Source organism: Protobothrops mucrosquamatus, unplaced genomic scaffold (genome assembly GCF_001527695.2).
Source record: "Protobothrops mucrosquamatus isolate PMUCROS unplaced genomic scaffold, P.Mucros_1.0 scaffold26, whole genome shotgun sequence".
Classification (NCBI taxonomy): domain Eukaryota; kingdom Metazoa; phylum Chordata; class Lepidosauria; order Squamata; family Viperidae; genus Protobothrops; species Protobothrops mucrosquamatus.
In genome coordinates this window covers 770,037-834,555 of record NW_015386411.1, presented here as the reverse complement: position 1 = coordinate 834,555, position 64,519 = coordinate 770,037, and the positions used below count along the sequence as shown (strand labels likewise).

General features: G+C 35.9%; 2 protein-coding genes across 4 annotated transcripts in view; both read left to right on the top strand.

The window, feature by feature from the left end:
* Positions 1 to 3,917: 3,917 nt before the first annotated feature.
* Positions 3,918 to 51,178, top strand: ATP2B1 (ATPase plasma membrane Ca2+ transporting 1). 2 transcript variants are annotated; one of them, XM_029283145.1, is made up of 21 exons: positions 3,918 to 4,453; positions 10,524 to 10,721; positions 17,364 to 17,618; positions 17,700 to 17,825; positions 24,747 to 24,890; positions 26,172 to 26,210; positions 27,319 to 27,474; positions 29,307 to 29,521; positions 31,266 to 31,508; positions 33,098 to 33,339; positions 35,685 to 35,922; positions 36,835 to 37,014; positions 37,088 to 37,175; positions 37,404 to 37,510; positions 41,469 to 41,660; positions 42,042 to 42,255; positions 42,479 to 42,690; positions 44,472 to 44,579; positions 44,977 to 45,159; positions 45,462 to 45,575; positions 48,210 to 51,178. In XM_029283145.1, exons 1-21 carry the CDS (start codon positions 4,249 to 4,251, stop codon positions 48,522 to 48,524), a joined length of 3,774 nt encoding a protein of 1,257 aa, XP_029138978.1. In that variant the 5' UTR covers positions 3,918 to 4,248; the 3' UTR covers positions 48,525 to 51,178. The 2 variants fall into 2 exon arrangements, with proteins under 2 accessions (XP_029138978.1, XP_029138977.1); XM_029283144.1 differs by lacking the exon at positions 45,462 to 45,575.
* A 9,746-nt stretch (positions 51,179 to 60,924) lies between these two features.
* POC1B (POC1 centriolar protein B) overlaps positions 60,925 to 64,519 on the top strand; it is a 52,232-nt gene continuing 48,637 nt past the window's right edge. For both annotated transcript variants that reach the window (XM_015810974.1, XM_015810973.1), the window contains exons 1-2: positions 60,925 to 61,202; positions 64,336 to 64,420. In XM_015810974.1, coding sequence (XP_015666460.1) covers positions 61,188 to 61,202; positions 64,336 to 64,420 — 100 coding nt within the window. In that variant the 5' untranslated portion in view covers positions 60,925 to 61,187. The remainder of the gene's footprint in view (positions 61,203 to 64,335; positions 64,421 to 64,519) is intronic.

Sequence of the window (64,519 nt, the reverse complement as noted above, 5' to 3'; positions counted from 1 at the left end):
GTGCCCCCACCCTCTGGAACGAACTACCCCCCGAGATCCGGATGATTCCGGATCTCCTTACTTTCCGCCGCGCCCTCAAGACATGGCTTTTCCAGCAAGCGGGCCTGACCTAGGGAGGATTTTAGGTAGGGATGATTTTAAGAAAATTTTAATTGACACACAGCTTCCAATATTTGGCTTTTAATTTGGTTTTATGGGTGTTTTTTGTTTTTTGATGTATTTTGTTTGTATCTGTTTTAATATGCTGTGCACCGCCCTGAGTCCTACGGGAGAAGGGCGGTATATAAATTAAATTATTATTATTATTATTATTATTAGGTAGACCCTATGTCTTTCCTTCCTTTTCTTGGGAATGGCTTCACACAGCCGTTTATATGTCCTTTTTTCATTGGGAAAAATATTTCTTTACCCGGCAGCTGGGCAATTTAGAATATTTTAAATGACCTCTCTCCTCCATGATTTTTGATGGTGTCATATTAAAATCGATGTCATGGACTACATCTCTTCTTGCTACATGTTCCCAAGCTAATTCTGTGATTAGCAAAGCACATAGTGCAGCTTCCTTGGACTTTATAACTAATTTGCTGATGGGATTATGGTGACAATTAATCTATTACAGTTTATTTCATGCCTTGTTGGGGTCTTTCCTCTGGTCCTAGGAAATCTCATATATTCTGTCAAATGCTTTCTGGAATTATACTTAGCGTAATCACTTGATTTTTGACAGACACGCAATTCATGACATACTCCTGGAAAGCTTTTCAACTATTGGGTGTAAAACTTCACCTGTTTTCTGTCCATCAAGGAAACAGAGTGCAAGACTGAAAGTCATAATAGAAAAAATAAAGCTGACGTCTTTAGCAAAAGCTAATGTGTTTGTTGAGATTCTCAGAGGAACTATCTAAAGAAGATCTGAGGACTATGAACTTATTGCTGATGAAACACCAGTGTATGCACTTACATTGAAGCTGGAGGCATTTATTGTATGAATTCATAAGCTGTTATTTACAGAGACCAGTGATTAGATTCATATAACATGTTAAGCTAAAATCAAGCAATCACCTGAAGGCTTAACCTTATATTTAAAACTAGCAATAACAAACAAGCAGAGGAATACACTTAAGTTTAAGTGAAAACATTGTAAAAATAGAAGAATTAGTTAAGAATAGAATTAAAGGTAAGTCAGGAGGCAACTGGACTTTCTTGTTTTTCTTTGAAAATGTTTCACTTCTCATCCAAGAAGCTTCTTCAGCTCTGATTGGATGGTGGGAATGGCTGAAGAGCTGAATGGTCAGAACTGAAAAAGTTTCTTGGATGAGAAGCAAAACGTCTTCAAAGAAGAAGAAAATCCAGTTGCCTCATGAAAAAGCATCTTTGGGACAAGCACGACATGGATGACTGAGAATCTCCACAGACAATTAAAGGTAAGAAAAAAAGAAATTGGCAAAGAAGGGAATATGTCATACAGCTTTAATTTTATGAAATGCAGTAGAAAGATCAGTATTATCACTCCAATTATTATGCAGCTGATCATACTTTATACTTTTATTCCACTTTCTGGGTAATTATTGTGATTCATGTGAATTTGAGGGAGATGGATCAGTCTATCAGCCACTTAAAGTAAAAGGACAAGATATATTAGGAACATAAGTGGAAGAAAAAAGAGATTAGTTCTTTAAGGTTCAAATAAAAGAGTAAGCCAAAAACTAAACTAGAATTATACCTATTTGAGTGTTTCTAAGAATGATGTTACATAAATAAGCTCTGTTGCTGTAAATTAACATGAGTTAATTATTAGATAAGGAAGCATGCTTGGGCAGTAAGTATCAGTGGGAAACTTAATTTATGCAGCTATCTTATGGCTTATTTAAATACCTGATGTAAGTTACCTTGATCTAAATTGCCATTTGGAGTTTGCAGTTCTTGTTGAATTTCCCTCCCTCTGCCACAAAAAATGTTTTCTTTTCTGGCATAATCATTAACTAGGAAATGGGTTTGTAAGCTGGTAATTTTCACAGGTGCAGATATGCTTGAACATTTGGAAAATTTCACAAGCATGAGCAGCTCTTCTCCACTTTATTTTGTTGCACATTTGTATAATTGAAGCAATTTATAATAAATGTTACCTCTGTGTGTGTGAGTGTGTCATGTATACATTTTCTAATAGCAACTATAATGAAGGTTAATATTAGAAACTTATTTGATAAGAATATTTAAATAATTATGTTTGTTTCTGAACTGCTTATCATAAAATTACACATCTCCATTTAATTTAAAACTTTATTGGATCATCTTAAATTATCTTTTATAAATATTAGTTATGTTCACTAAAAGCTGTAACGAGTCAATCAAAAACATACTTAGAAAGGTAGCTTGGAATAAATCATAATCAATTGATAAAATTTCCATCTGTCAATTGCAAAAGGCCACGTTACTTGGATCTCTACATCTACACATTATGACATTTTAGGTTCTTGGGAAAAATGTGATCCATATGAAGGCCAACACCAGCTAAATAACTGGCTGCTGTGATTTCACATTGTTGTGGACAGAGAATAACAATGTGCTCTCTCTAATCTCTTTCTAGCTTAGACTTTATAAAGTTCTATCCCACTTAAGGTGTTCCTAGGTTTTTGTATTTCTCAAACCAAGCAATTGATCAACTACTGTAAAGTTGTTACCATGGAGATTTACTCCAGAACAGCCTCGTTTTTTACCTCTTGTGTATAAAATTGATTTTCTTGTTTTCTTTTTATATAAAATTTCTAAGCTATTTGTAAGATCAGGTGGTTCTTGGCCAGATTGTAGCTCACAACGTACAATACCGTTGGGATCTTAATCTTGGTCATTGAGTGAAGCTGTAGGCAAGCAAGATGTCATAGCTTTACCCAACGACTGCAATCCTAGCCCACCCAGTTGAGGTTATTAAATAATCTTGTGGGTTGTTAAGCAGACAGAGGCACCAAAATCCTAGCAGAATTTTCAGCCTCAGAGTGGAGAGACTTGTTTGCAGCACTCCTACCTCATATGAGGCCTGTGCTGTCCTGCTTGAATTTCAGCAGGGGGAATTTTCATCCCCTGCTCTGCTGTGGTACTGAAAATCCTGCTTGGATTCTGCTATGCACCTTTTTTAACCAGTTCCTGGAGACTAGACAGAATTTTCTTTGTAGGCTACAATGCTTGCGACCTTCCCTGTCGGCTTCCCCATTGAGAGAATTGGCAGGTAAAATTGCAAATGGTGCTCACATGATCATGGGGAAGATTGCAAATCATAATTACATGATCACAGAGCATTTGGCAACCAGGGGCAAGTGTGAATAGATTGCCAAGTGCCCGGATCACAATCCCATGACTGTGGAGTGGCTGCAAAGGGAACAGTTGTAAGTTGCTTTAGCATCTGTCATGACTTTGAATGATCACTGAACAAATGGTTGTAACTTGAGGACTACCTGTAGTCTGATTTTAGTTCTGATGTTGAATTGGTAATGTCAGTCATTTTTTTAAGGAAATCTTTTCATGGAATGCAAAAATTAGGCTGAAAAGGGAATTAAGTTCATTTATGGAAGCTCACTAAAGTCACTTTAAACCGAAAGATGAACAAAAGGGCAATTAGTAATGAATTAATGGAAGCATTAAAATACAGTATGGGGATACTGTAATATGGGTTCAATGCTGTAGAGAAGGTACTAGAAGCAAATTGATGGAAGAAAGGAGAAATCAAGGAAGATATAAGGACAGATTAAGGAAAGAGTACAGTGTAGTTGGTTCATCAAGTGAGAAAGGACAGAGAAGAGAGCTGATATAAAGGGGAAAGGAAAAAATGAGACTACTGTGATATTAATATTGAAAAATATAAAGACTTAGGCACAGAGGGATGTGGGAAAGATAAGCACAAACATATTTGCATATCACTTACAATAACAATATACTTGAGATTATGAATCTCAAGTATAACAATACAGTGTTAGTGAATGAACTGCTTGTGAAAATATTGCATCTTATTGCTGTCAACTCTCTTTTCTTTGCAGATAGTATTTATCTTTCGCTAGAAGTGGAATGAAGGAACAGACAATGGGAATACACTCAAGATAACACTCCTGGACAAGGTGTCTTATGGCTATTTTGAGTTGATTTATATCTGTATCTTTTATGATTTTTACATACAAAGGATTTATTTTTCTTTTGGATATACTCAAAATACAAAATTGTTTCTTGTTGGAAACTTTTTACTTTTGAAAACTATACACCATGGGAGACATGGCCAACAACTCAGTGGCATATGGTGGTGTAAAATATGCTATAAAAGATTCTAATCATGGAGATTTTGGTATTACACTTGAAGAGCTTCGTACACTTATGGAACTGCGAGCTGCTGATGCTTTGCATAAAATACAAGAATGCTATGGAGATGTATATGGAATCTGTACAAGATTGAAAACTTCTCCTAATGAAGGTAAGGGTGATTGTACATGGATTTTAAGTAAGAGAATTCTGGCTTGTATAGATACTGTAGGCCTTGTTTTAATGTTAATTGACAATGTTTTTATTTGTCACTTGAAGAGCCATTTGGCTTTTGTTGTATCTTAAATGGATTTATTTGGTTCTAAATTAAGATAATTAAAAGTAGAATTTAACAAAATAAATTTGGAATTGAAGCTGCAAATATTTCTGTTACGTATAAGTCCAGAAAATATAAGTCAAAAATACCACAGTTTATTAAGATGCATGCTGATACCTGCCAGAACATATTTAGCATAACAGTGGGAAAGGGAAACCACCAGTGATACAAGACCAAGAGACCAAAATTGGAGAATATGCAGCAGTGGCAAAATTGACAATACATATCCATAATAGACATAATGCTAAATTTAAGCAGGAATGGCTCCCTTATACATAGCAAGAGAAATTAAGACATTTGGAATATAGTTTCTAAATAAGTTTTTGAGACCAATGAAAAACAACAGATAAAACAAGGAGACATAGCAATAAACTCAATGTTCAGTGCAAAGTACAAATATTTAGGTTAGCAATTTTGAAATAAAGGGAAAAGAAGGGGGGAAAGCATTACTTTTTTGTCTTTGATTTCCTGTAATATTTCATTTGATGTTGGAAATTCTGATGATTTTTCCCCTATGGTTTTTATTGAACTATGAGGGCAATTCAGAAATAAACCTCCGTTTGGTTATCAATGACAGACACTCGCAGATACAGAACTTTTATTATATACATTAGAAAACTACATTACATTACTTTTTGACATAATTGCCATTCAAATTGAGGCACTTGTCATAACATCTTACAAGGTTTGAAATTCCTTAGTAGTAGTCACTCGGCACCAATTCTGGTTCTATGGGGTGTGATCAAAAACATCCCAATGGAACTGCTTCAAAAGTTCTTGGGTGCGTCTAGCTGTGTGTGGGCAAGCATTATCGTGAACCAACACCACACCGGAAGTGGTGCCATAGAAAATCCCGCCAAATGTGAAGATGCTAAAGGAGTACTGCTAGTGAAGTTCATGGAGCATGGTTCAACCATCAATTCAGAAGTCTACTGTGAAACGTTACGAAAACTCAGCCAAGCCATCCATAACAAGCGTGGGGCATGCCGACTTCCGGTGTGGTGTTGGTTCACGATAATGCTTGCCTGCACATCGCTAGATGCACCGAAGAACTTTTGAAGCAGTTGGGATGTTTTTGATCACACACCCCCCATAGCCCAGATTTGACGCCAAGCGACTATTACTAAGGAATTTCAAACCTTGCAAGACGTTATGACAAGTGCCTCAATTTGAATGGCGATGTCAAAAAGTAATGTAATTTTGTAGTTTTCTAAAGTGTATAATAAAAGTTCTGTATCTGCGAGTGTCTATCATTGATAACCAAACAGAGGTTTATTTCCGAATTCCCCTCATATAATTAACAATATTAGGTAACAAACAATATTAACATAAATCCAAGATGTACATGTAAGGGAAAAAAGGATGTAGAAAATAGAAAAATGTACTATATTGAATATAACGTACAAGTTTACTATGTATGTAAAATAGACCATATTACAGTTCATTGCTTTTGAGATAAATCATAAATCATCCAAATGTGATTAAATTAAGGATCTTCCTTTATTTTAACTTTATCTGTGATATTTTTTAAATGTGGCAATTGAAGAGATTTTGTTAATCCACATCTCTAACATTATGTTATCTAATGTTTTTCAGTGTTGTGTAATTATTTTGGCTACTAAAATTAAATGGATAATAAGTTCTTTATTTTTAAGCTTGATATTTGGTCCTGTAAACAAATGTTGTAAGCCCACCTCTGGGAAGCATTTAATTCTTTATTGATGTTACTTATCTCCCCAAATATTTTATGACAAAAAGATATAGCTTTATCACATGAAAAATAATTACACACACACACACACACACACATATAGCAGCAAGTATTATGGACCCAATTTGCAAAAGAAAGCTCAGGACCGTATTGGTTGGAAACATTCTTTGACCAAGTGACAAAATTAGTGGATCAGAGGAATGCTGTGGATATAATTTACTTGGACTTCAGTAAGGCATTTGATAAAGTAGATCACAACCTACTACTCGATAAGATAGAAAAATGTGGGTTAGACAGCATCACCACCAGGACTGTGGCAGCCCCTGAGATATTGGAACACTGCTATCATGTCCCCCCTTGTCCTTCTCTTCGTTAAACTAGACATACCCAATTCCAGCAACCTTTCCTTATATGTTTTAGCCTCCAGTCCCCTAATCATCTTTGTTGCTCTTCTCTGTACTCTTTCTAGAGTCTCAACATCTATTTTACATCTATATTCTCATATGTCTAGTTTAACGAAGAGAAGGACGAGGGGGGACATGATAGCAGTGTTCCAATATCTCAGGGGCTGCCACAAAGAAGAGGGAGTCAAGCTATTCTCCAAAGCGCCTAAGGCAGGACAAGAAGCAACGGATGGAAACTAATCAAGGAGAGAAGCAACCTAGAACTAAGGAGAAACTTCCTGACAGAACAATTAACCAATGGAACAACCTGCCTCCAGAAGTGGTGAATGCTTCAATGGAAGTTTTTAAGAAAAGATTGGACAGCCATTTGTCTGAAATGGTATAGGGTTTCCTGCCTGAGCAGGGGGTTGGACTCGATGAACTCCAAGGTCCCTTCCAACTTTATTATTATTATTATTATTATTATTATTATTATTATTATTATTATTATTATTATTATTATTATTATTATTATTATTATTATTATTATTATTATTATTATTATTAATGTGAAAGAGGCCTTCATCCTACAGTGGATAGACAATGGCTAAAATGATGATGATTTTATATATGTAACTGTAAAAAGTAATTTTTAAAAAACATATTCCTCTACTAGGATTAAAACAGTTCTGATTTAAGATTTTTTCCCCAGTGTATTTGTAAGCTTCCCAAAAAATAATTTAGGAAGCAACATACTGAACACACATTTATCAGGCCAATAAATATATGGTATTTTTTCCTAAAAATATAACTCTTATTTTTTTAACAGTTTCTTGAGATTTTCAAGTAAGGGTAGATAAATTCATTATTTTCTGTATAATTTTTTTTTCAGAGACTTAATTTTTGAAAAAAATTAACATGCTATGCATATTATTCATGCTTTTTTTCAGAAACATTTTCTCCTGAAACTAAGCATTTTTATATGTAGGGCCCATATGTGTCTTTCTGATTTGGTTACTTCCTAGTAAACGTCACAGGCTGCAAAACTCGAACAACTTTGCTTCAACTTGTTACTTGAATTATGACCAGAATTGGAGTGGGAACTTCCCTCACCAAGTGATCAGTTGTTAAGTGAGTCATCACGTGACTACACCCATGCCTAATTTTATAACCTTTTTTGCCACAGTCAGTCAATGAATCATCACAGTCATTAAGTGAATCACCACACTCACTAAATGAATCCAGCTTCCTCCATTAACTTTGCTTGTTGGAAGCTGTCAGGAAGGTTGCAAATGGTGATCACAGGAACCTGCAACTGTTGCAAATACATGCCAGTTGCTAAGATCCTAAATTGTGATCATATGATTGTGGGATACTATGACAGTCTAGGTATGAGAACTGGTCAAAACTCATTGTTTTCAGCACCATCATAACTTTGAACAATTGCTATACAAATGGTTGAGGCATACCTGTATTGCAATGTGTTTAAGTATCTGATTTTTAGGGGGGAGAGGCAGGGGAAATACTTATATTTAAAATAAAGACTTATATTAAAACATACAGTCTTCCATCTAAAGTAGGTGTGTCCAACATACAGCCCATAGACCCCCTGTGGTCCTGATCAGCTAGTAATGTGGTCCCACAAACTCATAAATTTTTAACATTATTATGTGATTTATATACATATACTTATGTATATACGTATACGTATTATATATTTTATTTGTAGCCCAAGACATTCCTCTACATTCAGTGTGGCTCAAGCAAGCCAAAAGGTTGGACTCCCATCATCTAAAACATTTATTAAGGGCTGTTTATGTATATGAAGTTTCCAGCAACCATTGGTGAACATTATTCAGACCACAACTCATAGCTCTTATTCACATTTATCTGATGCCTAATTAGAAAGGAACTCACTTGGTCCCTACATATCTGAGCCATTCATAATTTATGAGATTTGTAATGACTGTACAAAGTCGTTTCAACACATGTCTAAAAGAGAAAAAATTTCATTTTTAATAACCATTGGCCAATTTGTTCATTAGGCTTCCCTTACACATACTATTGAGCTGAGTGCAGGTGTTTACATGTTGACTTCCAAGTGAAGCAGTCATTAAATGTGTTCTTGTGGTGTTACTAATATGTAAATTGGGTTTTAATTCTGTCTAGTCAAGGTTTGAGTTACTTAAATGTGTTTGGACTACATTGCTCAGAATTCCCAGCCAATATTGGGCATGCAACTGGAAATTGTAATTTGACAGTAGCTATAGGAATCACTTCTACTGTCATTGTTTCTTTTGTGCTTAGCGTCATTAAGCAAAATTGTGAGATTTTTTTCCGATATTAATACAGATAAAATTGAATGATTCCTTAATACTGGCAGGGAAAATAAAACAGCAATACAATTCTGGGATGTGGGTTTTTTAAATATCTTTTCTTATCAGGTATTATATCCAAGTGGCTTTGTAACATACAGTTATATAAACAAGTACAATTAGTTCTTAAAATGGTGGACAAACCACTTCTATCTGCTCAGGTTTTGTAGCACAGCTTTTGTTCTCAAAGTGTTGAAAACATCCATATATTCTGTGCTATAATTATTTTGGGGCAAAGGGAAGAAAGTGCAATGTTAGAGGAGCCTAAAGTTTCCCTTTTGAATTTTTTTTTCAGAAATAGTCAAAATCTGCCTTAAGCACTCATAATAGAGATTTTTACTTGTTTTAAAAACAAACAATAGTTATAGTTTCAGTTAGAACTGAAAAACTGTTACATGAAATTTCCAGAAATCATTGGCAATTTTCCAAGGTAAAATCTTCCCAGCATGTGGGAATTTCCTTTTCTTGAAACATGGGAAATAAGGAAATCTAATTTGCTAATGTTATTGATTTATGTTTCTGGAAGGCCACACATCAGATGTGTTAATCACTGATTTAAAGTGATTAACACTTTAATTTAAAGTGATATGTGTAAAAGGAAAAAGATATGCTTGTTATATGTGACACTGGCATGGTAGCAATGAATTAGCAGAAACTCAAAACTTTTATATTCAATGCGTTCCTCTATGGCAGTGATGGCGAACCTTTTAGAGACCGAGTGCCCAAACTGCAACCCAAAACCCACTTATGCATCGTCGGGTGCCGGGTGGGTGTGGCCCATTGGGTGGGCGTGGCTGCGGTTGTAACAGCAGACTGGGTGGGACTAAAAAGTTCAATCAATTCCAACTTTGCAAGATCTTTTTTTCCCCCGCGAGACGTTGAAATTGACTGATTGATTGAACCTTTTTTTTTTGCACACGGCAGCGGAGGCCTAAAGCGAAAAGGTTTTATAAAACCCAGCTGAAGGCCTAGGACTGGGGCGACGGTGCGCGTGCCCACAGAGAGAGTTCTGAGTGCCGCCTCTGGCACCCGTGCCATAGGTTCGCCACCACTGCTCTATGGGTTCAGAAAAATCTTAAAATACAAACAACAGTTTGTAATCCTAATGTCAGCTATTGATATAATTAATTTCTTTGAAAATCAGGGTTATACTGAATAAATATATTTTTAAAAGTATACTTGGTTTTTATCTAGACTTAAAAATATATAAATCAAATTAAAATAAATAAAACAATACATTTCTTCAGTGATTTGTAGCCAGTTGCTGCTACTATTTTAGAAAACATGGGCATAAATAGCATGATAATAAATAAGCACAAAATAACAAGTTTGCAGTATATTTAACATTTTAATAAACCCAATATGAAAAATGTTCCATTTTTGTTAGGAGGTGACAATAAACTACTCTAAAATCATTTTCCCTTTTTACTGTTTAGGCTTAAGTGGAAATCCAGCAGATATAGAGAGGAGAGCAGCTGTATTTGGGAAGAATTTTATACCTCCTAAAAAGTCAAAAACATTTCTTCAGTTAGTATGGGAAGCACTACAGGATGTTACGTTAATAATTTTAGAAATTGCAGCCATAATATCATTGGGCCTTTCTTTTTACCAACCTCCAGGAGGAAACGATGCATGTAAGTAATCATATAGTTTTTCTTTCATTCTTGTTTATCTTGAAATACACCAGAATGAATGTGTTAGAATTCTGTTATAAATCCAAAAAGCGTTTTGTGTTCTTAGAACTGTGAGAACTTGACAGGTTAAAGTCTATTCACATTGAATTCTAGTCAGTTCTTCATTTGAGCAAGATACAGATTTTAATATCATATTTGCACATATCTTGAATGTTTGATAGAATGACAGTAGGTTTATATGATCTTTTGTATCACACTTCCTTTTTCTTCTGTTTTTAAATCTAGAAAACAAGAATAATTAGAGCAACTTCACTCTGTTCTCAACTTAATTTCCCCAGGGTTACATAGTGTAGAAATCAAAAGAGCTTAGTTAATCTATATTTGGACGGGCATTTTGAGCTTTACTATAATCTAATTTCCTCAAGTATAGGATCTCTTCAGATGCTGTATTTTTCACTGGAGAGAGTTCAGGAGCAGGCCTGGATTCATATACTCCATTCCTTACTGCTCCCAAGGACAGGTAAATATGAGTGTCTAAATAGAGGTACTAATGAAAGAAGTAGGAAACCTGATGGAGGCAGAACAAGGTTCACTTCTTGTTAAGTCCCATTCCTGCAAAAAGTAGATACACTCAACACATACCCCATGTTTACACTTATATCCAGATCAACATGCAGTTACTTAGCAAATACCAGTGCAGATTAATATTCCTGGGCTATCTTTTTATTAGATGAATTTCTTTTTAAAAATGCCATTCATCAATATTGAAATCTGTTAAATGGAGTGATCAAGATGTCTAAAGCATGTTCTGATTTCAGAACAGGTATTTTTCTAAATGCATATAGTATAAATGTTTATTTGGTATTATTAATTGTAACAACTAAATATGGTGCTACAAAATATCTGAATTATCAGATAAAATCATGATCTTAAAATTAATACACTATGTCTGAAATGGTCTCAATCAAAAATTGCTTATTGTTTCAACGTCTGTCAGAGACTTTAGGTAGTAAAGTGAGAGTGTGTTTTTCTGCAGAATATTTCTCTGACATGTTCACTGAGATGACTTCTGAAATACTGTCCCAAAGGTGCTTTTTCAAGAGGCAACTGAATTTTCTATGTCTCTTTTAAAAAGCATCTTTGGGTCAACCATGATCTGGATAACTAAGAATCTCCATAGACATTCTGAAATATGCTTGGAAACCTATTCCTTAATTGTTGGCTTACTTTTAAAGTAGCCTGGAAACAAAGCCTTCTTTAAATATTTCAGTTTTGGGGATATAGAGATCTTTTATTCAGAATAGGATCAGGAAGATTTCAGGCTAGTGGAACATGGTTCAGTTTCTGTGATAACTCTGAAATTTATTAAGTAAAGCTTGCTACAAAAACAATTTTAAAATCAAAGAATCAAATTTTATATTTTAATTTGGTGTAAGTTTTAAAATTAGACAATTTCATCTTTCCCTGTAACAATCTCTGCTTGATTATTCCAACCTTTCTTTATCCAGCAGTATAATTAGTAGTTGGTAAGTCTTGTTTCTGTACTTTGGATAAATCTAGATCTATGTTCTGTCTGTTTATTCCATAGGTGAATGGAGCAAGGCTATTAAAAGTTTAGAAGTTAACTATAACTCTGAATTGTGTTGAGAAATAAATTTGAAACCAGTGCAATGCTGACTAAAACACAGGTATTGCATTTAGAATAGATAGAATATCTGGATATTCTTTAGAGTCAACCCTAATGGTTCACACATTTCATAAAATGTAATTTACTTAGCTTCAAAGTAATGTAGTATATTGATAGAGTTATGGCTTATTTATTAAAATAGCCATTGTACCTTACTCAACAAAACACATTTAAAGCAAAGTATTTATAAATTTTGCTATAGAATACGGGTTAGTTGCCCAGTATGTCCAGTGATATAATGCATTCTTGGTTATGGCTGTTTTCTATTTTCTGCTGTTTCCAGAGTGCTGTCTTCCACATCTTTTAATCTTGCCATCATGTGATAGCTATAGCCATCCATTTAAATGTTTCATTACAAATTCTATAGAAAAGAGAAAGTAGTGTGCACTTGATCTCCAATTTATGGACTACTAACATGATATTTTATAATTTCACTACTTTAAGAATTACATAAGTTATCAGCAGGAAGACTATAACACTGTCTTCCAGAGTAGTAATACCAGTAGTTTCAACATAAGTCAACAAAACTATATGACTATATCAACCCGTTTTGATTGAGTTATATAACTTTATATATTCTTTCTTTAAATCCGAATCTCCTACTATGCTTCTACATATAGTTCTTTTCAAAATTATTTTTCCCTGTGTGCAGTTGCATGTATTATATTAATTCTGATGTTTGAATGTTCATATAACCACCAGAGACTGGGCTCAATTCAGCGGCACTTAAATTTTTATCATGAATTATAAAATGAACATATGCTTCTTCTAGTACAGTGATGGCGAACCTTTTAGAGATTGAGTGCCCAAAACTGCCCCTGCCTCCCCACCCACCTCGCTCTGCGCCCCGCCCCCTGCTCTGCCACCACTCCCGCTCCCCTGCAAGGCCACCCACCTCCTCCAAGGCCCACCTCAGTAGATCGCCCATGTGGCCCAGCAGCACCATGGCCATGTCCTGCGCCCTGTCCTGCGCCCGTGCCCCACAGCATCATCTGCGCATGACGGGGCGCGAGGGCAGAGTCTTGTCCCCGCTACCCAGCTGCCATGTCCTTGGCTGCGCTGCTCCACGCAGACCGCGCTCGGGCGACTCTCCAGGGGGGCTGCTGGTGAGAAGGGGGCCACAGGAGGAGGCGGGGCTGGGCGACAGTGCGTGTGCCCACAGAGAGGGCTCTGAGTGCCATAGGTTTGCCACCACTGTTCTAATAGCTCTTATGATAGTCCATGAAGCAAATTCAGTTTCCTCTTAATTCAAAATTTGGCAAACTATATTGATATTATTTGTATGACTACCAGATATAACAGTTTTCTAAGACCAGAATTATTTTATTAGGAGCAAAAGTCTCTGTTCAAAAGGATCATGATTGGGAGAAAACTAGTGTATTAAACTTTGCTTGCCTTCCAATAATTTCTGGCAGATGTATATATATATATATATGCCAGCCTTCTACATTCTGGATACCTTCAGGTATAATTGAATATGAGGAGCATTTCCTTTTCATTGGTTTCTCTTGGTCCGGAATGGCTTTAGGAAAATATATGTTTATGTAAAGGAAGCAGGAACTAAGGAATAATGAACAGCGTCCTTAACTCAAGTTCTTGTTTGTAAGAAACCATATAGCTACCATGCAAGCCTATGAAAAGATTGACTCCTTTTAGGAATTAACTGACAGGTATAGCATGGCTGACTACATTAAATTCAAAGCATCCTTTTCTACTTCACACCAAGATACTGCATACCTCTGCTTTGAGTAGACCTGCCATCCCTATCCAATAAAACCCTTAGCCTTGCTGACTAGAAGTACTGATTAAAGTCAGCCAGCACCTAGATGTCACTAGATTGAGAAGACTGCTTTAATAGGTAGGCATACATGTTACAATATTAATAGATTCAGTTTGTAAAACACACTAAACAAACAATGAGTGCTTACTGCCAGCCCAATGGTAGCCTTTAGCATTTAATTAAAAATGTAATTAGGTAAAAAATTGTTAACTAGCCAGGAAACTAAAGACATTGGGTTTTTTTCACTTTCATTGTTATTTTTTTCCTTTTTTGTGTTGTTATGTTTGTATTTATTCCTTAGAAGTTAGGAGGAAGAAGCATTGTTAATATTTCTCAGTAATTGCAAGGTCTGGTCTCAGGCCAAGAGAGGATTAAGCTGCAACTTCACTTGCCCCATCCTTGATCTTAAATTAGAATCTATTTGTCCTGATTGACACAAACCATATAGCTTAAGTAGTATTTTATAACAGTGTAATTGTATGACTGGCTCTATTTGTTCTTTTTTGAATCAATTTTTTTTCTTTCTATCAGTTGATTATATCAGATGGTGAATGAGGTTTCTCCTTACATTTCAATGTGTTGTCCACCCAGAACCTTCTTATGCCTCAGCTTTCTGGAACAGGAGAATTCTAAAGAGTAATGAAGGGGAAAGCCTTTTGCTTTAGCAGAAAATTGTTGATAGAATTTTGAATGTAGCTCTTTGGGTTATAATTCAGTATCCACTGATCCTCACAATTAATAAAGCATAAAGGCCTCTAGAACTTATTGAATCACCAGATAAACAACTTTCTTTCTCATTGTAATTATACTGAAAAATGGGCTGAATGTTGTACCTAGGAAGAGTTAGCATCTCTGGTGGAGATGCCTGCCATGCCCTTTTTAATACTGCTTGTTCATCTTTGGTAATAAGCTTAATTGTTGTATTTTCTGTATCCCAATATGGAGCCTTTCCAACTAAATAATTGGGACTCATTATCCTTTAATTTTATGAGAAAATAAGACCCGGCCTTACAATTTTTTTTCCTCCAAAAGAGGCATTAGGTCTTATTTTCAGGAGGTGTCTTATTTTTTTCATCACAAGGCCCAGCCCGGCCAGGCGCCCCTGCCCCCCAGGCAACTCAGGTTTCATTCAGCGGGGGAGGAAGGCTTTGGAAACTGTCTTTTCATTTACATTCGTCATCAATATTGTAATCCGTCCCTTTATATTTCAAAAAGATGATTTGTATTTACCGGTACCATGATTAGCCTCTTTGAACACCACTGGGAAGGCACGGTATGAATTCTGCGCATGAGCCACAGAAATACCCTCCACCCTCAAAGGTCATGCTTCCTCGCTCGGGACACACCACTGCTTTATGGGTGCGTTCAACTTTGTGGCTCAGCTAAACTCCAGCTGAGGCAGGTTGCAGTTCCCATCACCTTCAGGAAGCCTGGGCGATAGAAACCTTAGGCCAGGGTCCTCGTAGCTGAAGCAATCCGGCTCGGCCAGAGTCAGGTTGGCCGTCACGGGAGGCGTGGCCCATCCCCATCCAACTCTGCTGCACATGCAGGACACTCATATATCTATGAGTGATTAGTTTAAAATTATCTGTTTATTTGGGTTTCAATCTATTTAAGAACAGGTATTCTGCAACTTGTGAGAGGACAAATTAAATACTTCCCTACAAATTACTTTTCAAGGCTAATACAATTGCTTGGGGAGTTTCTCCAGTTTTCTGCAGTGTAGGTGTGTATGCATACACACATGAAACCTTATGAAGCAGATAAATTACTAGCAGAATGCATGTCTGCTTAAACAGTGGAAGGAGAGATGCTTCATTTTCCCTTCTATGTATTGCAAACATTTCTTTTGAATTTCTGAAGATGGCTAGTAACTGAATATGAGGTACATCAAGTAGAAGTAGAAGAATAAAAGATATCACAAAACATATTGATTGGTTAGTTTTATTTATTTGTACATTTATTTTTATGAGTATTTGCAGATACATAGCTTTGAAGTTTACTTTAGTGCCAAAGGAACAGTGTTGATCCTTGTCATGTTACTTTTACATTGCTACTAAAACATAGTCACTGAGAATGAGTTGGGTGGCCTTATAAATTTTAATAAATAAATAAATAAATGAAAAATCACAAAGAAGATAATTGGGAGCATTGATTTAAATGTTATACTGCCTGAACCTTTAGGCAAATATAGGTTGGTGATTTGTTAATCTTGGTCCTTTAATTTTTTTCATAAGTTTTCATACAAAAACTGGGGGGGAAAATAAGGATACTTTGAGAGCTAAGAGTGTTGCAGTAATTTTTCTATGTAAATTTACAACTTTGATCATTCTAATGAGAGACCAACAGAGGACATTTCTACCACTGCCCACTTTCCAAAATTGAAAAAAGTGGGTGGTAAGATGATTCCTTGTTGTATTTAGAATTCAACATATGCCAGCAAAAATTTAAGAAGTAGGTCTTATCAGAGTGTAAAAATAGTATGTTTTATCACAGTTGCTTCTTTCATAAGTTCTGAGATTATAAACTATATCGTAAGAAGAAAGATTTAGAGAGCTTGTTTCAAATAGTTTTACCACCTTATTTATTTCCAAGAAGATATTAGTGATCCCCTGTAACTAGCTCTGGGAATATAGAGTAAAACCACTCAATCTAAGCTAAAATGCTTAAGTTAAACCAAAATAGAATAAATGAGTTAATAAACTAAAATATTATGGGGCTATTGTTTTTATTGTTTGTATATTGGGTTTTTATTTTCATAAGACACCCAGATTCACTGAAAGTGAGCGGGCAGCCATATAAACTTTCTTAAATAAATAAATAAAACTAAAACAATAAAAAATCCACTGAGATTAAACAAGCAGGAAATTCTGAAAACCTGTGGAAATAGAAATATATTTAAAGGCATGAGAGATCGGCAGATGTCCATTTTAAAAAGCCTTACAATAGTTGTAATATAGTAATAGCTAGTACTACCTGCTAAAGTGTATGTAATATGAAAGCAACTGAGGTATTTAAATTTAAATACTGAATAAGCAGATGTGTTATTATTATTAGAACATAGTCAATATAATTAAGTAATGATTGTATGGATTAAATAATTGCAAATTTGGAATAAACTAGAGCAATATAAAAACTGAATATGAAATTTGGATTATTTGTTTACTTTCTACAGTATGTGGAACAGTATCAGTTGGAGAAGAAGAAGAAGAAGGTGAAACAGGATGGATTGAAGGAGCTGCAATCCTCCTGTCTGTCGTTTGTGTGGTATTAGTCACAGCTTTTAATGACTGGAGTAAAGAGAAGCAGTTCAGGGGATTGCAAAGCCGCATTGAACAAGAACAGAAGTTTACTGTCATCAGGGGTGGCCAAGTCATCCAGATACCTGTAGCTGACATAGTTGTTGGTGACATTGCACAAGTAAAATATGGTAAATATACCCATTTATTTTATTGTGATCTCTGTAACCTATTTATTTGTTTGTTAAATGTAGTTTTGACTTCTGTTTTAGGTGACCTTTTACCAGCTGATGGTGTACTTATACAAGGCAATGACCTCAAAATTGATGAAAGCTCGCTCACTGGAGAATCTGATCTTGTTAAGAAAGTGTTGGATCGAGACCTTATGATGCTCTCAGGTGAGTGATCAAATGATAGCTAGGATCTAATCATGAGATATTATGGAAACTGAACAAAGTTTCCTACTTCTAGAACTAGGTTATGTGACACATTGTCTTCCCAGGTGACGGTATGGTAAGAACTAGTACTCTTATATATTATGTATTACATTTTTAACTTCCCCAGGACCAAAATGATAGGTCCTAACAACAGGTAGGATTTCAGACATACAAGCATCCTTTAATGTGATTAGTTTAATTAAGCATATATAACTGTAGTATCTTCTTTTCCCATGAGATTAAATAATTTCTAGAATATGGTATACTAGAATACAACACTTATTACAAATTATTGATACTGTGGCCCTCAGTATGTTATTTTTCTGGCCAATCAGCAATAAATGTTTAATATTTCAGTAATGAAATAAATTTTCAAAGTAAAGAGTGATGCATAATTAATATTTCAAAGATACAATGCAATGGTGCAATCCACAAAGTTTGATATATAAATAATTTATTTCTTGACTTGCATTTCATTTAGTATAATGATTTAATACTCAAGTTTCTTTCACAATGCAAATACGATATGTATGGAATATTTTTTTTCATGTAAGAATCATGACCTGCCATAAATATATTCTCACTCCCTATAAGTTGTTCCTATAATAGTTTATACTCAGGATTGTTTTATTTATAAAAACTAGTGAAAATATAAGCCACTTAATAGAACTAAAAATCTTGGTGGTTAAACATACATAACCCCCACTCTTTGTGTTTAAGCCTACATTAAGCTAAAAAACAAAAACAAACCCATATGGCTATCCCATAAAAAAAATCCTGAATAACTTCTCTCTTGATATAAAACGTCTAAAGGAATTAATATAGAAATTCATCTCGAAGTGTAAATCAATGTAGAAGAAATAATCATTCTGACCATGTTTATTTTCCCCCATAGACCCATAGGAATGTTCAATGCAATTTAACATATTTAAATATATTAATGAATGTTCAAGGGTAGTCCTTGACTTAACCATATGTTTAACATCCATTCAAAGTTACAATGGCACTGAAAAAGTGACCTACAACTGGTTATCACACTTACAATTGTTCAGCATCCCAATTATCACATGATCAAAATTCATGCATTCAGCAACCAGCATCTACTTATGAATTTTGCAGTATCTAGGGTGTCATGGTTCCGATAGATGAAACCAGTAAAAGAACTTCAAGACAAGAATTCTTCCTTAAAGAACATTTTATTCGAAAACAAAATATCGGCACTCACATAGTTGAACCCAAAACTGAGATTCCCTCTCCCCAGATACAAAGTAACAAGTTGCAATTCTCATCCCACAAATGCTGTCATAAATCATATTCCCCAATTAACGCAAGACCCGGGCTTTTCTCACCGGCCACTCAGCCTGCCAAATCTTATCAGACCATGTCCTTGAGTTCCCACACTTTTACATTGTTATGGCTAGCTAAACCCTCAAGCATTCATCCCATCCCCTTTCTACATCTGAACTCTAAAAGAATAGAAAAGCCATGTTAGAAGCAAAAGTAAAAATGGCTGCTGATTCTCAGGTGTCAAAGCAACAACATCCATTATCACAGCATTGACACAGGGTTCATGTGATCACTATTTACAATCTTCCGAGCTGTTTTCCAATAAGCACAGTCAGTGGGGGAAACTGAGCTTGCTTAATGACTGCTGCAAAAAAAGGTTGTAAAATCAGGCACAACTCGCTGCATTGCTTAGCAGTGGAAGTTCCAATTCCAGTTGTGGGCATAAATCAAGAATGACATGTTCTAAGATATTTAAGAAAATTTGGAGAATAGGCAAATCCCAATAAGTCACAAATTGCCATTAATATCTGTAATGTAAGCAGAAATATATTAAACATTCCAAGTAACCCAATGATTTAATGTATTTACAAATTGAGGTAAAGAGATTTGAAGGTTATCAGAAATAGGAAAATATCATCTGAATAAATAATAATTTTTGTTACTCTATAGCTACTTTGAATCCCAAAATTTAATGTAATTGCCTAAAAGAAGAGACCTAGTAGTTTTAATACTAAACTTTATAAAAGAAAAGATAAAACTTATGTTACGTTATGTTGAAATTTCTTAAAAATAACATAACATACATGCACTTGTCACCTCCCGCCTGGACTACTGTAATGCTCTCTACATGGGGCTCCCCTTGAGGAGCACCCGGAGGCTCCAGCTGGTCCAAAATGCGGCCGCGCGGGCGGTGTTGGGGGGGACTCGGCGCTCCCACGTGACACCGCTGCTGCGCGAGCTGCATTGGCTGCCTGTGGCCTTCCGGGTGCGCTTTAAGGTGTNTTATTCCAGCTTGCAGGACTGGCCTAGGGTAATTTTTAGGGGGGTTTTAATTATATTTTAAATTCGACAAATATTTAATATTCTTTTTAATTAATTTTAAATTTGTATTGTTTTGTATGTATTTTAAATAGATTGTCAGCCGCCCTGAGTCCTACGGGAGAAGGGCGGGATATAAATTCAAATATAAATAAATAAATAACATAAATATAACAAAATATAGTATAAATATAGTACAATGTAATGTAATATATAATAATATAATATAATTTTATAGGCAAAATATATATTCATTCATTAAGGTGTATATGCCACTGCTATCAAAAAATAACTGTTTTATACCATTCATAATCATTCTAGCTGATTTAAATTTTAATTCAATATTACTTTAATCCATTAATAAACACACAGGAATTCAATTTTTCCCAAATCATGTTCAGAAAATTTAATCATGCCACATTGAAGCGTTTTTCTGCATCTAAAGAAGCTATCAGATCCAAATCAGGTTTCTCGGATTCTCACCTTACTCATGGTAACTTATTCCTTAGTCGTCTCATGTTTAAATTGCTATAATGCAGTGTACATGGGGCTTCTCTTGAAGAACTTTTGGAAGCTGCAGGTGGTCCAGAATGCAGCAAAATGGGCTGTTTTTGACATTTCTCATTACATTCATGTGCCAGCACTGTTCTGTAAGATGTACAGACTTACAATAAGCTTCTGGATGCAATTTAAAATGCTGCTTATAATCTAAAAAGCCCTTTGTGGCATAGGGCCAGATTATTCCCAGGACTGCCTTTCTCCTATTGTTTTACAAGAGGGCATGCTCCAGATTCTTGCTGTAAAACAGTGTCATCTTCTCAGCGGCAGCACTTGCCCTTTGGAATAAGAGCCCCCTACCCCAACCCTTTGGAATGTGGATGGTTCTAACCCTGTTAGCCTTTTGCAAGTTATTGAAAATCTGGCTTTTTCCCCATGCATTTAGGGTGAGAGTAGATGAGCTCTACTATTTTGAGGGTGTGTGGAATTATTTGAGTGTGGGTGTGGATGTGGGATTGGTTTAGTGAGTTTGTTTGTTTTAATTTTGTAAGCTGCCCAGAGTCACTTGTGTGAGATAGGTGGCTATATATAAATCATAATTTTTTAAAAAAATATCTACCAATATCTAATATCTATTTCTTTTTATAAACTGGAATTGTACAAGTTGCACTATAAAGGTCGCTTGATGCCTTTATTTAAAAGTTTCTCAGAGGGCAACTTCTTTCCTATAAATTCCAATTGAAGGACTCAAAGAAAGTTTCTGTTTCTGTCTATGAGACATAATCCTTCCCCTGAAGCTTCAAAACGTAATCCAAAACAATGAAGATAAAATCAGTCAAGATTACATTTTTATTCATTGATGCAGGAGACATGTGAAGTCTGATTAGAAAAGTTTTCCGCCACAAGTGGTAGGCTAGTGGGCTTGCTTGCTGATTTATTGAAGTTAAGATTCATGGTAATTTCTTTCTCTCTCTCTCTCTCCTCCATTTCTATACATCTGTACTTAAAACATCCAATGTAAGATAACATAATCATTGTTTAGAGGGATTCAAATATATGAAAAGCAGTAGTGAAAGGTATTGATGTAAATACGATGTAAGTTTCTTCTGTCTTACTTCCTGCCTTTAATTTGCTTACTACCATGTTTCTCCAAAAATAAGACCTATCCGAAAATAAGCCCTCGCCTGATTTTTAAGCCTGCACGTAATATAAGCCCTACCCCCAAAATAAGCCCTAGTTAAGAGCATCAGCCCTGGGGGGAGGGGTGAGCATGGCCAGCACAGGCTGTGGTGTGGCGCCACTCCTGCCCCCTGCCTCATCTGATCCGTTCGGTGGTAGCACTGCACAACCTCATCAACAACAAGATTGCCAACAAAGATGCTGAGAAGAAGGAGGAGCAGGAGAAGGAGGAGACTAAGAAGGAGAAGAAAGATGACAAGGAAAAGGAAAAAAAAGTGAAGCCAAGAAAGAAGAGAAGAAGGAGAAGTACCATAGTATTAGTGACTAGTTTTCTATTTGTAAATTAAAAGCATTAAATTGCACCAGGCTGCTCTGGCTGAAGGTTCTTCCCTGTCGGTGGCTTGGGAGAGACTGAGAGCTACATGAGTTCTGAAATATGCTTACAGGGGCTGCTGGACACTGAGTGGGCAGCCCCGTGCCTCTGACTCCGCCTGCTGCCCGTGCTGCCCACAGTGGTCCCAGTTGCTGCAAGCAAGCAGCAGATGTGAAAAGCGAAAAGCAGGACTCGCCCGCCTACTTGCACTACAGAAGGTGTCAAAAAACGGGGCTGCCCATTCTGTGTCCAGCAGTTGCTGCAAGGACATTTCGGTAAGGGAGAAGGGGCAGCTGCTATTGCCCCTGGTTGGGTTTGCACGGTGGTGGAGAGAGACTGCAGGATTTATTTTACAGAGAGAGAGAGAGCTCTTGACCCCCGCAAACCTCCCTTGGGGCCATGGCAGGAGGCATGGGGCCGCCCACTCCGTGTCTAGCAGCCACTGCAAGCACATTTTGGGAAAGAGCCAGGAAGCATTTTAAAGAGAGAGAGCTCATCCTCTGCAAATCTCCCTTGAATACCATTCACCCTTATCTACGGTAACTCTAAGTGGAGGCCAAATGCGCAGGGGCCACAGCATGGCACCAACCTTGCCCCCTGCCTCACCTCGCCTCTACCAGTAATCAGGCGGAGAATCTGGATACAATACACACTGCGCGTACGTGAGGATGAGCGAGACAGTCTGTCACCCTGGGCAAAAAACATCGAAGCATCTCTCATTTTAAAATAAATCCTATAGTTTCTTGCCACCACCGTGCAAACCCGAGCATGGGCAATAACAGCTGTACTTTCTCCCTTCCAAAACATGTCGGGACGTGATTTGAATAACACCCAGCTTGACCAGCTCTTTCCCGAAGAAAAGGTGGCTCTTCTCTACGTTTCGCCGCCTTCCGCAGTCCACTACAGGCGACTTCTGCTTTTCGTTTTTTGATGCACTCAACACTCGTAGCAACTGGCATGACTGCCCCTGCTGCTGCTGGGCTTGCAGGGGCTCTTAGCCCTCTTGGCAGTGCTGTTTTTGGCTGCCAGCTTACCAGGTCCCCTTCGCCAGGGGCCAATGGAGTTGCATCACCTCCCCCGCCGCCGCCTTCAGGCTGTTGGGCACTGGCCTGCACGCCTACTCGGTGCTGCAGGCGATGGGCTACTGGCTGAACCCGGTACTCTTCGGGGCCCTGGCGGGCAGTATAGCTCTCGTGCTGGCTGTGCGAGGCAGGCGTGGGGCTGCCCCTGGCTGCCCCTGACCTCTTTCTCACTTGAGGCTGCTCTGCCACTGGCTGCTGCCATAGCTTCATCTTCCACCTGGCCAAGTGAGGAAAGGCAGGTGTGGGGGCTGGAGCTGCCTCCCATTGTCTGCCAGACACCCAATGAAGCAGGGCAGGGGAGGGGCACACCGCCCAGCATGTGGGGTGCATGGGGCAGCTCCAGTGGGAGGTAGTGGAGGCTGCTGGGTAGCAGCCAGACTTGGTGGCCGGCTGGGCAGAAGGCAAGTTCCATCAGCGTCCACTGGCAAAGGGCCCCTGGAAGGCCGGAAGTGGGGGGCGCTCCGGAGGTCATAAATTTGCACTGACTCTCCCCACACTAGGCAGGAGCAGCCCAGCAGGTCAGTTGAGTGCAGCACTAATAGCCCCTGCGAGGCCAGTAGCAGCACAGGCAGCCGCTCAGTGGTCAGAATGGTGCTCACTGCAGCCAAGAAGTGTCCCAGCAGCAGCAGGGCCAGCAGGCAGGGCGAATGTGGCCCGTTGCGGCCGCAGACAAGCAGATAGTGGGATGGAGCTGGCCGGGCTGGCAGTAGTAGCGCTCCCACTTCCATCGGCCCCTGCGCTCGCCGCCACCTGTACAAGGAAAAAAATAAGACATCCCCCCCAAAAAAATAAGCCCTAGTGCCTCTTTTGGAGGCCCCCAACAAAAATAAGAACAGGTCTTATTTTTGAGGAAAGACGATATTATTCATTTTTTCCGCACTTTATATTACATGCTTAATATGAAGGACAATAATGTGATATGTCTAAGCAATCAATTATTATGCTGAAATTATAATATTAAAAGTTCAAAGCACCAGAAGACCATTTGATCCTCTTTTGTGTCTTCATCTTTGATAAAATAAGTATTTCTTTTTAGAGCAGCTTTTGTTGATCGTATCTTTGTATATTATTATCATGGATTTAAGTTTTACTAGCAATTGAGAGTTGTGATTTTCTCTCAACCAACCTACCTCACAGGTTTATTAGAAGATATAATGAAAGATAATTATAGGTGAGCTACTTTGAACTCTTTAGATCGGGGGTGTCAGACTCGCAACGTCACGTGATGTGTCGCAACGTATCGCGACTTTTTTTCCATTGCCGACAATGGGGTGGGTGCGGTTTTGGCATGACGCATCCGGCCCATGGGCCGGCAGTTTGATACCCCTGCTTTAGATGTATCAGATAAATAAGCATTAATATTTTCATAAAGCTACAAAAGTCACACTGATTACCCTTAATTCACACATGCTTTTTTCATTCTAGGTACACATGTTATGGAAGGTTCTGGAAGAATGGTAGTTACTGCTGTAGGGATAAACTCACAAACTGGAATTATCTTTACTTTACTTGGTGCTGGAGGGGAAGATGAAGAAGAAAAAAAGGAAAAAGAGAAAAAGGACAAGAAAAGTATGCACTTTTAAAATCCTGTAAATTTATTTTAGAAATAATTGCACATAGATAGTTGTTGTTCGTTTATTCTTTATGTAAATTTTGAGAAATGTAATTTTAGAATTCACTGATACTCTTAGCCATTCAAAATAAATTTAAAAATGAAATCAGAATCTCTTCAATATCTGAATTATTTCAAGCTAATGTTCCAAATCAGCTTCAGCTTTCAATTTGTGAGCTTGTAGAATCACGTTTCACTCAAGTATTCTTAGCAATATCACTAGAGTAAGATGTGTTTTTGTTTTTTTTCAAAGAATTTTTTATTGTTTTTATTGTTTTCAACATAAAAAAAACACATCACAAATACATCACAAGATGTGTTGAATGAGACATGTCAGATAATGATAAACACGACAGAATAATTATATAAAATGTCTAAAAAAATAAATTCTGAACCATACTTTAGAACAGTGTTTCTCAACCTTGACAATTTTAAGGCATGTGGACTTCAACTCCCAGAATTCCACAGCCAGCATTGCTGGCTGTGGAATTCTGGGAGTTGAAGTCCACATGCCTTAAAATTGTCAAGGTTGAGAAACACTGCTTTAGAATGTTGTATTCGTATTTAATGTGATCATACTAGGGATTTATTATACAGTAATAGTGGAGAGTGATCAAAGTTATAGTAAAACCCTTTGGGATAACATGAGATTATGAGAAGGCTCCAAGAAAAGGACAAGGACAAAATTGAAACAAGGACAAAATGAAAATTGCATACTAATACAGTTTTACTAAGGTTAACTGTATTAATCAACTGGAGTAGCAGGGAAATTACTTTATTACAATTAAACAATCGAATAATAAGGCATTTCCTATTTTACAAACCAAAATGAATAGAATACAATACCTTGTAACTGGGGTTTGAGCAATATATTTTAGCAATATGTTTTAAATCTTGTAAGCTTAAGGATGACTTTAGTTGTCCTCCACTGAGTTTTCTTATCACTTCTTCACAAATTCTGCTTCTGAACATTTTAATAGGTTTACTACATTAGTTTAAACCTATAGTTAAACAGAATGACACATTTATATTGCCTTATAAACATACTTAATTGTTTATTATACCCGTAGACCATTATATGGTCCAATAAATATTCACATTAGATTGTTGCCAGTTATTCTGAAAGAAAATGGTTTAGCAAATTAATAGGAATAGATATCTCAATAGATATCTTACAAAAAAGAAATTATATAAAGTGTCTACCAATTTCTGAAAATGATTACTATTTTTGGTTTTAGGTAAAAAACAAGATGGTGCTATTGAAAATCGTAATAAAGGTAACAATATGACTTATATTTAAAAAAATCAAATATATGTTAGAATAGCATCTTTATTAGAAATAATCGGAAATGTGTCTTAAGTTTTCAATTTCTACAGAATTCTTCATTGGGTTTTTTTAAAAAAAAGGTAAAGTAGGATTTAGAATGAATTCTGTAGAATTCAAAAGCTTGCACATTTTTTCAGGGTGTTCCTGTTGGTCCTAATGAAAGTATTACTGTATTACATTTTTTCCTTCACAGTCTAAAAATAACTTATATGCAAAATATTTATTGCATCTTAATTTTAAATATCAAAGATGTGATTTATGATACTCTGTATTAAAATTACAATGTGGGCGAACAGAACTAGTAGAACAATATGTTAAGTTTGATAAAGAATAACTTATTGGTGAACATGCTATTTAATAATGATGGACAGAACATTTTATTGTTTAGTGTTATGCAGATAAAAACTTTGTGAAACATATAGTTGCACTTGAGACAGTATATTCAGTGCAAAACGGATTGTATGGAAGTATTTGTAATTTTAGGCAGAGATGTTTGGAGTTGGAATTATTCTGTTTTAAGTTCAAAAGACTTTGCTTGCTCCAACTCAAAATTTCATGATATTTTGTGCTTAATATGGTTTGAAATGAAATATTTTACACATTCTTGCTGGAAACACTGGAAATTTATATACACACTTTTGATTGATTGAAGATTGAAGCTTATTTCTCTCATTAAGTGTTAAAGTAGCTCCCCTTAAAACTGTACAAAATTAATCTCATATCTTTTATATTTACTGTAGATTTTCTGGAGCTTATTTAATTGTGTTTTTACATTCCCACTTAATCCAATATTTAATAGGTAAATTGCCTGGCCATTCTGGCCAATTGTGTTTAAAATTCTTCCTAAAAGATAGGTGCCCTGAAATCACTTATACACTTCATCAATGCTGTGTCCAAACCATAAGATTATGCTGTATTCAGACCAAACAACAGAAGTAGATTATTCACTCAGTAATGAGATTTGGCTGTATTCTCAGGTTGTATTTGGTTGTTTTGAAATGTATGATCTGCTCTCGTCATAATAAATTGTTCATTCAATTGTGCTTTTATGAATTTAGCAAAAGCTCAGGATGGTGCAGCTATGGAAATGCAACCTTTGAAGAGTGAAGATGGTATAGATGGAGATGACAAAAAAAGAAATAATATGCCTAAGAAAGAGAAATCAGTTCTACAGGGGAAACTCACAAAGCTAGCAGTTCAGATTGGCAAAGCAGGTATGACTCTTCAGTTGTTACGTTTCTAGAGAGAATAAAACCATGGATTGGCATTATTGTGATACAGAGAATACAACAGACTAGTTGTAGATTACTGGGGCTTGTCAAATGCTAATGCTATTTAGTGCTTGCTGACTGACATTTCAGTTTGTGCTGGCGTTGGTGTAGTTGGACATCAGCCGAAGTTTGTTTGTTTAGGTTTGATTTATAACATTTAAATTTTGCTTCTTTCCACAAGTTGAATCCTGGAAGTCCAACTTCTTTGCCATTTCTTTGCTTTGATCACACTATTTGAGTGTTGTCTTAATGATTCTGATTATTATGTATTGAGTTTGCCATCACCATCAATACTCCACATAAGTTACCATAATAACCATTGTACTAATTTTTAATAAGAATTGTTTTAGGGCATCATAGAACATTTAGAAACCACATTGAATCAATCAAAATATTTTTAAAGCATATCCTTTTCTTTCTTTCGGTAGCCAAATCAATGCTCACGGGAAGCATGTTGTTCCAAAGCAGTTGCTATTCAAAAGCGTTTTACCTTTATTTATTCTAGAGATGGTATGATTAGTAGCCATTGACAATGTTTACATTCCATGATTTTCTAAACAGTAAAGCCATAAATAGGGCTGCCTATCAATACTTTCTATGGCAGTAAATCCATAATGTTAACTATGTGCTGTGTACTTACTATTGTCCTTCTCTTAATAAAACCATCTCAAATGGTTTTGGGAATTGCTCTAATTCTTTCATCATGTTACTTGCCATTTCTGCTTTTAGTTTCAGCTTTAAATATACACAATTAGATTTGAATAAATGTAATATAATGAATAGTTTTATTTTCAGTGTTTTTTTCAACACAAAATTTGCCTTTTTCTTAACTGCCACATAATATTTTGACATTCCCATTGAGGTAAGCCTAAAACTCAAAAACAATGTCTGGATCACTCATTACCAGTTCAGGCCTCATTATATATGTGATTCAGATCTTTTTGCACTATAGATTTTGGTACTCTGAAACCATATGTGCCATTGTTCATAAAATTCTAGACTTCAAAGAGATTGTTTTAACATCGTCACAATTTTACATTACTAAGGCACAAGTTGAAGATAGGTAAGAGCTGGCTTGGCAATAGTGTATGTGAAAAAAGTGTGGGTATCCTTAGTGATCACAAGTTAAAAACGAACCAGCAATGTGATATAGCTATTGAAAAAGAAAATGTTATCTTGAGGTTCAGTTAACGGGAGCATAAAATCCTAATCGCAGGCAGTTATTGATTCACTTTACTTGGTCAGATACCACTTGAAATATTTTATCTAGTTCTGGCACTATAATTTAAAAATGGCAATGACAAACTGAGGGAAATTCAGAGAAGGCTACCAGTGGTGAAACCTGTGCAGAATTATTAAAGGAACTGGCTACATTTAGACTGCAGAAGAGATGATTGAAAAGGACATATGGCAGTAGATTTTAAATATCTGAATGGTTGTCACATAGAAGAGGAAATAGACTTATTCTCTATAGTTCATAAAGCCAGAACCATATTTGTTGGGTTAAAACTACAAAGAATTGGTGCAGGTTACAAGTTTATCAGCCAGTAGAACAGGCAACCACATGAAAAGGTGAGTTCTTCACTGAATCTTTAAACAGAACCTAAATGGTAATCTGTCAGAGATACGGTACTTTACTGAATTTCGCCCTAAGGGGTTATACTAGATTGCCATTAAGGTACCTTCCAATTCTATAAACTGGAAGTCTGTGAATGCTATTTAAGACTGTTATTTATATGACAAATAATTAACTAGATCTCTTTTGTTCATGAAAGGGTTGCTGATGTCTGCTGTCACAGTCATCATTCTTGTATTATATTTTGTAATTGATACCTTCTGGATCCAGAAGCGTCCTTGGATTGCAGATTGTACACCAATATATATTCAGTATTTTGTGAAATTCTTCATCATTGGTGTTACTGTTTTGGTTGTGGCTGTTCCAGAGGGTCTTCCACTTGCAGTAACTATCTCTCTGGCTTACTCTGTAAAGGTATGAGCAAAAAATGTGATTTGGTATGTAGTGTTTTAATATGTAATAGTTAAGTATAGCAATTTTTCCCAAAGAACTACACTTCAGTGATATTTGTTTGAAATGGTTATTTAGTAGCTTATTTCATTTATTTTCAAATATTATATGCCATTTCAATGAAAGTCTACAAATAACTTACAACTTGGGCAGTGCAACAAGCAAAACAAAATTAGTAGTCATTACCAAAAGCATCAGAATTTAATATCTGAAAAAACCACCACAAACTTTCTCATAAAAATTTGTTAAATAATATTTATATTGGAAAGAGTAATAAAATTCATTCCCTAAAAACTCTGCAGAAAAGCAGCATTTGAACTGCCTTCCTGAATATTAACAGGAAAGATGTATCCACCTTAATAAGATGTAGGTGGAGGGAACAACAAGAGAATTTCATTGGGTAAAGACTATCTCAGAGAAACGTTATTTCTAAGTACCCACTCTACTCAACTCCTGAATGGGCCGGATTTGCAGTATGCCTAACAGTATATGTTGGGTAGATTCTACATGGTGTAACTGGTATCAAAATATCCAAGACCCCAGGTGTTTAGAGCTTTATACATAATAGCAAGCTTCTTGAATTGGTAGACAATGCAGCTCCTCCAATAAAGATAGCAGGCAAGCCAGGCAACTATGCTTTATATTAACTATAGTGGTGTCTAAGGCAGCCGCATGTAGACTGGATTCCAGTAGTCTGAGTGAGAAGAGCATAAATAACCATTGGTAGTACTGTCTGCTGCAAAAATGGTCACAGCTGACACATCAGCCAAAATTTAGCAAATACTTTCCTGGCCACAGCCTCCATCTGCTGCTGAACAAGAGCACAAGTATAAGAGAACTCCCAGATGGTGAACCAGCTCTTTCTGAGGGAACAGAACTAAAGATGGAACAGTACAGTATGCTACACTTCAAAGAAAAATGTGCAGAAATGACTTTGAGAATTCCCCCATCATATGGCTTTTTGCCTTGCTTAACCTCTGGTTCATGTAAATTCATTTCAAAGTCTTAAGTGCCTATCTAGTAATAGAATGTGATGAGGACTTCAGAGATAAAATGCCTAGGTGGAATTTGATTAAAAATTTTCTTCTTAAGAATGAGCAACAAGACAAAGGAATGATAAGAACAGTTGCAGAAAGTGTTATCAAAGCCAAAGGATACAGCCAAATATCAGAACACAGTGCATTACAAGAAAAGATGGGAGCCCCATGATGGAGGTGGGCATGAAGGAGAGCAACAAGCAGAAGCAGTGTGTATTATTCATCTGATCTAATGGCTGGCACTCTTACAGTCTAGAATTAAATATAAATTTTACCTATTTATTTTTTAGAAAAGATATGTATGGCCGTTCATCTTAGACCACAACTCTGGGCAGCTCGTCACAATAATAAAATTACAGTCTATATTTTTTTTAAAAAAAAAAAACACCTGATGTCCCATCCATCTCCTAGGATGATGCCCCCATAACCATCCCTAGGCTCCCATCACTCTTATCTCAGTGGCTTCTGGAAAACTAAAAGACTGGCAGCCTGCCAGATTCTTTCCAAATGTTACAAATATGCAGTCTACTCCTTTATTTTGTCTTGTATCTGCTGGAAAATCTCCACATTTGTGTTCATATAAGAAATTCATCTTGGGAAAGATAGTAACAAATACTTTCTAAGAATGCTTTAATGCTGTTCAGACATGATTTTGTCCTTTTTTGAAACAGAAAATGATGAAAGATAACAATTTGGTCAGACATCTGGATGCTTGTGAAACAATGGGAAATGCAACAGCCATTTGCTCAGATAAAACAGGAACCCTGACAATGAACAGAATGACAGTGGTCCAAGCATATATCTCTGAAAAGCATTATAAAAAAATTCCTGAAGTGCAAGCTATTCCTGATAAAACCTTATCATATCTTGTAACAGGAATCTCTGTTAATTCTGCTTATACTTCCAAAATCTTGGTAGGTATATATTGAAAAGACACATGCTTTAACATTGAACATAATTCAATCCAAGCCAAGCAATTAATAGTTTGTTAATTAAGTATATTTTAATCAAATCAAAATCAATGTTTGTGTAAAGCTACTTAAATTTAACTTATTAAAGATAAATATAGTAAAATTCTTTTTAAGTATTTGTCATATTACAATATTATTTGATTATTAACAAAACATTATTAAACTTCAAGACCTTTCTTGTAATTAATGTTAGTGGTTGAATTCTCTTGATTGTAATGGTGCTGTTGAAAATTTATCATTTGAATGTAAAATGCATTTGCTCTTCAAAGGTTAACCCATTTTAAATTTATAAAGCATAAACATACTTTATTCTGGGTAATATAGCATTAATGGTCATGTAAACTGATCCTTGGCTTTATTTATTTATTATCCTGCCCTCATTGTTTTTGTAAATCAGTGTGCTGGTTTCTAGCCTGGTGCTTTAACCATTAGACCATCTATTAAAAGATGCAAACAAATGAATATAACATATTCTTAGTATAGTGGGTTTTTTTCTTCAAAACTGGGTTCTGCATATCCCAAGAGGTCTGTGGCTACTTAGATAGGTTCTGTGGAGCTAAAACGAGAAAACATGGACTAAGGGTGAATCCCTTCAGAAAATTTATTTTCCCCATAATCTTCTGCAAGGGACTAAGGGGAAAACAAATTTGAACATACACAGCCATCTGATCCCACCTCAGTGCTGTTCTCAGAAATGTTTGGGGGCAATTTTTCAGTTGATTTTAAGATGTTCTAGAATGTAGAAAAACATTGAAAATCTCTGTTATAGAGATACATTACAAGATACATATTATAAGACCATATATAGAGAAGCGCCTTAAATAATTCACCAAACCAAATATAATCCATATTTGGCAGCTGGCAAATTCTCTGCAATAGCCCCCATCCTGGTTTTGCAATCCCCAGTAGGCAGCAAAAACAATTTTATTGAGAAGCTATGAGCATGGTCAGTAAATTGAATCTTACTTGCAATGTGTCAATTTATGTAAGCTTCCACAACTACAAACCAACATTTTGTGGTAATATATGATTATGTTTTAGATTGCAATAGCTTATAACAATTATGTGGTTTGATCTAATTAAAAAGACTTCTCATGGGGAAACAGGGATATAAAAATCGGAAATGATATGTGTGTGGAGGGGAAGGGTGTGTGGCTTATTGAGAAGTTATCTCTATCAATTGCTTATCCAAGATTAAAATATACCTTTAATATTGCACGTGGACAAAAATGTCAAATGGTTTTTTGTAATTAATTTATCTGACTCTCCAAATGTGAATAAATCTTGAAGACAAATGGCAATTATCCCACTGGGCTTTTAATATTCTACAAAATGTGCTCCATTTTAGTTTCCGTGGTGTGTTTCTTGAGAAATGTGCTTTCGTTGAAGCTAAATGTAGGACATTTAATTTAAGCACAGAATTCATAATTCATAAACTGTTTCCAAAAGGTTAAATTCTGAATTATTGTAGCAAGTTAAATTCTAAACGATTGAAGCAAATTCCTTGTCAAAAAGACTGCTTTGTCTTTCAGCCTCCTGAAAAAGAAGGTGGCCTTCCTCGCCATGTTGGTAATAAAACTGAATGTGCCTTGCTGGGATTCCTTCTGGATTTAAAACGAGATTACCAGGAAGTTAGAAATGAAATACCAGAAGAAGCGCTCTATAAAGTCTACACCTTCAACTCTGTTAGGAAATCTATGAGTACTGTGTTAAAGAACTCTGATGGCAGTTTCCGGATCTTCAGCAAGGGTGCTTCAGAGATAGTACTTAAAAAGCAAGTTAGCTTTTGTATTTGGGGACTCTTTGTATTGTTGAAATGATATTCCCTGGCATTTAAATCACTCTATTATACATATTTGATTAAATGTGTGAAAGGGTATACTCTGCCAGTTAAACACTGTATTTGTAACTTCTCAGTAGCCTTTAAAACTGGAATAATATATTCTATTTAGAATATTTGCTTTGCTGATAAAGTTGAACAAGTGGCCTTCAAAGTGAATATAAGGCTGTTTTTAATCTGTATTAGCAATTGAATGCTTTCGATTTTTAGATTAATTTATAAATTATCTCTTTAACACAGTTCCTTAATTTTAGAAACAGTTAAGTCTTCCTTGGCCATTCCTGCAAGAGGGGATATTCCCAGGACCTTTTAAGGAGGCTCTGGTTTGTCCTCTCCTTAAGAAACCACCACTCGACCCCATCTGCCTGGACAAATTTTTGTCCAGTTTCCCATTTTCCCTTTTTAGAGAAAGTAGTGGAAAAGGTGGATGTTTGGCAGCTCCAGAGAATCCTGGATGAAACAGATTTCCTGGACCCCTTTAAATCTGGATTCAGGCCTGGCTATGGGACAGAGACAGCCTTGGTCGCACTTAAGGACGATCTCTGGCGAGACTGTAAAGAAGGTAGTGCAACCATTCTCGCTCTTTTTGGCCTCTCAGCAGCATTCAATACCATCAGCCATGGTATCCTTTTGGGACAGTTTTGCAAGTTAGGGCTTGTCGGCATTTTTAAACTATTTCAGTTCTTTTTCTGAGGTCCTTCCCAATCAGTATTGATAGGGAGTGAAAAATCCAACCCCCAACCACTTACTTGCGGCTTCCCGCAAGGCTCGGTACTCTCTACTCTCCTATTTAACATCTACATGAAGCCACTGGGGGAGATCATCCCTCACCATGAGTTGAGATATTATCGATATGCTGATGATATTCAACTCTACATTTCTATATGTGGTAACCCATGTGATGCTGTCTCTGTCCTCTTGTGATGCCTGGAGACTGTGGGGTCCTGGATGGGGGACAATAGACTTCTGTACACTGGCAAAACTGAGTGGATTTGAGTGCATGGAACCTCAGGATCCTGGGCTTTGTCATCTCTGGTTCTGGATGGGGTTACATTTCTCTGTTCAGACCCAGTTCACAATTTGGGGGTTCTCCTGGACTCATGTCTCCTGCTGTAAGAGTAAGTAGCAGGTGTGACTAGGAGAGCTTTTGCACACTCCGGTTTGTGCACAAGCTGTGATCTTTCCTAGATCTTGACTCTCTGTAGTTACTCAAGCCCTGGTCATCTCTCGTCTGGACTACTGCAATGCACTTGACATGGGGCTACCCTTGAAATCCATTTGGAAGCTTCAATTGGAGCAAAATGCGGCAGTAAGAGCAGTTTTGGGAGTCCCTAGTATGGCTCATATTACACCACTGCTCTGGAAATTACATTGGCTACCAGTCTGCTTCCAAGTGCAGTTCAAGGTGATGATTATGGCTTTTAAAGCTCTTAATGGCATAGGTCCAGGCTACCTGATGAACCCTATTGTCCCTGTGTAAGTCTTCCCCATCCTATATCGGCTGGTAGAGAGGGCCTACTGCAGATCCCATCGGTCAAAGAACTCTGACTGTTGGGATCCAGAAGAAGAGCCTTCTCTGCCACAGCAACCACCCTTTGGAACATCCTGCCCTCCAGGGTAAAATCTGCCCCCAGATTTTATTATTATTCTGTTAATAAACAAATTGACAAATAGTGAAATAAGTATAGTACCTCTTGTTTGAAAAGGTTGTTTTATACTTACCATTTTTTTATGCTCTCTTGTCAATTTTTATGCTATCTAGTCAATTTGACTCTTGGTAACTGCCTGGATCTTATCTTGGCAAGACTGCCTCTTTCTTATGGCTAAGGGAGAGTAACTGGCTCATAGTCACCCAGTTCGCTTTGTGTTTCAGATGGGACTAGAACTCACGATCTCCCAGTTTCTAGCTTGATGCCTTAACTACACCAAACTGGCTCTTATGCCTTATTGTTTTTAAACTTTAGACTATGCATCAAAATATTTCTACTTAGGGATCTTCTGAGCTCATCCCAAACCATGTTAAGTACATTATGAATTCATAGCAATTTAGAACAAATTACACATTATCCTTTTCATAATTTTTCCTAACATTCTCCCAATTTCTCTTCATCATTAAACCCTGGTACACCTTTTTTACACATTGTTCAGTTGAGTTAAACAAAATTTCCATGAATTAAATATATTTGAAAAACTTATTAAGCACTGAGAGTGAATTCTTTGAGTTGGAAGAGATTTCATTGACATTCAGAACCTTGAAATGGATTGTATTTTATTTGTAGGTGTTTCAAGATACTAAGTGCTAATGGTGAACCAAAAGTATTCAGACCAAGAGACCGTGATGATATTGTAAAAACTGTTATAGAACCTATGGCATCAGAGGGACTCAGAACTATATGTCTAGCATTCCGAGACTTCCCAGCTGGAGAACCTGAACCAGAATGGGATAATGAAAATGATATTGTCACTGGTCTTACATGCATTGCTGTTGTAGGCATTGAAGATCCTGTGAGACCTGAGGTAGGGCAAAATGCTGTTTATCGTGGTTTAAGGATTTAATAATGATTGATTTAAACTTGTCTTCCAAGCCTTTCTGGAAATGAGTAATATCTATTCTAAGTACTGTTTTAGTGGAAAGTAGATTAACTCCCACATATCCTTTGTTCTTTATTTAAGGTTAGTGATTGAATAATATTCACTATAATATGCATATATATTTAATTTAAAATTGCTTAGATGTCACAGAAATAGTTTCTTACTCATTTTGAAGAAATGCAGATGTTATATGTTTTGTGCTATATGATGTGATTGGTATAGTTTTACTTTTTATACCTATTGCCTAAGAACTAGGTTTTGCCTCAGTAATACAGTAAATTCTTTGTGCATCAATTAAATGGTAACATGTTCCAGTCTCTTATTTTGCCTGAACCTCTTAGTAAGTCACCTTAGAGTAAGCATAAAATCTTATACTGAGTAACATATTCAATGAGCTGACTGTCTCAGATGTACCAGCAGTTGTATTAGCGCCCTTCTAAGATTTTAAGTTGCAATTTCCAGATTACTTACTTTGGGGTTCAGGGATTGATGGGAGTTTAATTCCCAAACATTGGGAGGATACCAATTGCCTAACTGTGACCTTAGGAACATTATAATCACACATCATAGTTAATGTATATTTTTAGGACTTGAAAGAAAAAGTTAGGGATAGATCATCATAGACAAAATCTATGTGGTCACTAGGAGCAATTTCATGGCACATAATCAAATATATATATAATGTATTATATCAGCATTGTAACATAAATAACAAAGTTATTGACACATACAGTACATGGAATTAAACCTTAGTATTTTAGCCAAAAGCAGGTTAACCCTTTTTAAATTAATCATTACTGAGAAATAACTACATAATTAGCTTTTCCCTCTCCTTAGGTACCAGATGCAATTAAGAAATGCCAGCGTGCTGGTATAACTGTCCGTATGGTTACTGGTGACAATATTAACACTGCTCGTGCTATTGCGTTAAAATGTGGTATTTTGCATCCTGGCGAAGACTTCTTATGCCTGGAAGGCAAAGAATTCAATAGACGAATACGTAATGAAAAAGGAGAGGTGGGTATGGTTAATATTCTTTTTTTGACTTATGAAAACTTAGTTATGAAATTAATCTAAGTTATCTTTACAGATAGAACAGGAGCGAATAGACAAAATTTGGCCCAAACTTCGGGTACTTGCAAGGTCTTCTCCCACTGACAAACATACACTGGTGAAAGGTAAATACATTTTCTAACAGATTTTACAAACATCTTTTTGGTCAATCATTTCTTCAGTAGCTGGAAACACTCTTGAGAAATAGAAGACTATATCTTACTGTATAGCATAAATATTGGATTTAGACAGAAATTTACTCAATTTCAGTAAATGAATGAATAAATTATTGAAATTTGTAATGTTTAATATAAATATGTACTGTTATAACAAATACTTGTTGTTGTTTTTAGGAATAATAGATAGCACAGTTTCAGAGCAAAGGCAGGTTGTAGCAGTGACTGGTGATGGAACCAATGATGGCCCAGCATTAAAAAAAGCAGATGTTGGCTTTGCTATGGTAAGGAGTTTAACAAGTATTATAATTATTACTAATAAATGCTTTTATAAACTGAAATTTCTAAGTTATGATGTTAACATTATATTGAAGACTGATTGAGATTAGTTTACATATGGCAGTGGAAAAAGCTGATTGTAGTTTTCTGTATTCATTGTCATTTTCTGCTAAGTTTACCTTGGGATAATTGCACAATAAATGATGAGGTCCAAATTTGATGCCCATATAGAAAATCACAATCCTTATATGTAAACTTAAACAGCAGTTGAGTGTCTTTTCAGAGAGACGGAAATAGTAATGCAGGTTTTTTTCTGGCTAAAAATGATAAAATATGTTTCCAATTTTTCTTGAGAGTAAATTTAAAATTATGTATAATTAATGTGAAGAATGTACAAAAACATTAGGTTATAGATGTATTCTGATATTAATAATTAAAATAGGTACAATTCTTGGAATATTTCTGAGAATGATACTAAAATGACTGGGGAGGGAATCACATGATAACTTAAAACTTGAAACTAGGAATGCTTTTACAAGGATAATCATTTTCAAGTTTGGTGTAGGATTGTATTGTATTCTATGTTAACTTTAAAGGCATTGAGTACATAATTCTAAGATCAGTATTCTTCTTTTTCTTTCCTTTTTGCAGTAACATGCATCTAAGATAAATGTGGTCTTTTATTTAATAGAATTTGATGACAGTTATATTATTTAACAGGATATTGAACAATCAAATGATTCAACACCTTTTTATAATGTGGAATCTGTAACATATTTTTTCTAAGGAGTAGAAATCAGATAGTCTAGTATACCTGTGAGCTTTTAAGTTGCAGGTACTTCCCATACCATTGTCATGCAATTTTATATAATATATTTTCATTTAACTGAGGCACTGGGGAAAACAGGCAAACTTCTATTATTGCATATGATATCAGAAACAAGTGTCCTATTCTGAACAGTTAAATATCTGTTCCTCAAATGATTTGTCAAAGTTTTAAGAAACCCACACCTTGAATCCAAAACATACTGCACACTGCCTGCTTGACCTAGACCAGGGGTAGTCAACCTTGGCTCTTTTATGACTCGTGGACTTCAATTCCCAGAATTCCTGAGCCAGCTTAGCTGGCTCAGGAATTCTGGGAGTTGAAGTCCACGAGTCATAAAAGAGCCAAGGTTGACTACCCCTGACCTAGACTATGCAGAATTTAATTAATCTAAATTAAATGCTCAGAAGCTATTCTCCTGTGCCATCTACTGGCTTTTGAGGGTTATCTGGAATTAGAAGTCAAAGGTACTTAACATAATAGCCATTTTTATTTTTTAAATTGAACAATAAATGTCCAAAATATTAGAGGAGGCAGGTAAATCTTTGTGTAATTCTCATTACTACTATCAAATAATAATAGCTTAAAAATGGCACATCATTTTTAATTCCTTTCCAATATAGGTAGTCCTCAATTTATAACCAATTCGATTGCTTGGCAACTGGCATGTATTTATGACAATTGCACTTTCCCAGAGTCATGTGATCATGATATGTAACCTTTCCAGTAGGCTTCCAAAAAGCAGAGTCAATGCGGGAAGCCAGGTTCACTTAATGACCACATAATTCACTTAACTGCAGTGATTCACTTAAAAACTCTGGCAAAAAAGGGTCATAAAATGAGATGCAACTAACTTAGCGATGGAAATTTTCGGCTCAATTGTGGTTGAGAACTACCGTATTTTCCGACGTGTAAGACAACTAGGCGTATAAGACGACCCCGACTTTTGAGAAGATTTTCAGGGTTTAGAAAGTCGTCTTATACGCCGGAAAATACGGTATATGGTGAATAGCAAGTAGAGGAAGACTGCTCTAGTGGGCCTTTGCAGAGAATCCAGTTTGTAACCAAAATTCTAAATACAGGATCAGGTTATGAAATATATGAAGAAACATATCAATCTCAACTCTCAGTTTTTGAGATCTAATTAAACATGCAGAGATAGATTATTAGGATTAGGTCATTAGGGCCTAAATAGGAGGAAGAAGGTGTGTTGTATATGTTCGCCACTTTCAGTTATTTTTAAAAATAATAAAGGTGGGATAAGTCTACATAAATAAAAAATAAAAAGATAAATAAATTAGACACCGCTAAAAAGAGTTTAGAATTTTTTTACTGTTTAAATTATTTGTGTGTGTGCATGTATATTTCAAACTTTAAAATCAGGGGTAGGCAACCTTGGCTCTTTTATGACTCGTGGACTTCAACCCCCAGAATTCCTGAGCCAGCATGGCTCAGCTTGGAAACCTCTCCCTTTCCTCCCAGCATGGCTGGCTCAGGAATTCTGGGAGTTGAAGTCCACGAGTCATAAAAGAGCCAAGGTTGCCTACCCCTGGTCTAGTGGTTAAGGCACCAGGTTAGAAATCAGGAAACTGTGATTTCTAGTTTTGCCTGAAGCATGAAAGCTGGCTGGGTAACTTTGGGCTAGTCACTCTCTCAGCCCACAACATCACATATCAAACAACAAGCCAGTTGGTCAATTCCTGCCCCAACCAATGGATCAACACTTGGTTGATCTGAAAAAAGCAGATCTTGCACTTGCAAAAAAACATTAGGCACAAAAAATGTATATGCCGAACTTACTGTTTCAATTTTTCTGGAAATATATACTGAGTGAAGCTTTCCACAACTGGAGCAAAACATACTGCATCTTTTATTTTAATATCTTTAGACTGAATGTGCTCAGGACTATTAAACTGTACTACATAAAAGGGATGTGACACTGGGCCAAATATCTCAAAGATCTGCAAGACAACAAATGTTATTACTTCATAAAAACAAGTTCTGTAATTATTTGATTACATTTAACAAGAAAAATTAATGGGGAAGTGAAAATACTATAAAAGCAGGGGTGGAAGTCGACGGGCGAAAGGACTGTGTAGCAGTTTTCTGTCCCCCCTCCATTCCTGCTTCGTAAATCCGAGAGGAATTTAGCTGACACCCCTCCCCTTCCAGACCCATAGCCTCCTCCTCCTTCCTCCCTACCGTGTGGGGCGCGAGGAAAGAGGGAATGCCTTGCGCCGCCGCCTGCCTGCCCACCTCCGCAGCCGCCGGTCGCACGGTCAGTATGAGCCACCACTGCATCCCCCATGAGCATCTCCTACCGCCCCGCCTCCTTTCAAGCTCCACCTCCCCCAAGCTACTCCCACCGGAGGTGAATTTATCACAATTCCTCTGATTCTCTATATACCGTATTTTCCGACGTATAAGACAACTGGGCGTATAAGATGACCCCCGACTTTTGAGAAGATTTTCAGGGTTTAGAAAGTCATCTTATACGCCGGAAAATACAGTACCTGTAGAAAAAGATTCAATTTTAAAAAACTGTAAGAATATTGCAGTGTTGCAGTTATGTATATAGGTATATTTAGCTAAGCACCACTGAATTCAGTTTATATGACAGAATCATCACTAAGATTTTTCATAATAGCTTCCACTGCAGTTGATCTTTTTGCATAAATATTGATATAATAATATCTAGTTTAAAAAAGTGAGTATGACAAAATAATTTTGAGTTCGCTTAAATTTCATGCTAATGAGTAGTTTTTCCATTATTCAAGATTTTAAAAGTGTATTAACAGTTGAAAAAACAAAATTATTAGCTCTAATCCAGAGTATTCAAGAATTGTTTAATCACACCATGTAATTACTTACATGGTAATTTATAACAACAAGGAATTGTATGGTACCAAATGAATGTATTGGAAGAACAAATATGAAGGAACCTGTCCCTACTCTGTTCCCCAGAATAAATGGCAGGCCGTAAAGAAAGTCTTCTCTACACGTCACAGACTGCAGGAAGAGTGAAATACTTTTCTATTCTTCCTTATTTTTTTTATTAACAGATGTGAGTAGTATACATCTGGGCTGTCATAATACTCAAGGACAGTATTGTAATTTTGTTTTGTTTTCTCCTTCAGGGCATTGCTGGAACTGATGTAGCTAAAGAAGCTTCTGATATTATTCTTACAGATGACAACTTCTCAAGCATTGTTAAAGCAGTTATGTGGGGGCGAAATGTGTATGATAGTATCTCCAAATTCCTTCAGTTCCAGCTTACTGTTAATGTAGTAGCTGTAATTGTTGCTTTCACAGGAGCATGTATTACACAAGTAGGTATTATATATTTATTTTCATGTAATGGGATTAAATCAGCTTGAATCAATGTGGTTAATTTTGAGAGTGATTTCTTATTTGGTAGATTTATGTCTCACCCTTTCTCCAGTTCATGAAGCTCTTAAATCTATTTATCCCATAAAAATGTTCCTGTAAGGGAGCTGGATTGAAAAAGAGTAACAGCCCAAAGTAATGCAGAGTTTCCATGGCCAATATGGAACTAAAAACTGGGTGGATTTTTTTACTCTTAGCTTAACATCTTAATCACTGCATCAGGTTTAAGTACAATAATGAACCTGATTGGAAATATTAAATGTTAGATAACTTGATTTGTTAGAATATTTGTGATTATATTAGAAAACATGTTGATTTTACAGGATTCTCCACTTAAAGCTGTTCAGATGTTATGGGTAAATCTCATAATGGATACCCTGGCTTCACTTGCTTTGGCAACAGAACCCCCCACAGAAGCACTTTTGCTGAGAAAACCTTATGGTAGAAATAAACCTCTCATCTCACGGACCATGATGAAGAATATTCTGGGCCATGCTTTCTATCAGCTTGTGGTTGTCTTCACACTGTTGTTTGCTGGTAAGAATATTGTAATTTAAACCTCTGTGATATACTTTCTGAACTATGCCTGCATTATTTTGAGCATTTCTTCAATATTTAAAGGAATGTTAAAGAACATTAACATGTTAATAGAAGATTAAAAGAGAAAGAAATGTTAAAAGAAGACTAAAGGAATGTTTACAAACACCCCCTCCCCATGAATTTGGGTGGCATTTTGAGAATATTTATCTCTTGTTTACAGGTGAACAAATCTTTGATATTGATAGTGGAAGAAATGCACCTCTTCATGCTCCTCCTTCAGAGCACTACACAATTGTGTTTAATACATTTGTGATGATGCAGCTATTTAATGAAATAAATGCCCGAAAAATTCATGGTGAAAGGAATGTATTTGAAGGAATTTTCAATAATGCTATATTCTGTACTATAGTTCTTGGAACATTTATTGTACAGGTGAGTAGATTTTTTTAAATAAAGTCATGCAGAATTTGGAGGGTTAAGAGTTTTTAGAGGCCAATGATTGTTGTATTTATAATCAGTATTAGGATAGGGCATCCTCTGAGAGTTCAGAATTTCTTTAAATATAAAACATATCCTTATCTGTATGTGTCACATTAGAGGATAATTTGACCTGTGCAAATGTGGTTTTATAATTGATAGTATGCTTATAGAAATATGTTTTTGTTAATGTTAATTTTTAATATTGCTATTAAAGACATATAATATGTTCATATCGCACTCATGTTGGCTTATGGCAAACTTTATAATGAGAATGTGATCATATAATAAGAGCTGTCATGGTGCAGTGGTTAGAATGCAGTATTGCAAGCTAACTCTGCCCAATGCCAGGAGTTCAGTGCTGACCAGCTCAAGACTGACTCAGTTTTCCATCCTTCCGAGGTTGGTAAAATGTGGACCCAGATTGTTGGTGGCAATATGCTGACTTGTAAACTGCTTAGAGAGTGCCGTAAAGCACTGTGAAGCAGTATATAAGTCTAACTGCTATTGCTATAATTTAGTATTATAAAAATCAAAGTGTTATTAACTTATCTTTAAACACAACATAGGGTTATTTATAACCTAGCTATGCATTATAATTATTTGTGGGAGATTTCCTTCGGGTCTTCCTTCAATCCAAGGAAAAGAGGTGTTCATCTGAGAGTCATCTCAGTGATGGAGCCCAGTTGTGAAATCTTTTGCCCCAGAGATAAATAACCCTGGAAGTTCTGGTGTAGGACAATATATTCTTCTTCAGTAAAAGCAAGAAGTTTATATATTCAGAAGGAAAACCAGAGGAAAGAGAATATTTAGAAGTTGACCATCAGTTTTGTATGCTAGAAGTGTAAAATAATGGAAGGAACATAGAGATGTATATATTGGCTTGTCTGATTTTAGCTTAATGTCCATACATTTATTAATATGATTTGAGAAAAGTAATAAGTGTTTAAAATCAATGTTATCTGGAATTACCCAGTGAAAATTACAGGAACTGGACATGGCTAGTCTAGTGAAGAGAAAGACCAGGGGAGAAATGATAGCAGTGTTCCAATATTTGAGGGGCTGTAACAGAGAGGAGGGGATTAACCTATTTTCCAGGCCAGACAAGGAATAATAGATGGAAACTGATCAATGAGAGATTCAGCCTGGAAATTAGGAGAAATTTTCTGACAGTGAGAACAATTAACCATTGGAACAGATTGCTTTCAGATGTTGTGGAAGCTTCATCACTGGAAGTTTTCAAGAAGAGACTGGACTGCCATCTGTCAGAAATGGTATAGGGTCTCCTGCTTGGACAGGGGTTTGGACTAGATGACCTACAAGGTCCTTTCCAACTCTGTTATTCTACTCTGTTCTAAAATTGGAAGCCATAGAAGATAACCTTGGATTTGTGAAGCTTAGGGTACAGCAGAAAACAGCTTTTTACAATTGGACGCAATGCCATTCCAATTTTACAGTTTTAGACTGATGACATGTGTCCACTGTCTGCTAATGAATTGGTTCATGTAATGGCTAGAATTACCAATATTATGCTGTGTGTTTGATTTTGTGCTGTCTGTTTTAGATAGATATGTTTTTGTTTTCTTTTCATTGCCTTTATCATATACCCCCTTCCTTTTATATACTAAAGCAATCATAGATCTTTTAAAATAGTTACTGTATTTGTATCATAAAAGCCAATACCTTCGTTTTTTATCATTTCAAATAGCTAATACAATCATTATTTTTCTTAACAGATAGTTATTGTACAGTTTGGTGGGAAGCCTTTCAGTTGCTCTGAGCTTACAGTAGAACAGTGGTTGTGGTCAATTTTTCTAGGAATGGGAACACTTCTTTGGGGCCAGGTATGTAATACTACTTTTGCAGTACAGTTCCTCAAATTACCAAGATTGTGTTTTGAAATGCATTTTACTCAGTATATGGCTTTTTCATTGTCATTAATTTTCTTCATGCTGCCCTACTGTTGCTGTTTTAAACTTTGAAATTTCAGAACAATATGGAAAAGAAAGCAAGTGATACAGTCTTTTCATTATGCATCCAAATGCATAGGAGTATTATGCTGCAATATTGACTAGCTACGATTTATTTAATACCTCTCCAACGAAAACAATGAAAAACTTTAAGCTAGCTGTTTCTTATTTGAAGCCATTTAGGGAGGGTCTGTCACTAGTTCTAAAAGGGAATTTGAACGTAAGGGAAAGTTTTCATAAATATGTTTTTTTTTGTTCCCCATTGTTATAGTTGATATCAACTATTCCAACCAGTCATTTGAAATTCCTTAAAGAAGCTGGCCATGGAACACAAAAGGAAGAGATTCCTGAAGAAGAGTTAGCAGAAGATGTGGAAGAAATTGATCATGCTGAAAGAGAGCTAAGGCGTGGTCAGATCTTATGGTTTAGGGGTCTAAACAGGATACAAACTCAGGTATGGTCTTGTAAAGGTAGGAAATAGGGTTGAGGACTTGACATTTCCTCATTGTTCTTAGTATTGATTTGGATTGTAGTCATAAAATGTGTGATTGAAATCTTTATATGGGAAAAGTATTAGCTGTTTAATGCTTCAAATTCCTTCTTTACTTCATCACCAAATGTGCTTCTTGCCTCTTTACCTGCTCTGTAAAAGTGCCTTTTTTCTTTACTTTTTATGTGTTGTAGATGGGATGCTCCTTTCTCTTGTTCTCTCTCTCTCTTGCTGAGCAAGCTGTCACAATCTCTGATTCCTTGCAGATGGATGTAGTGAATGCTTTCCAGAGTGGAACTTCCATTCAGGGGGCTCTAAGGCGGCAACCTTCCATCGCCAGTCAGCATCATGATGTAACAAATATTTCTACCCCTACACATGTAGTGTTTTCCTCTACCACTACTACTACTACTACTGCTTCTACTACTGTGGGGTGTGAGTGTGTGTTCATAAGTGCATGAAATTAACGTTTTCCTAGTTCACACATCTAACGTTTCATTCTTTCCTTCAGTCGTTAAATTCATCATTAACGTTTTTTCACATTTTTACCTTCAAAATGGGAGTCCTAAAGCCCCCTTCTCCTTTTTAGAGGGTCACAGTTCAAGTGGAACAATTGAAACAATTCTATACAATAAAAAACTTGTCCGTGCACATAGCACCTTCATACTTGCACAGAAGAGACCTTTTTGAAAAATATTTATAGTAATTGCTACAAATATTTGAGTATATGTCTTGAAGTCTGTAAACAAAAAGATCTACAAACTTTAGTGAAATGTTTAAAGCTGGTCCAAGATAAATAGATTATTTTCATGTTTACTTTTGTAACTTCAGTATAATTTATAGATCATGAGGGAAAGGACTTTAATTTGCAGCTGCAAAAATAACACATATATTTTTCATAAAGATTGTTATTTTATATGCTAAGCTCCTTCCAGTGTTAGCAGTATTTAAAGTGAAAATACATAAATTAGTGCTAGAAATATTAAAATTAAAATAGCCTTTACTATATGTAAAAAAATTGTTTTATGTGTGTTAATAAAAGCCTTGTTCAACTCTCCCAACAATGTCACTGAAATGACATTGGCCTTTTGCAGACATCCACATATTCAGTGGTGATGTTTACAGGTAAGAAAATCTTCACTGGCAGGCATGTTATGCAGAATGCCGGATGGTGACCATTCCATGTAATGCCTGAGTGGAATTAACAATCTTTAGCTATGGAAAAAATACACATACATAAATGTGCCATTCTATAAAGAGTTTACATTCATGGCACAAATGAAAAAGAACCATAGAGATAGAAATTAAGAAGTAGGTCTGTTCTATCCAGTTTCTAATGGGGGCTTTTGATAGACATTATTTCCCAAAAGAGACTTTAATATCAGTGGATCATAATTTAAAGTTCCATCTGAAATAGTAGAAACGCAAAAAATATAATGGATATAATACCAGACTCAAGTTAAATATTCTGAATGTAAGTTGATCATATGTTGGGTTTCATAGTATTGAAATTGTAAACATGAGGTCTATTCTGAATTGCTTATTATGGATGATAAAAGCCATTTTCCCTTTTATTCATATTCCTGTTTTCTCCATTATTAATTGTGTTGTTAACTTCCTTACCTTACTTATTTCAACCTGAATATTAATGGAAATGTCCTGTGCTTATAGGACCTTTCCATTAATATTTGTAAAAAGCATCTTTCTTACTGTTCATCAATTACTTAAAGCAATAGTTTGAAATGCCTCACAATTTACTTCAATTACCTCTCTACTATCACAGTTTGGGAGACAAAACGGAGACGTTTTGAACAGGGATAAGCTTTAGAGTGAGGTTGGAAAAAGAACTAGAGTTGTTTATATCTACAGCACTTCAGCATTAACTGTATTGGCATCTGCAGGATATGGGAAGTCTTAATTGAGCAAATACCTGCTTCCAAAAACAGCTGTCTCTTTTTATTTCATTATCAAGCTAGATGACATCATCGGTTACTTAGCTTGGTAATGCAATGTCTATAGCAGGCATGTCAAACTCGCGATGTCACATGACATCGCGCAACGTATCGTGACTTTTTCCCCATTGCCGGCAATGTGATGGGCGTGGTTTCAGTATGATGCATCCGGCCCACGGGCTGGCAATTTGACATGCCTGGTCTATAGAAAGAGAAGCAACCTTAAAAAAAACCCAAGAACCCAATAAATAAAAATGTTTAGCTAGGCATGTGCACACCATTAATTTTAACAACCTTGATGAGAAATATTTATTTTCTAGTGATGATCTAGAATTTACTGTATATAAAAAATGGTAATTAAGATATTTGAAACAAAAGGCTAAAAACATATCAAAAAGTATTTAAAATATGTTTCCATAATCATGACTCCGCTCATATTTTTGTCATTTGAGCATATATACATAATATGGCTGAAATATTTGCATTGTTTCATATGGGCCATTTTATCATACATTTCTTGTTCCTACAAATTATGGCACCCATTTCTATGAAATTATTTTTATGTGACATATACTCAAATATTTAGATTAAATCCAGCAAGCTTGAACAAGCTTGTATTATACTGAACTTTTCATAGCTCAAATCACAGTTCCCAGCATTTCTTTTAAAAAACCTTTTACAAATTCTTGAAGCCCTGCCAGTAGTATATAATTCCATATTCTAGAAGTCTAGTATTTCTTCTATGTGTTTAAAATGGAGTAGAATTTATCAATTGGCTTAATTTTTTCACCATTTCATATTAGTTATAAAAGTTGATAGCTTCCATTTTGTAGCTAGACATTTTGAACCAATTTTTTTACATTTATTTCTGCTATAGCCTGATAGTGCTCTTCTGAAATGCTCTTCATTTTTATTTATTTTTTTACAGTTTATTGCAAGTTCCACTGCATTGTATAAATTCAATTCACTCGTCTTACCTATTTGTGGATTCAAACTCATAAAACAACGTTCTCCCAAGGAAATATTATTAAACAGTAACACTTATGCTTTTCATACTTGCAGATCCGAGTGGTGAATGCATTTCGTAGTTCCTTATATGAAGGATTGGAAAAACCTGAATCCCGAAGTTCAATCCACAATTTTATGACTCATCCTGAGTTTAGAATAGAAGATTCTGAAACTCATATTCCACTTATTGATGATACTGATGCTGAAGATGATGCTCCAACAAAACGCAACTCAACTCCTCTTCCACTGTCACCCAACAAAAATAACAATGCGGTTAATAGTGGAATTCATCTTACGACAGACTTGAGTAAGTCTGCTACCTCTTCATCCCCAGGGAGCCCACTGCATAGTTTGGAAACATCACTCTGATTGTATGCTGAATGTTAACACACTAGCTGCATTTAAAGAAACATACTGAAACTGGGCTTTTTCCCTCATTATGATGGACAAGATGGTATTCTTGTCTCGGACTTCAACAAGAAGATAAAATTGTACGAATGTAGATTTATTTTTTTAAAAAGAAGCTTTCTGCCAGACTTCAGGGTGCTTTTCTGGGGAGGGGAAAGTGGGAGTAATAATGAACTCTGACAGATAAACAGTAACTTGCTTATGTGTCCTGTGGATCATTAGCTGTACTTAAGAATGGCCCATAAGAATGTCTTACCAGAACTTATGTTCTTAATTCCTTTGAGGAGAGGGCTGGATTGGGCAGAAGAGCCCAGGATCACCAAATTTATAATTTTCATTTCTGCTGTTGGCTGTTAATAATTATTTATGTTTATAAATAATGCAGATCTGTTTACAAGGTTTGTAGATACTTTTTTGTTCCTGTTCAGACATGGGAAGTTTCCTTATAAATGATGTAGAAAAAATTAGTCCATCAAATACTGCTGTATTTTCAGGAAAGGGTGTTTCTATTGAAACTGTACTAAAAATTTGCCTGCAATTTACTTTGTTAAATATTGTAGATAAAATTGCTACTACTAATAGCCAAATAGATAACACTAATGCTTTGTAAAAACATGAGCAATGGTGTTCTAATGAAGTTATGGCCTCTGTCCTAATTAGTTTCTTAAACATTTACTATTTAATGGTTTTGAAACAATTGTAAAAATTTTAAAAATTCAGAACTTGCTGAACATGTTCAGAATTTAATAGAGGATTGTTTAATGCAGGACCTATGATGGAACTTGCTTGAAATACTTCTGTTATCTCAGGCAAAATGGATTAAATCAAAATACATCAGAACCTTAGTCCTTTTTGTTTTTGTCTAGAAACAATAGCTTGGTGAACTGTGAGTGGAGCTGTTTATTTTTCTGACCTAAATATCTTTATAGCATGAAGGCTATTGGTATTTGGAAAGTTATGAATAGTTACCATACACTGCTTTGAAATTCATTTGAGTTAAAATAAATCACCCCTTTTGATAAAATAAATATGCGGCAATGTTTTTTACAGAATCCAGCATTTTTACAAATATTAGGTTTTGGTGGCTTCACTAGATGCTAAAGAACAAAGACTGTGGACTGTTTCTGATTTTATGCAGAAGAGGTGCTCTGGAATACGTGGAAGTATGAATACAACATCTATGTGTAACACTTTAAAGCTGCCATGCAGTCCAAGAAAAAAAAAGTTGTAGACAGATTTTCTTTGCATTCCTGCAAGTTCCAAAACCCTTATTGCTGATCTGATCTGAAGCACTGCACAGTCCAATCCTCATTCACAAGAGTGAGAGAGAGAAATAAATCACCATAGAAACTTTTTCCACTCTAAAAAAAAATATGAATAAAAGTATGTTCTCCTGTATGCCTATCTTTGACAATTTGTTTTTCTTAACCAATAATAGAAAGTGTCCATTTTTCTTTTTGTGTTTATTATCAGTGTCTAATTTTAATTTTTGATTTCTAATGATTTGGGATATTTTTTTTTCTTTTTGCCAATATAGCCCATAGAGTAAGGATAAATAACTTACTGAAAATATAGCGCAGGTAAGCAGAAACAAGATCCTCTGTGATAATATCTTATATTTTCTCAATCATGACAGAATAATTTTCTACTCTTCAGAATGATCTTCTTATAATTTTTTTTGCAAAGAGATGTATATTCCTCATAAGAGAACCTGGAATATGTCTGCTGCTAAACCAGACATTAACTTGTCAGGGAACTGAGCTAACAAAGGAAGAAGAGAATGAATGCATTTTAAATTTAGTATATAGTATTTAAGCACCTCAAGAATATGATAGTCACATCTGTGAGCATTAGCTTGTCTTCTGGGGAAGCAATTTGAAACCCGTGTAATATTACAGCTAGATTTTATAATTCAGTTTTCAAGTAAAATATACAGGGATTTGATAATGGTTAATTGTCCTTTCATTGGACACTACATAAGATTTTGCATATTGTATCCAAATATCAATCATTCATTTTCTAGTTGGTTTGTCCTTTATCCTATTTAGAGAAGATACTATTTATGCTGATACTTTATATAGTAATTATTTTCAGATTCTTATTTTGTAAGTGGATAAGAAGTATGGTTTGGAAAGGTAGTATTTATGTAACTGGGAGAATGATGTAACTGCAACACACATTGAAGAATGAGATGTAATTGTTCAAACTATCTCAGCTGTGTATGATTCATTATAGTTGTTATTTTTAAAACTTGTTATTTGGAAAGATTTTTCTTTTAATGGTAATAATCATTATTTGAATGTCCAAACTCTAGAGTTAATTCTACAGGTCATACCTCAAGGAGAAATTTAATTTACTCACAAATTAACTTTTTCAATCCTGTTGACTGCAGTACATTGAGTCTTAATAGTAAGTGTAATCTAATACCAAGGATATTTGTTCTATAATTTTACTACTATGAAAGCAACATAATTTCATTATTTATTAAAGTAGTTATTACTGCTTCTCAATTACTGACCCCACATTGCTTTTCCGGGTTGTAAGGCTTACTTTCATTTTGCTTGATGTAACTTAAATAAATAAATATGCTGTTTATCTGTCTCTGGATGGGGACTGAAATCTCTGAAAATATTTTACTTGAAATACATAATTTTATTCTGAATATATAGCCTGTTCTGTATCTGACCTTCTACTTTGTGATATGTATCTCATTAGGATTTCAATTTGAAATATTATTTGAATTAAATTTAGTTAAATGTATGGATTCAAACCAAATTAATATTCAAAACAAATTAACCTTGCAAAAATCAATAACAGAATAGACTCAATATTAGATAATAATCTAAACTGATTGCATATATTGATACAGCAGCAATGTATACTACTCCAAGATGAAGCAACAATCTGATAGCTTTCCATTTTGTTGTGTTTGAATCCACTTTGTTCTTTTGAAATAACATGAAGAATTTCTATGTTTTTTATAGCATAAAATAGGGAAATGGAAATACACAAGGGGAATTGGCAGAACCATTTACAATTAGTTGTTTAGTTTTCAACCCAGAATCTAACTGCTTTAGAATTTAGCATAAAAATGATGGTTCAGTTGTAGGCATTGTGTCACTTTCTACATGACATGGAAGTTAGTGATAAGAAAATTAGTTGCAAAGTTTTTTTAGATTTTGGCCATAACTCTCATCCTTTGTGTTTTGATTTTTAATCCCATAGAAGTACAATCTACTATTGTGTATTTCTATGCCAATATAACATGTAATTTAAGTTAAATGAAATTCAACATGACAATGTATCATCATCTTAGTAACTTTCCTTTGATAACTGCGATTGCAAAAAGGAAAATATTGGATTAGATTTAAATCTTTATGGTAAAATGGAGTTGATATTTAGGCCTGTAGAACTTAACTGCCTTTGGAATTATTATTACAATTCTTACTTTGGACACTCCGCTCCACCACATTTTATGAATAACTAATAATTGCATCCTATTCTCACTTGTACATTAATCTGATGCTTACAGTATAGTTTCTTTTTATGTCTATTTGGTGCACAAATTTTGTGATGAAAACGGCCCTCTAAAGGGATGTCATCTGTCTGATGTAATTGTTTATTAATAATTTTATTATTAATTGATTTTAATAATTTGGGTTTATGAATATTTTAGAATTGTTTTATTGTATTATTATAAACCATATAAAACCCTGACACTGGCATACAAATGTTCACAAATTAAAATGTTCACCCTATATATTTTCATATACAGATGTGATTACATGTATACTGAAATGATTATTTATAATCTAATGCTTGTTTCTAGGTTGAAATGTTTTTGAAACGGAAGATTGTGAAACAAAAGATTATTTTACTTAAGTCTGGGAAAAAAATCAGCATTGACTTGGCTGAAAATGAAGTGCCATTAGGCACAAGGTTTCTCTGCTAAAAGTGCAGCTGCTTCAGAAAGTTGCAGATATGGCCCATCAGTGGACCATGCAGCAATTCCTGTGGGGCAGGGACGATTATCAACAAAATTAGTTGTGGCAGTGCTATCAAAGTCCCATTTCTTTCTATATATAGTATGTACAACATCAACATGCAAAAGGTGTGGAACTTCAGTTATGCTATCACTGGTATTTTGACCACCAAAGGATTTGTGGGCTCTGAAGCATTTATTCCTGTTAATTGTAAGTGCTATACACAGCTGTTTGAAAGCATGAATTGATTCACTGCATAATGAGTATTTGTTATTATTTAGAGTACTTGATTAAATCTGAGGGAAAGCTGTATAAATCAGCAACATCTGCAAGGCATGAACTAGTAAGACAATGGAGGTGTCATGATCTAAGACTTGCCCCTCTTGAACATGTATCATGTACAAAGGAATCAGTCTTAGGTTATGTCAAACAATTTGTACTCTTTCTCATACACACACTCTGCTGGAAATAATGGCCTATATATCACAATGGCTTAGAAATATTATGAACAATAATAGTACCAAAATGAATTTTTCAACCTGCATCTAAATCTTCCTTGGGTACATAAGTAAACATTGAAAGCTGTATGCCATTTTAAGGCAGTAAGATGCAGAGAGAAAAGAAATAGCCCTAAACATAATTTTGTTTCTGTTTGATTTGGATGTTGTATGTGTGTCATTTTATGTACTGGTGGCATTTTATCATTAATTTTAAGGCATGTATTTCACAAATATGTGTAGTTTTGTTTCTAAACAATACATTTTGCTGAACATTCCCATTGTGTGGTATGCTGAATTCATGTATTTCTACATCTATTTTTTGCTTTTGCTACTCAATCATTCAGTACATAGGCTTCCACTTTTTGATACAGGAGATAATACCTCAGAAGCACCATTTTTTAAAGCAGAAAAGAAAGCTTGAAAATTAGTATATAAAATCTTTCAAAAACATGTTTCATGCCTATGTGCTAATTTGTTCTGGAAACTGCACAAATGGTACATTATCTTAACCTGTCTCCAATAATCAAACCGTATTTCTTGTGAGAATACACATGAGCAGTGTTTCTCAACCTTGACAATTTTAAAGCATGTGGACTTCAACTCCCAGAATTCCACAGCCAGCAATGCTGGCTGTGTAATTCTGGGAGTTGAAGTCCACATGCCTTAAAATTGTCAAGGTTGAGAAACACTGCACATGAGAATACATTCTTTGGTCCATACAATATACTATCTATTCCAGTGATGGTGAACCTTTTAGAGACCGAGTGCCCAAACTGCAACCCAAAACCCACTTATGCATCGCCGGGTGCCAGGTGGGTGTGGCCAATTGGGTGGGCGTGGCTGCAGCAGAATGGGTGGGACTAAAAAGTTCAATCAATCAATTCCAACTTTGCAAGATCTTTTTTTTCCCCGCGAGAAGTTGAAATTGACTGATTGAACCTTTTTTTTTTTTTACACATGGAGGCGGAGGCCTAAAGCGAAAAGGTTTTATAAAACTCAGCTGAAGGCCTAGGACTGGGACAACGGCGCACGTGCTCACAGAGAGGGCTCTGAGTGCCACCTCTGGCACCCGTGCCATAGGTTTGCCACCACTAATCTATTCCCTTTCTTCAGCTTTCTACTTTTTCAACCGTGACAAACGTAGTACAAGAACTTTTTCTAATGACCAATTATTATTTTTTTGCTCAAGGAAGTTCTTATCCTTTATTTGACCTAGGGTCAGTTGACTAGTTCTTGAATATGTTGTATTCTTAGTACCCCACATCTATAGTTTGAGGTTATACTTTCTCAATGTGTACCTTAAACTGGTATACATAGTTATTGAAAAAACTTTTTAATTATTCTTATTTATTGCCAAATATATGCTTATCTTTCATTATCTATTATCTTCACTTCTTTGCCATAAACTATGAGTTCACTGAAAATATTGGTTGGCATTAGTATTTAATATTAGGATAATTTTCCCATTTTTTTACTCTTACAATTAAATCCAAAAACAATGCCAGCTAATATAGTGGCATTGTCTGCATATCTCAAACTATTACTGTTTTGACCTCTTTTTATTTCCACTGTCCTCTTCCAATGTGGCCACTGCTAGATTTGAGATAAATTGATATAAAAATAATATGCATCTTCCTCTCACATCCATCGCTATTCTTGAACAACTGTGTTTCACAAAAGCCAGTTGTCATTTGTTTATTGTGAAGGTCTCTCCAAAATTAACCATAATATATTTCTGCACACCCATTTGCTTTAATATATTTCACATTTTGGCAGGAACAACTATAAATAGATACAGTAACTGTTTTCAATAAAGTATAGGTCTTATATTCTCTTTTCTTCTCATGTTATCTATGTTAGGCTGTCTTACCCCATCTCTGCTTTTTCTGAAACATGCTTCTAATCTGACTGTTCTCTTTCCATGGACGTCTGGGTAAGTTTAGCAAATTCTGAGCAAATTTAACTTGCATAAAAATTCGAACTTAATAGTTTTATTCTCTTTGTAGGATCTTATTTTTCGAGTAGTACAATATATCACATTTGATCTAAAGTGGTTAGTTTTTGTCCACCTGTTCATTTATTCCTAAAATGTAATGTCTAAATAGCTTAATCACATTTAAGGTCCTTAATTAAATCAATAATACCTGTTGATGAAAGTACTACAATCTCATATGTCAAAATTTAATTTAGTGGGTATTTAGAGACTGTTAATTACTTCAAAACTATTTTTTTTCAATTGTACATCAGAGTTGTTCTTGACTACATTATTTTCTGGTATCTCAATTTTTAGTTTAGTTGATTTTTTAATGGATTAAAAAATGTAATACAAGTAATATGCCTATATAAAATGCCCCAGCAACAGTTCAGTTCCTAGAAGAAATAATTGTCCCATTTTTCCCTAGGCACTTAACATATATTTATTAAAAGATTTGCTTTTTGAAAAATAGATACAATTGTTTGAATTTTTTTATTGCAAATATAGTTTTTGGGATTTATTGTTTATTAGGAATGTCTGTAGACATTGAAATATGGATGTATTGTTTAGACTTTATGAAAAAAAGTTCAAGTAAGAAAATGGATGTGGGAAGTTAATAATCTTTTAAGCACATTGCAAGACGCCATACATCTGAATTATATAATGTTTTATGGGTACCACAAAAGAACTTAATTATCTTTTTTTGCTCTTGAAACAGAATTGGACCATATAAAGCAAAGATAATGGAAGCAAGTGAAACACCTAGTAGGTTACCAGACTTGATTGAAACAATAACAGCAATGTAATATTTCTGCTATTAAAGGATGCCAGTATGAAACACATGAGTCTGTCTCAATAAATTAACATTTTATGTTACATTGATATAAATAGTAAAATGTAACACTGAGAATCATGTTTTTCATAATATAGGTATCCCAAAGATTACAATGATTGAACTGCCTGTTTAGCTACATCTTTCTGTATCCAAAAGTAATAACCAGTGAATCTGACAAGAGTAAAAGTTCCCATCTGGAAGACGTTGTAAGACATATATCAATATTTTTGCCTTAATACTATTAAGAGAAAAATCATGGTGGTTTTTTAAATAATATTTCTCCTTTAGTGAGGCATGTGGAACTATAATTGATTAAATTTGTCAAATTTATTTTCTACATGTTTTGATGCAACATATTGACAGCAAACTTAACATAGATTACAAAAAAAAATTATCATCCATCCTGGATTCACAACAGTTTAGGGGATTGATAACATTAGTAATCTATATTCTCATATGTCTAGTTTAACGAAGAGAAGGACAAGGGGGGACATGATAGCAGTGTTCCAATATCTCAGGGGCTGCCACAAAGAAGAGGGAGTCAAGCTATTCTCCAAGGCGCCTGAAGGCAGGACAAGAAGCAACGGATGGAAACTAATCAAGGAGAGAAGCAACCTAGAACTAAGGAGAAACTTCCTGACAGAACAATTAACCAATGGAACAACCTGCCTCCAGAAGCGGTGAATGCTCCAACACTGGAAGTTTTTAAGAAGAGACTGGACAGCCATTTGTCTGAAATGGTGTAGGGTTTCCTGCCTGAGCAGGGGGTTGGACTTGATGACCTCCAAGGTCCCTTCCAACTTTATTATTATTATTATTATTAATTATTATTATTACACTAGAAGTCCTTTAGCGACCACACTGGGAGCACCAACTTGTTTGTTAAATGAAGTAGATGTTAACTAAACCATGATTGTGCTTGCGATCTTACATCATCTTACCTTTTAAAAAGTTGTAAATGTGAGGATTGTCACAACGTTACTTTTCCATCACCACTGTAATTGTGAATGGTTGTTGTAAGAGGCAGTAGCTAAAAAAGGATTACCTGATTCTATTTCCATGGAGAAAATCTATGTAGAGAAGTTGACTCATAGAGGAAAATCTCCCTGTGGTCACCAAGAGTTGGCAATAATTTGATGGCACACAATCATATTCTATTACAATCCTCTATGAGTAGTTTGTTCTTAAATTGGGATTTTTAATCCATTATTTTTTTTTAATTCACTGAGCAATTGGGACCATACATTTATTTTTCCAGTGAATTTCTTAACAAAAAGAAAGGTGCAGGTAACATTTTCATTGTCCAGTCATCAATTTCCATATACTAGGTATGTAATTCAACAGAATAGGGACATCTGAAAATATTAAACCCTGTCAGATTAATATCTGCAATGACTTTTCCACAGAATATGATTTTAGGACACTGAAAACCAGTTTCTAACAGTTTATGAAGCATTACTTTCATTGTAATTCCAACAAAGCAATGATTTACTCATTTCTTTGATACATCAATGTAATGGGGGTCTAATCAATCCAAAATACTGTACCATTTTTGTTGACTAATCCATAGCCTAAGATCTACTGGAGTTTTTGCTATAGATATGACAGTTCCTACTGTTTACACAAAGTGGGGGATCACCAATTCTTTGTTCCATTCATTCTTTAAAATGTGTGTATTAAATTGATTTCATCAATTAAATTGATTTATCACTAATAAGTATTTATAAATACTAATTGTGGGGGGGGGTGCTTTGTATGTTTTAACCATCAGTTCTAATATAGATTTCTCTCCAAATTAAGATGTCAACAGTACTCATAAATACTCCCAGCAAGAATATTTATTCTTATATAAAGAGTTATAGATTTGGCAAATATGGGGAAAAATGTTCAATTGGAAAGACTAAACAGTACAACCCTAGATCACCAGTATGTGTTTGTGTTCACTATCAGATTATTATGAAAAGACAGATCAATACTATCTTGTTTGGTCAAAATTATATTTTTAAAATTAAGTTTAAATGATGTTCTAAATGTAATACATTCCTGTTGTTTCTCTTGTTGGTTTTTTTTCTTGACCTTATGCTTACAATAATAAAAACAAAAATCCTAAAATATACAATATAATATTCACTTTTGATAATTTAGTTTTGTTTGATTCATTCTTCTCATTGTGTTGTTACTGTATATGTCTATCAGAAAACAAGGCCTCATCTTTCTATACTAAGTCCACATGTGATCAAATTTCCTGTATTAACTTCCAATCTATTTGTGAAAGTTTATTACTCTTCTATGAAAAGTGACCTCCAACCTAAGTATACCAGAAATAGTTTGTTATTGTCTTCATCCAGGTTTGATTTCAAAGTTCTTTTTCCTAATGAATTGGGTCCCTTTACACCTCTAGAGCCCAACTGCTGTCATTCCATTGTAAATTACTCTTGGCTTGACTACTCCCTATTTGATGTTACGATTGAGGGTGATCCTACTTGTAGTTCATCTCATTTTTGCCACTTGAGTCATTAAAGGTAGTGAGCACTCCAATAAATGTAACTGTGAAATTAAAGAATATTATTACAGTGAAGTTTAAATACAATGCGTATGAAAAATATTCAGTCTCCTTGGACACAGGAACTGATCCATTAATAATAATTCTCCAGCTTCAATTGTTTTCATGATTCATTATGATACTGTTAAAAGCTTTGTATAAAAACATATTTTTTGTATTTTGTAACTTTCTGGCCTGTTTACTGTTGATGTTATTGCTATATTATTCATACAAAAGTATGACAAAATCATAACTGGACTATTATAAAATAGGGCAATAATGGAAGAGAGAAATGAAAGCATTTGTATACAGGATATAAATGTTTAGTAGTTCAACTGCATTTATTTAACAACAGTAAGGTAAGGGACTAGCTTAGTTTTGTGATTTTGAAAACACCTGCATGAGACTCTCCAGTTATATTACGCTGCCTTTAGTGTTCCTGCCCATTTGAACATTTACTGTGTATTGTTTTAATACAGTTAATGTATTATGCTGTATTTACTGATGCTTTAGCTTAGCTGTTCATTGGGAGCCTCCCAGAATTAATATGGATAGTTATATAAATGTTTTAAGCAAACACCCTTTCAATTAAGTCAATGCTGCATTAGCCCTAGTACCTTTTAGACTTCACTAAGCTTAACTATTGCAAGAGTAGTCATACAACTCCTTCCTCAGAAGTCAAAAGTTTGATGTGTACATGTGTGTGTGTATTGGCTAAAAAGGCGATTGTCATGATTGCCATCAAGCTTTAATTTTCATAATCTGAAAAACGGAACACATTTGTCTATAAAATAATGCTTCTACTAACATAATTGAATATGTTAATTAATTTTCACCCATGTTATCAGTATTACTACTTTATATCAGAATGTTTATTTCTTAGAGATCATTAATTGATCTTTTCCAGGCAACTTGTCTCTTCTCAATTTCTGCTTAGAATTTTACAGCATAAACAATATAGTATCCTGCTTTGCTGCACAAATGCTCTACATGCATCAAACAACCATTAAGTCCCTCTTTCACTGTTTCAAAACATTATAGTTGAGCTATACTCCAACATCTTATTTCTTGTTTTCAAGTTATACAATCCAACCAGACTGTTTAGGTCAGTGATGGCAAACCTTTTAGAGACCGAGTGCCCAAAAACTGGCCCTGCCCCTGCTCCGCCCCCCCATCCCCCATGCCACCTGCCCGCAGGGCCACTCACTGCCTCCAGGGCCTGCCGCAGATCGCCCAGGCAGCCCAGCAGCGCTATGGCGGTCATACCCTCTGCCCGCGCCCTGCAGCATCAACTGTGCACAATGGGGTGTGAGGGCAGAGTCTTGTCTACGCTGCCTGGCTGCCATGTCCTTGGCTGCGCTGCTCCGCGTGAGCCATGCTCGGGCGACTCTCCTTCAGGGGGGCTGCTGGAGAGGAGGGGGTCACGGGGGAGGCGAGGCTGGGGCAACGGCACGTGTGCCCACAGACAGGGCTCCAAGTGCCACCTCTGGTACCTGTGCCATAGGTTCACCACCACTGGTTTAGGTGGCACCTTTTCAAAATATCCTGAAAGCAAGACTTAGAGGAGAAAATTTTAATTACTTCCCCAAGGTAATTTTTGAACTGTAACTTGTGGGTTTTAGGATAGGTTTTTCTGTAAATGATAATATGAGCTAGAATCATCAATGCTAGTAGTGGAGTTTGATCTTATTATATGTTCTAGTGGCTTGCCCTGTGATCTTGGAGGTATTTTGGTTGGGGCTGTTTACTGTTAGCTGTTTGGCAGTTTCTTGATGGAGGTATTGTTTACTTCTTGATTGTTGGTCTGAAGTTAATCTTGGAGTCAATGTTCATCTAAGTGTTGATTGCTGATGGAAAGGTGTTTTGTTCTTTTTGTTCCCTTTTTGGTTCTAAACAAGGAACTACCAAACAAGCTAACAGTAAATAACATTAGCACTGATGTTACCTAGTTTGGGCAATGAAATGTACAAAGCCCAGAGTACAAAGAACCCTCATCAGGTCATTGAAGCACCTGTACATAAGTTGTGTTTGCTATAGTTCTTATTCTATAATTTGCAGGCTTGAGAGAAATTAAGCCCTTTCTCCTCCTCAGCATAAAGAAATCCAGCAGTGATACTGCTAAACAGCACCTGTCTCCCTTAGGACTTGGACTGGAGACCGCTAGACAACCCTAGGCTAGACTGGAAACTCGAAAAGGGATTGTGAAGAAGAACAGTAGCAAACCACAATTCACAATAACAACATGGGCTGCCCTTGGAATCATTAGGATGATAGCTTCAAGGTGCTCCACTTGAAGAAAGCGTCTGTTTTCCGCATACTAAAACGGGATATAACAAAACCCCTCCAGCTTAATTTCAAGAGAAAAACTACTCAGAGCGAAGGAGAGACCATTTTTCTCTTAGCGCAGCCTCTCCTCCCTGGAAACCCGCCCACTGTTCCACCAATCACTGGCGAGATGTGCTGGTCACGCGCGCGCTGTCACTAAGCAACAGGCCCAGCTTCGACACCCCCTGCGGAAGGGCCCTATTAAGGAGAGCCGAGTACCGATGGCGTGGATGTCCGAGCTCGGCTTTGAAAGAGGCGAGCCCTTTTCTCCCTGCCAGTGTCTGCCTTGTTTTCCTTCTCGAGGAGAGGCGGCGAAGGACTCGCTTCCTTTCCAAGGCCTTCTCGCCGGCAGCGCAGGAGGCAAAGTCGGGGCTCGACTGATCCGGCCTAGAGCGCGGGCGATTTGATGGGCTCTGGAACCGGCTCAGGGAAGAAAGACCCCTCCTCCTTTGTCCGGAGTCCGGATGGCGTCCGCTCTGGTACGGCCAGTCATTTGAGTGGGGCGCTGCTCGTTTCGCAGGTGGTTGTGGGTGGGAAGGGTCTCTCGCCCCCTCCACCACATTGCTTCCTTTCGCTTTCGCTGTTTGCTCACGTGTTTGGCCGAGCCGATGGCTGGTAATTGACGGTTGTGCTTTCGCAGTGCCTTGAATCACAAATCAACCACGAACTGCTTTCGTAGCCAGGAACGCTGAACGCATCTCGTTGAGGGCGGGGTGGGGGATTTCTTTTTGGTTCAGTGTTTCCTGCGAAGCCAGAATATGGAATTGAGTAAACTATGATCTGATGAGCCAGGGCGGGGTGAAGTGCTAACACAGCCGACAAGTACTTCTCCGCCTTGGTGCCGTTGCACTGAATAGTAACTCCTGAATTCTCAGCCCCAGCATCCCTGAGAAGCCTTTAGGGCAGTGTTTCTCAACCTTGACAATTTTAAGGCATGTGGACTTCAACTCCCAGAATTCCACAGCCAGCAATGCTGGCTGTGGAATTCTGGGAGTTGAAGTCCACATGCCTTAAAATTGTCAAGGTTGAGAAACGCTGCTTTAGGGAAAAGGGCTACGCCGTACAGATAGACTATAAAGGACTGAGGTGTTTTTTTGTTTGTTTTTGGTACGTACTTTTAAAAAGGGGGTTTAAACAGCTGTTGTGAAGGAAAAAGCTGCTGGATTTGGAGAAGCGATCAAACGGGAGCTACAGGCTCCTTTTTGGTTGCCAATCTATGGCCTGGGAAGCTAAAGGATATCAATAGAAGAGAATATATGTAGTTTCTGATTGAACTGTGGAATCCTTGGTGCTCTCTGACCCTGGTTGTTTGGTTGCACTTTGCTTGAAAAGTCTGCAAGCAAATAGCCAACCTTAGAAAGTACCAGGGATTCCAAAGGATGTCAAGTTTAAATATTTAAGTGGAAAAACTCCAGAGACTACCAATTAAAAAAAATCATAGAAAAAAACACTTATCAAACCCTATTAACATATGATTGTCAGGTATAGCTGTGACCATGAAATTTTAGATTTTAGTTTTTTATTTTATTTTTGCTGTGCAGTAGAGGAAAAGCAACTGCAGAGAACGGGATCCTAATCCAGAAATCTTTTAAAAATTTAATTTCCAGTTTTTTTATCAGTCATGCTGCTTGCAATCAAAAGATACCAACAGCTCCAACTTTGTCTTCCTGCTCAATTGCCTTAGCTACCACTACAAAAGGAATCATGTTGCCGCCTCCTTTTTTTTTTTTTCTTGGCAGTTCCACATGTAGGGTTGGTCATGAAAAAGTTGCATATTACTCCCTCACTCACTCATTTGTCATTCTTGGCTATGTGATGTTAGGGCTATGTTTACACAATCCAGTTTTCTATATCTGGTGAAGAAGGAAAAAATAGTTGCTCTTCCTTTAAATAGAAGCCATATTTTATTTCTCATTAATGCTGATTGTGAAGTTCACTTCTTTCTGTCTCCCCAGATAGTGCAGCATAGAAATGTTATTTTGATATTTAATGAAAAATATTTAAACACTGATTGCATTGGAGCCAATATCCTTCCCAAAGATAAAAATGTAATTCCATCTTTGTTTTTTATAACCTGAGTAGTAAATAATATATTTTGATTAAAAGTGTTCGATTGCAGTCCATCTCAATTTGCTGGTACCTAAAATGTTAATTTGTAGTTGTTTCATTTCAACTTACATTGTGTTGAGCTTTCCTCTTTTCATGCTCCTTACCTTCCTTGTACCTACTATAATTCTGTCTTTGCAGATTTGGATTGTCTTTTCCTCTATGGTAACGTCAACAAGTAGAAGTCCAAAAGGCTTTAATCTAACCACATTTTAGACAGTACAGGTAGTCCTCCACTTATAACCATTCAATGACAATTTGAAGTTACAATAAAAAAAAATGATTGTTACATTGAAAACAGTGATTTATGACCGTTTTCACACTTATGACTGTTGCAGCATCCCTATGGTCACATGATCAAAATTCAGTGCTCTGGGGTCATGTGATTACCTTTTGCAACCTTCTGACAAACAAAGTCAATGGGGAAGCCAGATTCACTTAGCAACCGTGTTACTAACCTAACAACTCAGTGATTCATTTAACAACAATGGCAAGGAAGGTGGTAAAATGGGACAAAACTCATCTAACAAATGTCTCACTTAGCAACAAAAATGTTGGACTCAATTATGGTCATAAGTCGAAGACTACCCATACTTCGAAAGATCTTCAGCTTTACCTTTAATAACATGCTGAGTGCCATCTAAGATGAGGGATCCATTATCCTGCACTGTATTATTAATTATTTTATTTTTTATTCCTGTATTTTTACTCATATTCATTTCTATTCTATTCTTGGTAAAGTAAAGGAGTGGTTTACCTTGTTCTGCACTGTACGAATGGATGCTTTTGTCATTGTTTCTCTCTCCAATGTATTCCTATTTTGCAGCTGTTCAATATAAGTACCTGCTTTCTTTATTTGGGCAGCTGAATGACCTTCATCCCTTAGGTGACCCTGCTGGGAATTTATAACTCTTCACATATACTCCCAGCACACAATAAAGACTTGAGGAGCTATGGAAAATAAAATATGGTAATACATAGGCACGTGTTTCAATTGCCATTAAACAGCAAGGGCAATCCCATTCATATAGAGGGAGTTCAATATATCTTTTATCATCAGTAGGAGCACTGCTAGTACTTTCCCCAACCTTGGGAAAGTGAGAAATGCTTGGTATTTGGCCAGCATTGAAAGTCCTGATTTTCTGGGGCATTCTGTTGGCCCCTAGTTTTTTACAGTGAATAAAAGCAAAAGATGCTAATTACTCATTTGGATTCTATTGGTCTCATTATGTGGGATATAAGAAAAGGGTTGAAAACAAAAGATGGATTGTAGCATCTTCATGTACTAACTCTTCGACAATATATTACTGTATCAAATTAGTATTTAAATAATTGTCCTTTATCAAATTTATGAACTGCCCATTTGACAAAAAGTGACTCTGGGCAGCATACAACAGTTGAAAAAAACAAATATAAAAACAGCAAATGTAATAGTATAAAAATCCACCTTAGAGTTAAATATTATAAAAATGAATATACATATTTGTATATATTTCTCTACTATAGGAAGATCCTGTTTTGATTCGTCATTTTAAAGGTCACAAAGATGCAGTCACTTGCGTTGCTTTCAGTCCAAATACTAAAGTGCTTGGTAAGTCCACCTGAAGCATATCTGAAAATGTTAATTCTTTGATCTCATAATATTCTCTCTATAGATTAAAAACAAATGTAACTATGCTACTTGCTGAAG

Bases quoted from the DNA above. Each gene is read 5' to 3' on its own strand.
- ATP2B1 (XM_029283145.1), top strand. From the start codon at position 4,249: ATGGGAGACATGGCCAACAACTCAGTGGCATATGGTGGTGTAAAATAT. The intron at 31,509-33,097 runs GTAGGTATATAT...TTTGTCTTTCAG, and splicing joins CTTATACTTCCAAAATCTTG to CCTCCTGAAAAAGAAGGTGG. The intron at 35,923-36,834 runs GTAGGGCAAAAT...CCCTCTCCTTAG, and splicing joins AAGATCCTGTGAGACCTGAG to GTACCAGATGCAATTAAGAA.